The sequence below is a fragment of the Lottia gigantea genome, assembly GCF_000327385.1.
Source record: "Lottia gigantea unplaced genomic scaffold LOTGIsca_4, whole genome shotgun sequence".
In the NCBI taxonomy this organism is placed as follows: domain Eukaryota; kingdom Metazoa; phylum Mollusca; class Gastropoda; family Lottiidae; genus Lottia; species Lottia gigantea.
In genome coordinates this window covers 2,959,706-3,031,794 of record NW_008709379.1, presented here as the reverse complement: position 1 = coordinate 3,031,794, position 72,089 = coordinate 2,959,706, and the positions used below count along the sequence as shown (strand labels likewise).

General features: G+C 32.7%; 4 protein-coding genes across 4 annotated transcripts in view; 2 read left to right on the top strand and 2 right to left on the bottom strand.

Annotated features, from left to right (window-relative positions):
• Positions 1 to 30,807: 30,807 nt before the first annotated feature.
• Positions 30,808 to 39,058, bottom strand: LOTGIDRAFT_209637 (hypothetical protein; the record flags this gene model as incomplete). The annotated part of the gene is made up of 15 exons (XM_009059746.1): positions 30,808 to 31,012; positions 31,514 to 31,671; positions 31,904 to 31,990; positions 32,247 to 32,328; positions 32,724 to 32,909; positions 33,185 to 33,255; positions 33,615 to 33,758; positions 34,575 to 34,629; positions 34,922 to 35,046; positions 35,475 to 35,585; positions 36,503 to 36,647; positions 37,677 to 37,842; positions 38,255 to 38,378; positions 38,737 to 38,784; positions 38,963 to 39,058. 15 exons carry the CDS (start codon positions 39,056 to 39,058, stop codon positions 30,808 to 30,810), a joined length of 1,803 nt encoding a protein of 600 aa, XP_009057994.1.
• A 1,654-nt stretch (positions 39,059 to 40,712) lies between these two features.
• Positions 40,713 to 44,015, top strand: LOTGIDRAFT_228769 (hypothetical protein). The gene is made up of 6 exons (XM_009059745.1): positions 40,713 to 40,890; positions 41,367 to 41,429; positions 41,666 to 41,691; positions 42,062 to 42,187; positions 42,979 to 43,084; positions 43,429 to 44,015. The coding sequence occupies exons 1-6, from the start codon at positions 40,850 to 40,852 to the stop codon at positions 43,508 to 43,510; spliced, it is 444 nt and encodes a 147-aa protein (XP_009057993.1). The 5' UTR covers positions 40,713 to 40,849; the 3' UTR covers positions 43,511 to 44,015.
• An 8,950-nt stretch (positions 44,016 to 52,965) lies between these two features.
• Positions 52,966 to 60,894, top strand: LOTGIDRAFT_153726 (hypothetical protein; the record flags this gene model as incomplete). The annotated part of the gene is made up of 6 exons (XM_009059744.1): positions 52,966 to 53,041; positions 53,332 to 53,441; positions 53,795 to 53,953; positions 54,485 to 54,560; positions 54,973 to 56,673; positions 57,026 to 60,894. The coding sequence occupies 6 exons, from the start codon at positions 52,966 to 52,968 to the stop codon at positions 60,892 to 60,894; spliced, it is 5,991 nt and encodes a 1,996-aa protein (XP_009057992.1).
• A 6,892-nt stretch (positions 60,895 to 67,786) lies between these two features.
• Positions 67,787 to 72,089, bottom strand: part of LOTGIDRAFT_153725 (hypothetical protein) — a gene marked incomplete at both ends in the record, with an annotated part of 4,613 nt that continues 310 nt past the window's right edge. Inside the window, 4 exons of the mRNA XM_009059743.1 lie at positions 67,787 to 68,472; positions 68,765 to 68,903; positions 70,139 to 70,289; positions 71,009 to 72,089. The exon at positions 71,009 to 72,089 is cut by the window's right edge and continues 310 nt beyond it. Of these exons, the coding sequence (XP_009057991.1) occupies positions 67,787 to 68,472; positions 68,765 to 68,903; positions 70,139 to 70,289; positions 71,009 to 72,089 (2,057 nt within the window). The remainder of the gene's footprint in view (positions 68,473 to 68,764; positions 68,904 to 70,138; positions 70,290 to 71,008) is intronic.

Below are 72,089 nucleotides of genomic sequence, written 5' to 3'. Positions count from 1 at the left end.
AAAAAGTCATCTATTTTTCGGCAGTGCGAAAGCAGCTATCCGAGAGCAAACAGAACTGAATCAAACCAAACAGAATCAGATTTCTCTTTGAGCCGAGTTCAATTATCCAGTAGTGCAGTGTAAAAGGGGTATTTCAGGATAACAGACATCTCATTTTCATATTCATTTTATCTAATGATGTTTAATTTTTATAAAGGCCCTTTTCTGAAGTAATCAGTTTCTCAGTCAATCAAGAATGGAAATTTGATTCATTGCTTCATTATGTGATCAGATCAAAGAGACAGATTTGTTGTGTATTACCGGCAGTTATAGCTTCTGATACCTTATATGCTTATACATCATTCAGATGGCTGGAAAACCTTTATGAATCCCTTCAATGAAAAACAATTTCCATTGTCACTTTATAGATATATGCATGGACATGGACCCTTACTGAGTAAAGCTGCTTAAACCATAAAGAATAACTGTGTAACTATCTGGTCAGGAAATATGTAAATGTATATGAATATCATGAGGTTTAATTATAATAGATCATAAGATCACATTTAGAAATCAAATGACAAATATAATTATAGTTTGAACTACAGCCAAATGTTCTATTAACTGTAAGGTCACTTTCAATCTTTCATTGATGCAGTTTAAACATATTAGCAGTGTACCAATTTTGATCTGATGTAACACCCCTCCTAGAATTTGATCTGGTATGACATGCAGCGATACTTACAAATATAGATAGGTCTAACGAGACTGATATGGCTGTTCTACTCTCAGTGTTATGGCAAAATCGACCAAAACAAATCACAAAATCGTCGGAAACAATTTTTGCTCTGTGTAATGCTTGTAATACAAGCCTTGTATTCAAAATTCAGTATTTTCTTTTACAATTTTCAAAGAAAAGTATAAAGTGATTAAATATTAGTAATGCCAAGATCTGTATCTCACTAACTATACACACAATTTACTCCATGGAAATCTTACATCATATTTATTATTCAGAATAAAACTTTGTGATAATGCCTGAACTCTAAACCATCAGGGACCTGAATAATTTCAGAAATTGATTATTTTTGTATATTCATGATAAAAAAATTAGCATATACAGATCTTCTATAAGCCTGTAATAACTACTAAATCCCTATGTGGTAGTGACATTCTATTTTATTTACTATACTGCATCAGGAGGTTTATCTTTAAGACACATGTTGTTTGCTAGGCAAGGTAACATAGGTCTACAGCAGCAGTAAGGAGATCATGTTGTATTTTGGATTAGTAAACTATCAATAAACCAATCCCCATCATGCAACATATTAATCAGTGGTGTTTCTAGGAAACATTAGGTGAGGGGGCTGAGAAAGGGCCACAAAATTTTCCTAGGAGGGCAATTCTATATGTACATAAAATGATAAAAATTTGAAAGTAGGAGGGGGTCCTAAGCTAGCAAATCACTTTCCTGCAAACTTCCCCTCACTGACTTTCTATTTTTTATCATTTTAAATAGTGACGTATGTGATGTATAATAACTTAGTGATATTCAAATAGACAAACTTTCTTTCTCTAGCGTCTAAGATATTGATTCAAACTGACACTCATATCATATAAACCTATTACTTTATCTGACAATGTTAAAAAAATGTTATGATTAAAAATGAGCTTTTCTAGAAAAACATTGAGATAAATATCCTAATAATTTCTATGACTGCATTATACTTTAGAATCTTTCCTGGAAAGGACAAGTAATTACCTTAATTTACAATTTAGTAAACTTTCTCATTGTCATAGTGAATGTGAAACCAATTTAGAGCTCAATTTCTTATAGTATTCTTATGGTGTTTATAACAATCTAGACTAAGAGTTCCCATGAGGATCTGACAAACAAAATAATTCCATTAGGCCAATTCAAGACGTTCAACAATTCCTTTAGAAATAGTCTGGGATGTCCTTTGGTTCCAAATGTTCTTTTATTTCCATTTAAATGTTGAACAGATTGACTATCAAAGTGTTTTAGAAAGTAGAAATAGAAAAGAGCTTGTGATCTTGTCACAGTTAAAGTACTCTTATTGAGTACATCATGAATAAGTCTGTCTATAATCATAATTTTCATTATTAGATGCTACAACTATTATCAATGAATATATATTTATATTTTTTACCCATCACTTCATATAATGATTTGTGTTGTATTGTAGCTGTTGAAATGTGATGTTTTCTTTTAAGGTATGATTGAAATTACCCAGCACTAAACAGTAATAGACTTCTTTAGAAAGGCTACTTGAAACTAATAGAATACAATATTGTAGGAAAACACAGAAAAATATAAATTTTAAATTTGTAACTGAGAATGTAGCCAGGAGATTAAGGATTAAGCCTTTGTTATTTCTCAGAGTGACTATGTGGACTATTCTAAATTGGTCCTGTACACCAGTGAGTACTTTGTACTATGTTGACCTGTATTTTATTCTATATAAATACTAATATTTGACTACTATTATTCACTGTCAAACTCGGTCTTAATTCAGGTACTAATTCAATATCACTGGGTCAATATATACTTAAAAACTGCCTGAATACGTATAATTTTTTGGACTTTGAAATTTGAATGCGATTTGGTTTTTTTTTTTAGAAGTTCTTTCACATTATTCCTAAAATCTTGCAAATTAAAAGAAAGTGGTGTGTTAGATACCCATATAATATCAATCAATGCGTTTGGCAGTTTTGGAATTAGGACGTCTATGATATTGCTAAGTTATATTGTTATTTAATGAATAGAGCGATAATTGCTTGAGAGTAGAAGAATAAATGAACTTTAGTTCCTCAATGATTACATCAGATCTGGTTAGCAGCCAACATAAAGCTTCTTTGGCAAAATTCAGGAATAAACTTTTTCAGTTGCCTCAGAATGGCGTGTCCCACAACCATGTTGTTTAATGGTTATTAACAGACCAATAATCTGAGAGAATTAAGACAAAAACTGCTTGGTTTAATGTACTGTTCATTAGACAGTGTCTAAAACATATTGAGAAGTGTTATGTTGAACTATTATACAATAAAACTAAACAATCCCGTCACATGGATAAATGGCAAGAAGTAATCCAGTGAGAATGTACTGTATTATGCCCATGTAGGTGCGGCTCAAATTTGCTGTATTTAAATGTGTGGGAAAAATGAAATTACCATCTTCGGATGTTTTTAGCATACAAAAACTAGTCATTGCCTCTGTTATTTATTCTGTGCACATTATTGACAACCAAATTGAGACATTGAGTTTTCTATGGGACTGAATGCTGCTTGATTTTTTATCAATCTATGAATGATATTGTTCAAATGTAAAGGATTGTATTTTGACCTGTATCAATTATTGAAAGCTTAAGAAATATTTTGACATCCATGACAGGGACTTTTCAATATAACTAATGACAGATACATGTACAAGTTGAAAAGAGCAACTAAACAAACTTTTTGTAAAATACATTTCATTGCATTTCACTGTTACTTGTTATTGTGATCAATGAGATATTATCATTCCCTTACTCTCTTTACCGTCTGATAAAGTTTCAGTTTTCCTTATCATTTTCTAGATTGAAAATAAGACTTCATATATACTTAGGATCAATAAAAAAGCTGGATTATCAACATTTGATATCAGCATCTTACAGGCTGTCTGTCATATATACAAACAGGTGGTTGTTAGTGTTGAAAGTTGAAATCAAAGAAAGTGGAAAATTACCTTGACTTTATTGACATCTCGTTCTTCAATTAGAGCAGACGGTCTTCTAGCACGACTCAACATAGGCATAATACTAATATGGGTCTTCTCCATTGTAATGGGTGTACAGCTTCACTCACTGGCAATTCCTACTTGAATCGAATAATAGCATGCTTTTTACTCACAGCATTTATGATTAAGATTAACTCCAAAATAAATGAAGCTCTATCAATCATTGTCGAATATTTTCAAGAATTTCATCTCATAAATTGCATTACAGACTCAAATCATCTTTTGAAACATTTATGCAGTCTTCTTTGACATTTATTATCTTTGACCTTTAACCACATTTGGATACAAGAGAAAACCACAAACAAAAAATTTTCAACTTTCAATCAGAAACAATATGATTCACATCCTCAAATTGACTTAAATACATAAAACTAGTAAAAATACCAAATTCATTATCTATAACATAGGTCAAATCAACAAAATTATGCATTTCTATCTTATCAATTTTAAATATTTGCTTTCCAAGCTAATTTCATTTGTCTAATTGAATTCTAAAATGTACCACTAATACCTGAAATGAAGATCTATCAGCTAATATAGCAAATGTTTAGATGATCTTATCTCTAAACTAAAACTGCTTACAGATACAAGACAATATTAAACCAAACAGCATAAATATTGAAAGTCATGTATTCTACTGCCTCTATGTAAATTATACTCATGAAACTTCAAGTTTTTAGTCTACGTCAGACATGTGAATAAGTGCTAAACAATTGAGACACAAGACCTGTCTTCACATAATTGTCGCAAGTTACAGACTTGATATATTTGATGAATACAAACTACTGTTTAAAACAGCAACGTTTTCAATAACACACCAAATTTCATCATTTCCCTCTTAAAATATTTTTCTTTGTGACGAAATTGTAACCCCACCTTTATGAAAATCATGAGTATACCTGATGATAAAAAACTTTAACACAAAATACACTGAATACATTTTTCTGAATTCAATAAGTTAATGTTTTAAATGCTACTGAACTTCCATGTAAAGAAAATGTATGGGCTCTATGAGAGATTTGAACAATTTTATATACACAAAAATACTCTGTACAATCTTATATTTCTTAATTTACTAACTTAATGTTTCAGATGCATCAACAGACACCTTTACTTAAATCAAAAATAAACTAAAAAGAACTAGAACTAATACAATAAATGAGTTGACAAGCACAACTGCAGGGAGGCATCTTATATATGATAAGAATATATGATTAGCCAATACCAACAATACATTGAAATGTCCATAATTCTATCTTGATTACGTCCATTTGTCCATACATAATATTTGAATTTCATGAATTTATATACATGCACAACTAACTAACATGTCATTGACACCATAATATATATGCACTTTACATGAACTAAATGAGAATATTCGGTCGATCTGTACACTAGTGTTACTTCCTATAGCTGAATGGTGACAAAATATATCCACTAGAGACAACACATTCCAGACTTCCTTTAAAATATCACAATTCTTCAATCCATAATATAAACAGTCATATAACTAAACACCATATAATTTCCACTATTAGTAGAAATAAAACTACAATTAGATCTAGAAAAACTCACACAATGATTTAATGAACCTACCTCCTTCAATTTCAAATAACAAATAATGAGTAAGTTGATAAAAATGAGGAAAAAATTTGTTTCCTGAGCACAATAGGTTAATATTACTGTGAGTTATAAAACACTATTTAAACAGACTATATAGTATACAGTTGTCCTTTACACAGAGACCTCGGCATAATTAAATCCTCAATTCTACCAGTATGATATTTGACAGAGAAACATTTACAGTATTTATCTTTATAATAATAACTTCATTAACTTCACTGATGACTAGCAGTATGTACGAACTTACAGTGGTGAAATATAGTCTAGTTTATCAGTACAACTGTACACATTGAACTTTGATTACAATATGAACAGATAATATATTTACACCTGGGAATATCACAAGAAGATCAGCTCAAGATGTGAATGGCTTACAACAAAACATGTGAATGGTTTACAATCAATCTAATTATAAGGAAAAACAACAACACAACAATTAAGTAACAACATTCTGTAAGTTGTCATTTCTTTCAATTGCTTTTATAAAATCTTTCATATTAAGAATCTTTTACAAAAGGGCTGTATCATTATTTCTATAAATAGAACTGTGGACGGCTTACCACACAAGATGTGGTTGGGTTACAACATTGATAATCATGGTGGAAAAAACGGAAAGCCCAAAATTCTTTAAGTTATCATTTTTTATTGATGTATGAATTGAGAACAATATCTTGTGATCAAGAACCTTTTACAGCTACATCTACATATTATTATGTAAGTTTGCATGATTTATCTATAAGCTTACTATATTATTACTCAGCATTTTCTGGCCAATTGTCATGTCAACTTGTGGACAGTTAAAATTAGTACGTGTTCTTTACTCAGTTTTCTGTATCAATGCATGATAATGAGATTTCAAGCAAACATTCTAGTTGTTGCAGTTTCTCTTTTCTGGCACTAACTAGCTGGAATCAAACAATGACTAGGGCTCAAACCGATCTTGGAACAGGCAAAATTTGAGAGCAACTAAATCATGAAATACTGCTTGCATCTGGGGCCATTTTATCTTTACAACCTGAACCCATCTAGGTGGAAGTGCTTGAAATCAAAGAACTGGTCAAGATTCATTCTTCCTCAAGGATATTTCTTCAATCACAGGCATAATCTCAATTTTTGTTTTTTTTAATGTCCATGATAATATAAAAAAAATTTGGTGTCAGACTGCATTCTCAATATCTACATGTGACTTCATTCCTTATTAATTCAATTGACCCAACAATAATTTGATAGGGCATCCTGTCATTAAAGATTAATGCAGCAAGGCTGGTTATCTCTCACCAACATGTCTACTAGGAGAGAATTTTTCTTCCTTCTGAGGACAATTGAAAACGACATGTACATTTCAAGTGAAAAATGTTCATCTGCTCCATTAGTTAAACAAAAAAGGTTTATTAGAGATATAACTACAAGAAACATAAGTCACTGTTTAATTAGTGCTATTACATTGCTCATGCATTATATTTCATGTATTAGAAAGTTTCAAATTCTAGCTGTCCTGATGAGGATTTTGTATCCAAAACATATGTTGGCAGTATGAAATGAGCACTAGTCAATCAGAGGAGCTCTTTATCAGTTTTCATCAGAACACTTGAATTGAAAGTAAAAATCTTAACTTTGGTAAGACATTATGATGAAAGAAACTGATATATTAAAGACTTTCATATCACAAGAGATATTAATTTTTAAACACTATAGCTTTAAGTATAGATAGCTAAATTAGTTAACTAATAAACTGAAGTACATAGTTTTAAATCATAATATTTTTGGCTATACCATCACGACCAAAGATGTGAACTGATGGCAAAATAGTAGCAATTATATTGCTAGACCTTGTACATGAACATCTGCAAGACTGAAAATAATAAATGATAAGGCTCTGGTCTCTGATAAGAGCTCATGTTCTAGACATTAAAATCATCATCAGTACAGCTGGTTAGCAAATTTTCCATATATGGACATATGAGCTAAGTGCTATTGATTAAAGTGTATTTTCAGAAACTCTCTTTTTGTTGTGCATTAGCAACAGCAATGCTATAAAATGAATATACACTTGTCTATATCTTTGTCTATACAGATCATATCTTTACTTGACAACAGAAGAAAGATAATAGAATAAGATAGTGAAGAAGAAAATCATTATAGAATGATTAAATGAAGAATAGATAGTCATCATTAAATAATAACATATCTGTTGTCATCAGCCTACATTACTTTTATCTTAAAGGGATTTGAGAAAGGTTATCAAGCCTCTGTGTGTAGCAAACACTTCTAGTTTTTGTGTAGTAGAGACACTTGTAGCCTCTGTTTGTGACAGAGACAAATCTAGCCTCTGTGTGTATTGGAGACACTTGTAGCCTCTGTATGTAGTAGAGGCATGTGTAGCCTCTGTGTGTAGCAGACACTTGTAGCCTCTGTGTGCAGCAGAGACACTTGTAGCCTCTGTTTGTGACAGAGACAAATCTAGCCAAAGAATTGGGTCAAGTAAATTTCAGTCAAAGATTTTCTGATATATTATTATACTTGTTGAGATAGCTCTGACCAATAGAGTATTTAGGGAGAGGGCCATTGGGCCTATGATTGGTCTTATTTTTAAGTGAAAGCAAACCCTCAAAATTCATATCATGCCATCTCAAATCCGTTGGCAGACCCCTGACCCCAAGTGGCTTCGGCTTTCTAGATACACTCCTGGCTCTGACCTAGGTTTACATTAATCAAGAGAGAAACTAATGTTATTTATCTCTTAATGATATTAACTTATTGACAATATGGTAAAATATTAAACAGTATATGTCAAGCTAACATGTTGTTATCATTCTAATTGACATACTGTCCTTCACCTCTCAAATTACTTCTGTATCAGCTAATAACATCAAATTATCAACTTTGCAGTTAGTTATTTAGCTTCTAATAGTTCCGCTACTTATTGTGCGGTCTATTTAGCTTCAAATGGTTTCAAAACTTATATTTTAGTGGGTGGAAAATTGGAAACCATGGCAAAAATGATTCTTTTTCATGTCAACCTCTACAAACTTCATTACAAATGTATGTAATAATTACATTGAAAAATCTGCAGGTGCTATATCAGCATCTAAAGGGATAACACCTTTCTGTATCTTAATAGCACCGAAGTCTCTGAGCAACAAGATTATTGGTTACTGTTTTGTTCCTAAGGAAAATGGCCATATGTTGGCTTTAAATAAGTCAAGTTTGCAAAACATGATTCATGTATCTTTCTTTCTTACATTGAAATCAGTGTTCCAAATCTTTCGATCAAGAAAAGAAAGATTAACTTGTGCTATTAAAGATTTATAACATTGACCAGTGTGTTTATTAAGTTTAAAGACAAAAGTTTAGTTATCTATCTGACAAACAGTTCACACTACAAAGGTCAGTGATATTATCAGAATGTAACCAACTAAAATGTCCTATCTATTATTTAGATCAATTGATCAAAGTGTTTCAATAACATCTAATAACATTATACACAAACCATTTTTACCATTCTGAATTTGAAATGAAATAAATGGAGTTTTATGGTGAAAAACATCTCTACTTAATGAGATATGCTGACCATTTCAGAATATCTGATGGTCGGATATAAAATTTCAAACAATGGCAAATTCAAACTCCTTTAGAACACTGGTAAAGTGAAAATCACTGACATAGTCCCAAAGTCAAAATTACCGTCAAATATAACTGTGTTTCCACTGAGGGAAAAGCTGGCTTAAAGCTAGCTTTTAGCAAGCTTTCGTGTGTTTTCACTGGGTAAATTGCCCAACCAGAAACTGAAAAACTTCTATTTGTGCGTTCGGCGATCTGAAATCTAGTTTAAAGCCGGCTTTTACATAACCGGCTTAGAACTAGCTTTACTTTACAATTCTTAGTGGAAACACAGTTTATAATGAAATATCATATAGCATACTGATACAATGTTTCTCATCATTTCAAACACCGGAAATTTCAACAACACAACAATTTCTACCAAAATCACCTATTCTAAGCATTTTGAACTTAACACTATAAATTCACCAATCTGAAACATCTTTCAAAGTAGACAGTTGAACTAGATGTCATAAACACACAAAACCCTGTTCACAAATTTAACATCCTCTCTTGTATAACATACATTCCAAATTTTACTTGACAATAATATCAAACAATTACATGATAACGACTGGAAAACCATTCTCCAAAGGAAGGAAAGACGCGACTTGATATCTTCAATACCAATCCAAATGTGATATTAAAGGTCAAAGAAAATCTAATTTCAAAGATACAGCACAAAATGAAATGTGAGGCCTACCTTATAAATGAAAAAATCCAAAAACACAAAGATGGCCACAAGTTATTGCTATGTATAGAAAAATAGATCTCAATGTTACCTTGACGAAGTTGTAGAGGGTAAAGTAAAAGGAAAAGTTAAAATAAGAATTATTTATGTGTTAGGTACTCTTCACTTTTATAATAAATTAAAAAATTTGACAGTAAAAGTTGTTGTCATTAATCTGTCACAATGTACTTGACAAGCCCTCCTTCTTACCTACTTTTTAATTCAATTCTTACATTGTCACTTCGCCTCCAGGCTCGATACTTTACACTCAAACACAAGACTTGTTGTTTTATGTTGAAATTTCAGGTTGTCAATGAGTTCAAATGTGATGTCTTGGCGATGTGACATTAAAATGTGTAAACATACTTTAAAGCGACTAACATGTTGACTTACTAAGAAATGAATGTCAGAGTTTTTTTTAGCATACAGTATGTAGATATATGCTTTTGCATTCATAATGTATGATAATATTGCCAAACTTCCAAGTTGATTTACTAGTTATTGTTTGATTTTTTCAACTAAAGTTGGCTTACACAATAACAATAACCATATTATCTTATCTTAGTGTCATGGTGAGATAATAAACCAATGCATGTACAAGACTCTGTAAGAGCTGAAATAAAAATTGACAAAATATCCCTCAGAATGGTCTTCTTTCAACCAAAACTACAGTAATGTCTGTCTCTTAGAAAAATGAAGTAAACCTTCATTACCAACAGTAGTAGACTGTCCCTTTAACAAAGCTACAATTAATTTGAATGTACATTATGTATTTCACTACCTTACAGGATGTTCAAGATAGTTCTTTGGTTTCTGCATTTTAACAAGATGATAATTCTCCCCAAGAATATTTACATGCACAGTGTACAGTTCTTTTCTTTAGAAATTTACTTTTAGTTACATGCAGTGGGTCAGCAAGATAAGTACCAAGTTGTCGAGATGCAGTACATAGGGCTGTACATAGGAAACATCTCTAGTTCTTGTAATTCACCTAAGTTCATCTCATACTGTTTCAGAAAAAATCGTCATCAGGACAGCATTATTGTAATTAGGGGTTATATTTTCACAAAATTTGAATTTAGGTGTATGAGCAAAGTAAGCAAATTCACTCAAAAAACAGAAGACTAATATCATGTTTTCTGACCAAATATTCCTTCTTTATTCAGCACAATTAACATGAAAGCTAGGCAGTAAAATTTATATGTATTTGATCTTTATGTCTCATAACTCAGCACTATTCCCACTGAAGAATGTTATTTTGATGAAATAAGATTAAAATCTTTAGAATGAATGTTTTATACAACAATATAACTGAAATCAATTTAATTTCCCTGCTAAAGATGTATTTTAACTTTCAACAGACCTGAAAGACTTATGACTTCTTGAAAGATTTGGTTCTTAGATATTTCACTGAGCATTATAATAGTTTATTCAGAAAATATTGTGTTCAAGTTTTCTTTCACGTGTCACGTTGTAACGAATCAACTTGACAAAATGTTGTCTACATTACACAAAATTGTCCCATTCAGGTAATGTGTTATTATATTTCAGCTCATGACAGAACTTTTAATTAGTTTACATACTTAGTTGGTGGTCAGTTGGATGTATTTATTGGGTTTCCCAAATGTCTAATGTTACATCCTATAAGTGTTGGGTAGTATTCTGGGAAAGAAACTATGCTGTATTTATCATTTATTCACAGTTTTGGAATTGCTATATACAATGATGAAAAGGGAATTTGGAAACTTGTTGTCTAATATTTTAACATGACGAAGGCATTAGTCTTGTAGCTTGACACGTGATGTGCTGTATCAGCCTTACCCTACAAGATTTAGAATTATCTAGTTTTCTTTACCACCAAAACCTTCAGCCAAAATTCAAGTTCAATGACATTAGCTTATCATATTTAAGATCTTGACCCCTGGTGTCCAATTTCACAAAGCTACCTTAGATTTGAATATGATGTCTCTGAAAGGGGTAAATAAAAAATCACACATAGATTGTGAGTACAGGTACATGACCCACAAGTGACTGATATTAGTTTTACATGATCCACACAAAGCTTTGAGATTTTGGACAAAGTTTTCATGTGCCATTCATAAATACAAATTTATTTGAACTGTTAGCATATAGATGTAATTAATGAAGTTTCAGAATCTAAAGGAGCAGTCTGAAATGACAATAAATTAAAACAAAATAATGGAAAGATTGCTGAGTTTTCTGCCTCCTTTTATCGCATTGTGAAGAGTTAACTGTAACAATTTAGATTCATGGACTCTAAAACCATCAGTTGCATAGCCTATGATTAAGGATATGAATGATGTTTTACAGAGATGTAAGTGACCATTGAATTCATTTTTGGAACATTTGGGAAGCGTAGACAGCAAAACTTCGCTTCTTATCTACAAAAGAAATTAATCTCCAACCCATTTCCACTGATAGTTTCTTGTTTAAATGCTGTCAAATTCAAAGAAAAGAAAAATCAGAAAGGTGTTAACTGAAATAGAAGTGTCCCCAAAACACTTTCATAGGCACCAGAAAATCTATTTCCAATTTCTTAAAGGTTAAAACAAGGCACATATATAATGAATAGAATAAATCAAGTTAATCAACTTAGTCTAAATCCTACTAAAATATAAATAGTATCAATGGAAATGTAATACTATCTATTAAGGTCCAAGTTATTATAAGAACAAGTAGCCTGAGGACAGAAACAAACATAACTTCTTGTCAGTTTCTATCTTCCAGCACAAAACTGACAGTATTTGAGATAGTTTTCATTTGTCATTGTTGTAATTAATTGTACAGTAGATAGTTGTTTATCAGTAATCTGACGTCATTAGACTATAATATATTATATTGTGGTTGATTTGCCTCAAAGAAGATTTGGGGATTAGTATTGATGTTATTTATATAACCATCCATTAATAATAAGACTTTATATTCATCAATTATTTTTAGTGTTTACAATTAAATGTTGCTACAGGATTTTTGACCATAGGGAACAAGAAGCTAAGACGCTTCATAAGGGAAGCTCATATTGACCCTGTGACTGGCAAAATCTGAAAGAAACTAGATATTTAATCACTACTGGCAACTGGTTACATCAGAGAGAATCTTATCTCAAAATTGCTTGATTTTAATGACCAGAGATCACCACTGATGAAAAAATTGAACCTGAACAGTTTAAACCTGTGATAATCCAGTGTATTGTAGTTGCTAGGAATGGGTTAGAAGGAAGCACACTTTAGGTTTAAATCTACCCAGCTGGAAAATGAATATTGAATAATACATTTTATTGTGAAAATTCCACAATTAATTTTATTATGTATGTTCTGTAGACAAAACCACCCCATCTAAACATTCTCAAATGTCATAAAATATGGCTGTCTTTACAATTTAATTTCGTACAGTCTCAGGTAGTATGAAGCACAAAATGCTGCACATAAACCTCTGAGCACTCAGAGACATTGTTATCCAAAGTCGTAATAGTGTAGTCATATGAGATGAAAGTCGAATAGTCTTTTTAATATCCTGTGACATTCGTCACCAAAGGAAGTCCACATGTCCCTGTTGTTGAAAACCTACAAATTAAGGGTTATATTCAGACATCAGACTTAATAAAAAAGATCACACGTCATCCGCAACTAATATAGATATAAAATCTCTCTTGGCTGATAATCTAATAAAGATCTCAACGTAATGAACAAATCATATTAATATTTGAGAAATAGTCCACAGGGTACATTACTATTCTTTATCATCAATTTATAAAATATTCATTAATACTTTATTATCTAAATTAGTGTTTTGCTCCGGTTCAGCAAGTCTTTAGCTCATGTTGATACATTGACAACTGCTAACAACTGCTGATTCTGACCCTTAAGGTCAGCTACCAGATCTACTACAACTACAATTTTGAGTTGCCAGTGAACTGAGTTTGACTAAATTAATGATTAGTATTGTTGAAATTTTGTTTGTTCTCTGATTCTGCTAGTTGTAACGTTGTTCTACGCTTTCTTCTTATTTTCATGCCAAAGTTACAATCTTATCATCTAACCCTATATTAACAAGTTATTGTCCTGATCGGTATTCTATTCCTAAAACATTTGTCATCAGCAAACAAATAGTCATTGTCACATGAGATTCAACTGGAAGAGAAGATCAAAATGATCTTTTGCACCCATTTTGTCTTGATTTTGGGAAACATCCTGGTGTAACTTAAGTATTCAGATGAGGCAAAACTCAAAACTCAAGTTTACTAAATACTGATTTAGGATGTAAGTATATCCACATCATATTAGACACACCATCACCAATAGGCTTATTATGTTTTGGATACACAAATTCTCATTGGGGAGTGGGTTGGTAAGGGGAGTTAATTTCAAATATTGTACTTTATGCATAGAAGAAATAATCTTATCAAAATCTTGATATAAGAAACTATATTGCGCCCTTGAGGGGTTTGACTGATTTGAATTATTACTTTAAGTCATTAAATATAACTATCCTATATCATGATTTGGTATTTTTAGATCTAGAGGCTAGTGAAGAAAGTAAGAGAAACAGAAATAAACAATAAAAAGCTAAGATCAGATGTAATATAATCTGGATTTATGGTAAGTTTTGAAGCTATTTCCAGTTTTGTCACTACATTGAAGATATACAACATGTTTAGGTGTTTGAAAGTTTATTTAATGCTGTTAGCAAGATAATAGTTGATATCTCAGTGAATGCATTGGCATTTCTAAGAAACATTAGGATTGGGCCCTGTCTACTGATAAACTTTCATGGATTGGGTCCTGTCCACTGATAAACTTTCATGTATTGGGCCCTGTCCACTGATAAACTTTCATGGATTGGGCCCTGTCCACTGATAAACTTTCATGTATTGGGCCCTGTCCACTGATAAACTTTCATGGATTGGGCCCTGTCCACTGATAAACTTTCATGGATTGGGCCCTGTCTACTAATAAACTTTCAAGGATTGGGCCCTGCCCACTGATAAACTTTCATGTATTGGGCCCTGTCCACTGATAAACTTTCATGTATTGGGCCCTGTCCACTGATAACCTTTCATGTATTGGGCCCTGTCCACTGATAAACTTTCATGTATTGGGCCCTGTCTACTGATAAACTTTCATGGATTGGGCCCTGTCCACTGATAAACTTTCATGGATTGGGCTCTGTCTACTGATAAACTTTCATGTATAGGGCCCTGTCTGTCTACTGATAAACTTTCATGTATTGGGCCCTGTCTACTGATAAACTTTCATGGATTGGGCCCTGTCCACTGATAAACTTTCATGTATTGGGCCCTGTCCACTGATAAACTTTCATGTATTGGGCCCTGTCTACTGATAAACTTTCATGAATTTGTTTTTGATTTTTGAACTATCGCCCACATAGACTGTCTGTATTAAGAAAATAGATGTAGGTATAATAAAATATAAAATAAACTAGAAACATATTTTCTTAAAACTAAAGATCTGAAAGATAACTCATTTATATAACATAGAGGTAGTTATAATAACATGTCAAATATTGTTTAGTTTCAAACTTACAAGTTCCACCTTTAATTCTAGTAAGACTTCCTGTCACGTCCATGATATATTCTTTTCAATTCATTTATAACCTTAACACTTTCTTCACTAGCAATCATACAGACGACTGTGGCATACACAAGCAACTTTTACCAGGTGATGTTACATACTTTAAAATAAGACTTGGTGATCAGGGGTTAGGATTTCCATCTCTTACAGAATGATACTCTAGGTTGGGGTTACCTCTGTGTTTACAAGTCAAATTGTAGTAGTGTTAAGGTGAAATGAGAATAACTCATAGAAAGCATGAGTAAAAAAAATGATAAAATAACATAGTGAAAAGGATAAGAATAATTGAAAGATATAAAGAAGAACACTTTGGTATTAGATAATTTGTAAAATTGAAAGTGTAAAGATAGAAATTGTAAGATGTGGTTTTCATTAAGAATAAGTAGCTGATAATGGAAGTAGTTCAAATCACTTATATAATAGCTGATAAAAACTAGACTGTTATTTTCTTCTGTGCTACATTGTTTAATGAGCTCTTCAAAACTATCCTTAGCTGCCCACTGTTACATGTTATGGGTATAGCAGTTGACATCAATTTTACTGGGTCCACATAGTTAATATGACTTTTTCATAAAGTTATTAGTACTGTGGTCTCTGTGATATTTTCTAGTAAAGGGAGATAACAACTATTTTAACCGAATATAGAGAAACAGAAATGACATAATGATACTCTCTATGTCAGATTATGTAAAAACCAACCACACAAAATTTATACATAAAACAAATTTATGTAATCTAATTCTTTATAAGGCCAGAAGCACAAATTAAAAAGAATGATTTCACTGGAATTTCAATTTACTGTAAGTCTATGAATCTTCGTTGTAACTTGAGACATGTTTGTTTAGAGAAAGAACAACCAGTTTCTTACTTTACATGTATATTAGATGTGAATTATTAGAATGTTTTCGAAACTATGAAATTAATTTAAGTAAAAAAACCCTTCCCTCTATTTTACATGACACATAGAATGTTTTGAATGAAACCTGATGCCATTTCATTATCAAAGACCATAGTCAGCCTTAAATTAAAATATTGAAAACCACAGAATCAAAAAAGTGAATGTACATCATTTACGACCATAATCATTTTGATATGGCACATAGATATGCCAGATTATGACATCACCTCAGAGATTTAAACAAGGAATATTGGTAGTATGTAACATTGCTCATTTCAGAGACTAAAGTATGATTTGTCAAAAAAATGGTGCATCTGTCCCTTTAATCTATATCCATATAATGTATCACTAATGGTAAATAAATGGTATATAAAATTATATATAGAATTGGAGTTTTCATTAGTAATTCATGTAAATATAATTTGGGTAATAGTTAACATTGTATATTACACAAAATAACTGTAAAATAAATATAATTATACAGCTAGTGGTGACACTTGACAGATATGTTCTCTAAAAAAATATTATAAAAACATTTTGATTTTTACATAATGTCTTAGTCATTCTAAATATTTTAACAAAACAAAAATAATTCATAGTTCAGACAGAAGCTACAAGTTTCAATTCAAATTATCTTCAGTTTTTCTTGCTTCTTTAGCTTTCTCATTTTCTATCTTGGACATGCTTTTCATAGCCATGTCTAATTCTACTTAAGTAGTTCTCCAAATACAGGAACTACATGTTGGCTAAGAAAAGGAAATCAGAATGATGCAAGTTCTTGATAGCTTATAGATCAGTTTGGGAATAAGTTTCAGTGTCAATATTTTGATAATTGATATGAAGACTCTCTGAAAGAGGAGTTGTATCAATGAACTCCAGTTGGTGACTAATACCAGTTGTCTATTATGACATTTTCCACAGTACTTTTAACATAGCTTATATCAACAAAATGATTACCCCCATGAATATATTTTTGAGGATTTTCTATTTAAGGGGAGAATCATACACACTAAGTCCCTACAATCCCTTAATCTTTCCACATTAGTATGGACAATACATAAGGGAATTGATTCATGAATAATATCAACAGCTTATAAATCTTTATCAAGTTTAACAATTATTGTGGTAATCTATATGACCCTTCTATACAATCCTCAATAGATTTCACCATGATTGAATACAGTAAAGAAGGAGGTTACTATTTCTGATCTGTGTGTAAATAAAATAAATAGATAATCCTTAATAAATCTCGAGAGTTTAACTAATGGAAAACATTGTATTAATAATGACATAATGTATTATGTATTCTATTCTTGTTTATATCATAAATAGATTTAAAACAGGTTTTCTAGCTCTTTATTTTACTGAGGACACTTTAAACTTCTATTTGCAACTTCCATCTAGTGATGTTCTGATAGTCGCAATCAATCAATTAGCAGTCGTTGAAAGTCGAACGATGTTAGACCTACTAATCGAGTCCCCATCAAAAGTAGCTGAAATCAGTGAATCAATTAAAACACAATTGTTTTGTTTTTTCTTGTTGATTAAGAAAATTAAAATTGGAATTTTTTGTTGAGTGTTGACTTTTATTTAATTGATTAATATTTTCTTCCCATCACTACTTTTAAATATTTCCTGGATGTACAATTTCCCATAACCAATTTTATCAATAATTTGTAAAACGCTTTCCCAGGATAAGTTGATGACCTTGACCCTATTGACTAAAGTTAATGTTCTGTGTTTATCAATAAAGAGCAAATGTTTAAGATCATTGACTTCTCTTTACCTGCTATCACAGCATCTTATACCTTCCTTATTTGGTCTGTCTATTACAATGTAAACAATTTATATGCATGGTTTACAAATCAAACATATTGATAAATCAAGCATGTTGAGAAAAGTGTTCAACTAAAATAATTTTTGGTTCAACCACAGATTTTATGGTATCTTATTTAATACAGTGTTTTACTTCAGAATATTAACTAAAGCCTGACCACACAACAGACTTTGTATTATGATTTTGTAGAAAACATTGTTTTTTGTTTCAAGAATAATTTATTTGAAGATCAATCTTGTTTGAATTCTGAACAAAAGTTTCACCAACAAATGTTTCAAGTCTGTCGTACGTGTTGAATAAAAGCATTTTAACCAAACATTTTCTGTCCTCAACCAATCAACATACAATATCGCATCACGTGGAATAAAATTTTATTTGAACTTTGTGGTCACGTTACAAAGCCGCCTATAATAATTCTTTTGAAAAATGTCCACAGTGTGCCGCTAATGAGAACTTGAACACATCATGATGTTTTTTGTTTTCAACGGACAAAAATCCATCATCTGTGCCCAGCTTTTAAAATTTAAGCAATTTAAAAAAAATAAAATACATGCTGTTTTAGAGTCATCCCCACAACACAGATCAAATCAGTTCTTTCAATCACAATTCAAAATCTGTTCACTTTACACTTTCCTACCTTAAACATTGAGCTGTCATCTATTTTATTGAATATCTAATTGTCTATTTGTGTGTCTGTTATATTCTTTAAAAAAATAGTCTTTGTAACATTTATTGATTTAAATGTCTTTTTAACTAAAACTTCTAAAAATATCCTGGATCACAAATATTAGGCTTAAATATTTACTTCCACATATCTTTAAACCTTAAAGGACATTAGTCCTGAGGAGATCTCTAAAAGTTGATAATATAATTAACCACTTATTGGTGTGTATAAATTATTATCCAACTTAAATCAGCTACTGTTAAATGATATGATACTTATATTAAATTAAAATCATTTTTTAAAAATTGACCAATAGGATAACAGCACCACTAAAACTCAATAGTTGGCCTCAAAAATATACCTCAACAAACTAGGAAATAATGTTATATCTATAAATACAATAGTGGTCTCAGTCTTTCTGCCTTGTATATCAAATTTTAGGGTAAATTTAACTTACCGTAATTCATGTTTATATTCTTATCAATGCAAAGTAATTCTATCAATAAACTACTATTTTGAAGATGATATCTCAAATCACACAAAAAATAATCAGTGCAATTTAATTTACCATAACATAAGATAAGAATGGTAACGGTACTGACTGATAGATACCAATTTCTAAATTGAGAGATTATTAATTTTGGAATCTGGTATTTCATAATATCTAAAGGTTCATATGTGATTTATAAGTAAATTCAGTGGCAGAGCCAGGTTTACGTCTGTGGGTGGGTAAAATATTTGAGATTGCCTGAATTTCTAACGTAGTTCTGAGATTTTTGCCCGTATAACTTGCTTTCGGGGCTGCAATGGGATGCAGTTACCCCCTTTGGCTCCGTCACTACTGCTATTTCTACATGTCATTGGCTTCTAGTTCTGTTTTTGTTACTTAATCTCATATCAGTTTTGTTCTATTTGTAACTTACATTTAAAATCCATTTAAAGTTATTTTTATCCAGATGAAATTAAACTGTATAAATTGATTAGAATATTTAAGAGAAGATTAAAATAAACCCATTAATATTTTCGATATTGAAATGGCGTTAAAATATTGAGTGTGCTGATTTCATTAGAAGTGATAATATAACACAGTATCTATAGCAGCAAGCTATCATGGTAATTTCTAAACTTGTTCTAATAACTGAACAAGAATCTGATCCCTAGTCTTTGAAACTTGAGTTCATTAAAAGTGACAAAAGATTGACTTTTTATCAAATCTGTAGCAAAATATTGCAAATTTGATTGTCTACAGGATCATGTCAGTGCCCTCAGATTTACTAATTCCAACATTTGATCATATTCTTTCAGATGTTCAAAATCCAGTTGCCCTCAGATTCTATCAGGAGCATGTTTGATTGCAGTCCCCTTTTACATAGTTGCCAAATGTGTTTCTGTATCAAAAATACCCCGCAAATACAACCCTGTAAATACAACCCTGCAAATACAACCCTGTAAATACAACCCTGCAAATACAACCCTGTCAATACAACCCTGTAAATACAACCCTGTAAATACAACCCTGCAAATAAGACAATTGAGTATTTCATAACATTCTTTTAGAAAATTTGCAACTTCTAATATAAACTGCACTATTAAAGGGCTGGCCAAGTTGCATAGTAGCATCAGGTGTTTCACATGAGTGCCCATATTTGTGGTGAAAAATTAAATTTTCATATCACTCTCTCAACTTTGGTAAAGATATAAATACACCATGTTAATTAAGAAGTGATTATTACTTATTATGTTATAATGTAAACAAATTATTTTATATTTATCTTATAGTTTAAACTATTAAATAATATCACATATGGTTTATAGTAGTGCATTCTTCAAAGTTTTCTCATGTTATTGGTAGTATGAAGAGTGAGTAGGTTCATAGAAACTCTGATGTAAAGCATTGATTGAGGTCACAAAAAAAGAGATCTGCTAAAATATAGGGTGAAGTTAACATAGTACTTAATTTTGAACATTGAACAACTAAACAGATTGTAGTATTAGGTGGAAAAGGAGACTTGCTTGGTAGTAATTTATCTTTTTTATTTAATTGTGAAGGAACTGAATGTCAGATTCTAATTCTTAAAAGGGTGTCAGATTGCCAAATCAATTTTGTTCAAAATCTTGTGAAACCAAAAATATATTTGAAATGGCCTAATGGAAATTAAGAATGAATGGAATCTAACTTAGAAATTGAATGTCTACTAAACAATATTGATGCTATTTTTCAGATACTTGTACATGTTATTATTCTGGTCATGGAAAAGTTACCCAATCACAAGGAAAGAAACAACATCAAACTGCAATTCAATTATAAGGCAGTCTTAAAGCTGAAATAAAAAATGAGTTGAAAGGATATATCCCAGACAAAACAGCCATCTATGATCAATAACAAGGGGAAATCCTGCAGGGAAAGTAACTAGATCCCCATAGGTAAGAATTAAATCCCAACCATACTAATACTAAACACACACAATAAAAGGTTGAGAATATAGTTACTGCTAATATTACAAATAATAAGGTTGCAATCATAAAATTTGAAATTACAGAATTTCAACAAATAATGGAGGAAGTCAGCATCATTCAACAGATTAAAGGAATATTTTCATGTTCAGTTTTCATTTGAAATATTTTCTATTCCATACATATAAGCCTTTACAGTAGACAACTAAGAACAAATGTATGAAAAACCAAATAGAACTCGGAACTAAAAGTTGATATTTACAATAAAGTATGTATGGGTGATACCAATCAAAGAAATTGGATCATACTGATATAATGTAAGCTTATTATAACTATATATTAAGGTTCATTAGATTCAGCAGGATACTCTGTTGCACTGTAGTAAGATAAATCGGCTTAATGGAAATAATAATTACAACATACAGTATGGTACCTGTTTATGTTACACTTGGACTAGTAAAACCTAAAATCCATGGCAGTTGCCAGAATTAATACAATTTGACTTCCAGTTTTCACAATCAAAGAAAAAATTCACCATGAACGTATTATGCCAATTTAGACTCATGTCGCTTCCTGGATATTATTGACTATCTGGTGCAACGCAGTTATTTTCAATGACAGCATAAAATTACATATATTTCTTGCAAAGACAAATTACATTTACACAAAGCAATCAAAACCAATGAATATCAAATATCGTGGGTGACCACTTGAAACCTCGTATATGCCATATTTGGTCATTTTGACTTTTTTGTGCCGTTCGAAAGCTTGTTAAAGCGCGGATCTTGTGATCAAAACCTTGTATTCTTAGCTTGATTGTAAATAACTCAAAAAGCACTAATCAAATAACACGTATATAAACAATCAGATTTAAAACCTCGTAAAATATATAATATACAAGGTTCAATGTTCCTTTTCTGCAGATGAAAATGGAAAACCTTGTATACTGTATTATTATACGAGTTTTTGGTTCAATAGGCTGGAGAATTCAAATTGTTATCCGAGGTTTATATTTTCCAAGAAAGAAAACCACATATAGCGGTAAAAAAGATAATAAAAAGGTTTTAACAAAATACGCGTACAAAGAGTTTTTTGCGTTTTTCTCGAAAAGTAATCCCACGTCATATATTGTTATACGAGGTTTCAAGCGGTCACGCACGATATGCTTAAGTTGGCTGAACTCTTGAAAACATTTAAGATAATTCTTGTTGTTTTTCATTAGCCATTAGCCTATTTTTCCTACATTCTTCCTCTTCATAGGATCATCAGAAGTTCAAGGTGAATTTTGGATGCCATTTTATTGCTCATCTAGAGAAATTAATAGCTGTAAACCAATCAATAAATGACATTAATACTGAGAGTTCCCTTTTAAACCTCATCAAATACAATATCATAATGGCCACAAAGAGAGCCAAGAATACTCAATATCATTAATGGAATTAGACTAGAAGTTTTCATTGACTTACCATGATTCTGGTACAACAGATTTGTCATGTAATCATACGCAGCACAAATATATTCTGTTGACATTTTGGAAGGCAACTAGCAGAATGATATGTAACATTTAGCATCGTACTGTGATATATGAGGAAGACCCACAAATTTAATTACGAATCCTTATTGAAATATTGTACACACGTATGTACAAACAAATTCAAGGGCATCACATGTTAAACATTGAAGGCATAATAAGCCACTATTATTACTGCTGTCATGTTTATGTTTACAAATGGAACTTCAACTTTGATTTCTTTTTCATTTGAATAATGAAACAAAACAAAATTACTGAAAAAATTTTGTATGAAATTGTTTACATGCTTCTTGACCTCATTTAGCACTTCAAAACTGCAGTTGTGAAATATTAAACATGTTTAACAGGATATCTGTATACTAGTATATCAAAATGACATCTACCATGTATCAAAAATGACTTAACCCATCTTTTCATTCCCAGCTTAAATGTTTTATTTTCACGTTAGAGAAACCAAGACATTCCATGCCAGAGAACCCTTCTAAGAATAGAATAACTAATAAAATCGACATAATATGTCTCCTTCTCCTCTCTTTGACAGTGTGTAAGGTGTGATTTACTTCTTCTCATTTTAACATTTCAACATTTCAACTCAGTTTTGAATAGGTAACAACTTGCATAATTATAGCAAAAACTTTGTATAGTTTCTAAACAGGATGGAAAATGTATAAATGTTAGACTACTATATATAAATGTTGGGGAATGTATTTATTTACTTGGTAAATACAAATTTTATTTACATGAAGCTCCATGAGTCAATGTAGAATCTATACTTTATTTTAAACTTGTACATTAAATTTAAATAAGCTTAGTTACATTGTACAATTAGAAATTATAATTCAAAAATATAGTATTAGTAGGCCAATTTGTAAGAAAAACAAACACAAGGCTTAGGTCAACAACCTGAAACACCCACTTCCTGCCAGCTTTGAGTATTGTCACCAGTCTTTTTTAACAGTACAAACAGTACCAAACTATTTGATTACGATAAGTTCACTGATTGACAACAATGAATAATATAGATAGATAGGCTAGAATTTAAAGTATGGCCTACAAAACCAGTTGTGATGTCCATTAACAAGTGTAGTTTTCTATTAAAAGATCCCACAGATTATTGTATGTGAATCGCTAAACTAATTGTCCATGAGACACTTACAATGGTGTCAATACAAAAAATTTCCATCAATGAACTAAAACATGTTTCACACACGTGAAAGTCGGTCGATCGAATTCGCTCAATCCTGTCTGAAGTTATGGTATTTTTCTCACTTTATCCGCACCAAATCTGAAATAAAATGAGAGAAGAGAGATTGTACTTACTCTGGTGTTTCTGTCGATGTCATTGAATTTCTGATCAATTCGAATATTTCTGTCTCTTTGAGAAATTAATACGGTGGTATCGCCATTCTCCACGTCTCCGTCCGACATTTTGTCTTGTTGGTATCACGTGATCTGTTAAACTCCATGTGGGTGTATGTAATGTGCCGACTGTTACACCCGCAGTCTGTTGAGCCTTACGGGACTAGATGTTATGCTTGAAGGAAGATAACATATACAATACCCATACATTAATGTTGAATTAAACAGCGACTAGCCAATTGACCTTTCTTTTCCAAGTTGGGAAAATCTCAGATTTTATAAGTCTTTTACGCTGAACCGTTTGGACACGTTTAGTTCAAAACATCGAACGGTTGATAGTTGTGGTTTCTAATCTTGGTCTGTGTGTGAATGCCTGGTGACCTTCAATAAGTCACCTTTTCTCATCATTCCAGGCAAACAAGCTGTAAATGGTTACAGATAATCCGCGATAGATCAATTCGAAGAGTTTTTGGTTGCACAGATGATGGACAGGATTCTCGTAAATCAAATTTGTTATGCTTGTTAAAAGATGAGTGTTTCTTTCATTTTCAATATATTTTCATCTATATATATTATACTTTTCAGGACAGGAAGAAAGAAGAAAGCGACGATAAGCCAATTGAAAATTGAGAATGAGCTCTGAAAAAATAATAAATCAATTTAAAGCCAGGTAACTGTCAGCATGTTTCCCATCTGTCCGAGTTTTCTTACAGAACCATTGTATGCCCCACTCACTCCTACAGTCGTCAAAGATCCCCCCCCCCCCCCGCCCCTCTACAGTCGTCAAAGAACATTTTACATTTTTATATAGAACAAGTGGTAACGAATACAACGTGGATAGACATACGAAAAGTTATAAACAGTACCCAGGTCTTGTTTATGACTTTATCAAGTGGATCATTTTTTTTTCACTGGAAAATAGTACCCAATACTGATGTGCATACATATTGTTGACTAACTATAGAAACACCCGTTTTTCCTTGGGTGATAACAAACACTAATGCCAAATTTTGTCAAAATCCGTCAAGAATTATGCCTTCTAGAGTGTTTACGAGCTAAAAATTGAACGCGTTTTCAAGAATAAGGGCAATAACTCATATTAGATATTTTTCGATTCTTCAGATTTTCTATAGGGTTCATCCTTGGGTGATTACGAACACTCACACCCAATTTTGTCAAAATCCTTTAAAAATTGTGCCTTCTAGAGTGTTTACGAGCTAAAAATTGAACACGTTTTCAAGAACAAGGGCAATAACTCATACTAAATATTTTTCGATTCTTCAGATTTTCTATAGGGTTCATCCTTGGGTGATTACGAACACTCACACCCAATTTCGTCAAAATCCTTTAAAAATTGTGTATCCTAGAGTGTTTACGAGCTTAAAATTGAACGCGTTTTCAAGGACAAGGGCAATAACTCATATTAAATATTTTTTCCGATTCTTCAGATTTTCTATAGAGTTCATTCTTGGGTGACTTCATTTCATGTGGACGTATAAAAATCAAATGAAATGAATGCAGTTTTACGTCCTACCTCTCTGTGGGCTAATGAATACGGGCAACGACATGCAGGGTACGATGAGGGAAGTTTTTCTGGGACATTAGCTTGCTCTTTTTCGATTTCCAACTGCCTAGGGATTATGGAGGTCAGTTTGCGCCATTAATCCATTCTCTACCGATTTGTCTAATTCACTGATTCAAAGACAAATGTAAAATATCTTATTACCGATTACTTATAATTCAAACAACATAATGATTGAAATGCTAAAATCTAATGTTTATATTCACATGTAACTTCACTAAAGTCCTTTCAAATAGTTTATTTAGAATCTTCCAAAAATCTTTAATGATAAACCGCCGTCCTTTTTGATAAATATCAGAAGTATATTTTAGACTGTAAAGTGTCATTTGTAAATTGGAAAATGTTTGTAGTAAAATGATAAGTGCAACTTCTTTAGTGTATTATGTCTTCTGTTATATCTCAAATGAATTATCTTTTATGCAAATTACCAAGGTCGCGACCCTATTGAATATTCAGCATTGCTACGCCATTCTTTTAAACAATGACTGCTCCCCTCAAGGGAAAGATGATTCTCATGAGGGCCTAGCTACTTCACAGTTAAAAAGATGTCTGCTGTTGATATTTAGTCTGAAATCAGTCAGAGGATATGTAGAGTTGCAGACAGTTTGGAGTCCGGACAATCTTTACAAGATTCTAAACATCAACTTGAATGTGTTTGTAATATTTTAATGACAATTGATCTTGAACTAAGTGTGGAACTTAATTTAAATTTAACCAATTGTTGTACAAAACTTGGGCAATGTATGGAATACATTGACCGTTCAATTGCAGTAGAGTGTACAGTGTCAAGTGAATCATTCCAAATGGAAAGGTCTGCTGGAAATGTTGGCGCACCTAAGATATTTATTCTTCCAGAAGAACTATTTCTTGTAATTTTTCACCCAGAAAATGGCAAACTTTTATAATGTAAGCATGAGAACTATTCAGAGAAGTCTGAATATAACATAAAAATTAGAAATAAGTATAGTCTGATATCCGATGAAGAGTTGGATCAGAAAGTGACAGATATTTTGATAAATCACCCCAACATAGGTTATCGCAGTGTGCTTGGACATTTAAAAAGTAAAGGTGACCGAAAAATTTAAAACAGAATGCTTATCAATGGAATATTTAATGTATATTTCAGATAGAATTGGTTAATATATATTATGGTAATGTTTTCTACAAGTAAACAACGCTTTATAAATTTGTAAAAATGATAATTAGTTCTTCAATTGTGGATATCAAGAACAGATTAAAGGCCAATAGACATTTTACCAACTATTGTGATGATAAACCTCACCTTCTCTATGTATCCCTTTTCAAGTACACTTAATTTCAAATAAAAAAAAAAACCACCACGTGGGTCAATATACAGACAGATTTATTTACCCTATTAACTTAGTTACCCTATTTATATTTATGGAAAATAATTTCCCGTTCAATCATCAAAGGATGTCCATAAATATATTTGAATAACCACAGTAGCCTAATAATACCACCCACCCCACTCTCTATTTGACGTCAACGAACAGTTTACATATTTTCAAGTAGAATAAGTGGTAACGAACACAACGTAGATCGACAAACTAATAGTTTCAGTTACCACTTCTTCTATCCTGGAAAATGGTACCCAGTTGTTATTTATGATTTACATACATTGATGTGCATACATATTGTTGACTGGCAATAGTAGGGAGTGCTGTTAACCCCTACTCTTCTGTGCGCGCCTTTTATCCCACTTTCCTACTATAGTCGTCAACGAACAGTTTACATATTTTCAAGTAGAAAAAACGGTAAAGAACACCACGTAGATCGACAAACGAAGAAATTCAATTACCACATTTTTTACCTTTCAAAATAGTACCCAGTTCTTGTTTATGTCTTACCATCTCTGTGCATAAATATTGTTGACTAACTAGAAATGGTAAACTCCCCCCCCCCCCCCACACACCCTTCTTACGCGCCCCTTGACCATACTCCCACTGACTACTATAGTCGCCAAAGCCAGATTACATTGTTTAAGGAGATAAAGAAGTAGTTACGAAAGCAAGGTGGATCGATATATGCGAATAGTTGCAATTACCACTTTTCTACCCTGGAAAATAGTACAAACTTCTTGTTTATGTACCCAGTTCTTGTTTATGATGCATCAAATATTGTGTACTAAGTATAGTGCTGTTAGTCGTTTTTTTTCCCACCCCGCGTACCTCTTGGCCCATGTACCTACATAGTACTCAGTTCATGACATACCAAGTTACCACCCCCTCATGAACATAAATATTGTTCACTGACTAATAAAGTTAATCGAGCAATTTCGCAAGTGATTCTCAGAAACAGAAATGGTGCCGAAAATTAATGTTCAAGGTAGTATACATTTCCTTCCAAACGCACCAAATTAGGTACAAAAAGTCTGAGGCCATGATTTACAGTGCAAAAAAGCGCTGAGAATAAAAACAGCAGCTATAATTTAATTATAGCGCGGACGTAATAGTAAAACGTGACTCGACGTGACAGTGTTCAAACATTTTACACCCGAATGTTTGTCAATGGGCTTTTAAATTTAGATTTTCAGATAGAATTATCATTATATGTTTCTACAAGTAAAATTCGATGGGAGATGGCATGCTGAGCGCTGGTGAATGATGGGGCGCTGCAGTGTAGTTGATGGGCTGAACGATGAGCAAGGTGCCTGAGCTATTGTGTTCCTTGTGCTTTGGAGGCTTGCTGATAGCATTGTGATGCTTCGTTGACCGCTGGTACTTGACGTGTTTTTGTCTATTGTTTGTATTTGTTTGTTGCTGGTCTTGACGAGTGTGGATGTCGGCTTTTGCTTTATGTATGCTTGTAGTTCTGTTTTCTATCGTTGTTGTTTTGTGCTTAATGCTTTGTGGATTGACGGGGGTATCAGTGATGGTGTTCTTTTTGTTTGATGTTCATCGTTCATTTATAGTTTTGTGTATATTTGATTTGTGATAGCATATTCATCTTTTTTGGTCATGTATACTTGGTCACAGCAACATAACCTGTTCATCTAATTAATACACATGTACTTGTGTATTTTTTAACAAAACTTGTACATCGAAATAGTGTGTAGATTGTCTTTTCACACCTTCACCAACATGTTCCGTTGGCCTATTGATGATGATCCTGATAAGATAAGAAAAGATAAGTTCATCAGTTGGAAAAATTGGAAGCGCTGTTATGGAGGAAACTGGCTTGCTTTTATCCAAAAACATAATTTGAACAAATGTGCATCCTGAATCTCAATTTCACATTGTAAACAGGTTATCTTCCCTTTTTATGCGTATGAGGGCCATTTATGTCTTCTATTTGGTCATTGGATCACTTCAATAATTTCGTTTAATATTTGTGGTTCCTTTAATGCTCATATATGACGTCATTATCACAAAAGCTTCTTAAAAATATTTAAGAGCCTTTGCAAAGAGAGTAGAAAAAACTATAAAAACGCTTTACTATCACTTTTAGAGATGTTCCCGTCCCTAACTTTTTGATTCGTTGCAAAAATTAATTCTTAATCTGTTTCTCATGTGTTTATTTATTGGTAAAGGAATCACCTCGCGGTATAAAAAAAACTATTATTATATAGTTCCAGAAGTTCATTTGACTTAAAAGATAGCTGATGTCCAAAATTCAACAAAATTATACCATGTTCCAACTATATATCGGATGAATAGTGTACCCAGCTGATTTTAACACACTGTTAATGGGCAAAGGACAATAACTTCTTCAAACTCATTTAAATCGTTTCATTCTATGGACAATAGCAAATTTGATAAAAATAAGGAATGCTGTAGTTTCAGAAATGTTACCATACGATGTTGTGTTGGTAAATAACAATTATTCCAGTAGCGGAGCCAGGTTGACATCCGAGAGGGGAGGGGGGAAGGTGCAAAATATCTGAGGGTCGCCTGAATATCTAACTGAGTCATGAGATTTTTGCCCCAAAAACGTGTCCACTTTGGCTTTGCCACTGAATTATTATCAATATATTTTAATATATTTTAATATATTTTTAGTAATTTATATAAATATTGATACAATTTACAATTCTACAAAATAATTTACAATCTGATTACTGATAACAATCTTTCATTACCTATGAATGCATTCATTGATTCTTTCAGCAATTACAACCCATGATTACTTTCAATCTTTCAATATAAAACCTTTCAATCTAAATAACAGAAGAATGTATAACCAAGTTAATGTGCACATCCTAGTTGAAAAGAACACAATATAATTCTGACTTAATCTTTCAACTACTATTATTCTTCTTAATTATTAAATGAAATGCTCCTGTTTAGTTTTGAATCAAACCCGGTTCACAAGTATCAGTGCTTGTCTGTCTGTGAGAATATTTCAACTACAATTATAAAGTAAATTCATTTAGAAAAATAGGTTTATTTATAATAAAATATATTCCCTATTCCCTATATATTTCAAAACTGGAATGTACACATAACAGAGATCTTTTTATCACATTTATTTTCGGAAACCTTTATTGTTTTTATTAAATCTGATTGTAAAGACAGCATACATTCAGGGACAGCAAACCCAATTAAAAATTTTAATTAAACAATTATAATTAGACTTTCATCAATGTCCTCAAGTAATATAAGTAAGTTTCCCTATCCAATTTCTGAGCCAGCAGACCATTATTCTCATCTCTTAACACCTACTGTTCTATTCATATTGACAAATTAACAAACATGTTACAAATAGGGGAGAATTAAAAATTTTTGATCTTTAAACAAATCAGTTTAGAGCAATATTTTGTTTAGATGAATCTTATAGCTCTATTGTACTGCTACAGAATTACTTAATGCAACTGACATCCTTGTAAGCTCAAGATTCGTGATTTCAAATTGATTCTATTCTGCTCTAGAGTCGCTTTAAGCAGAATAAAACAGAATACATCTTACTTAAAAATTGCGTCACTGTCTGTAAAAATTAGAGACTAAAATGGTGATGGGATCAGCACAAACCACAAACACAACCATTGTGGGAAATATCTAAAATCTGACTTAGAAACTAGTAAAATCAGGTAAAAATCAACCTTAATATACCAGGCAATTCAGAATCGTTTTTATCACATGATTTCAGGCAGATTGTAAAAAGACTGGAGGTTATCTGGTGTCACGTTGACCCAGTCCCGAACTCTGTATTCAGTCTAAATAAATCATTCTTATCACAAACATCATATAGATCTGGTCTACCCAATAAGGATAAAGTCATACGTAAAGTACTCCAGATGTTGTTAGACATGACAGCTTGAGCCCCTGTCGGTCCTCGACTCTGTTGTTGCATATTTAACGCTGAGAGAAAATGTTCGACTGCTTCCCTACAAAATAATAAATAACAACATTTAACTGAAAATAATGGTGATCTTAATAGTGATAAACATACCGTGAAATTTGTTAACATTTCTGGGGGCTCAATTTTTGTGAATTATGTTGGTTGGCCAACCCACAAATTAACCTTTTCTACAACACTGAAGAACTATTAATGATGTTCAATGTATTGATTGAAGTTGGATTAATAAAAATAGTTTGAATAATAATGGGAATTATAACAATTACTACAGTAAACTACTAAAGATATAGTAGGATTTAGTCAAGAATGTTTTCAAATTAAATAAACTGTAGAGTCATAAAGGTGTCTGAATCACTTACAGGAACCACATTCTGTGTTTCAAAATTGTTATCAGCGCATCTCTGATACTTCCTACTGTCTGAATGATCTATATTGTGGTTGAGAACCAAAAATCAGTTATCAAAATTTAACATGTAGAATATGCATGCATGAACATAGCCTGTTTATATGTAAATCGTTAAAATCTTACCTATGAGCACCCAGATTAATACAAGCTATGCCTAGATTATATCTAGATCTAATAAAACCAGGTGATAACTGTAAGGCATTATGATAAGCATCTACAGCATCTTCACTTCTATTACCATTAGCTAATGTAGCTCCTAATTTATTCCATAATAAAGCATCCTACAAATTATAAAAATCTTAAAAAGTTTATCGTAGTATTAAATGCAAAGGCTATACATGATGTTGTGATTCTCAAACATTTGAGCTTCCCTGCTGGTCCTGAGGCAAAAATAGATCCAAATGAACAGTCCTGTCTGATACTATTTGAAGCATTAAGAAGGAAATGATATCATATAATATATACATTATATACAGAAAGAAGACTGGGTGACAGAAGAATGAAGCCACAAACCTTTGGACGAACTTGAAGAGCAGCTGAAAAACAATCTACTGCTTTATCATATTCACCACTTAGATTAAATAATACACCTAAACCACTCTGAAATTAATTTATTCAAATCTTTTTCAATAAATCAGATTAAAAGTCGAGTCTGTTTTGTTTCATGCTTTCCTCCAGGTTTTTCCTTTAAATCAAGGGTTAAAACTCCATCAATATTTGTTGAGTCACACCTAAATATGAACTTCTCCAAGTTCTTTTGGATATTAACCTTTCCACCAATAATATTTGAAAGGGTACAATCTGAATGTTTGGGCATTTTCTGCACAGCTCTGTTATTCAATAAACAATAACCTACCTGAACATCAGCATCTATTTCACCTTGTGATGATAATCTTGCTGCCTGTAGATATAATTCTTTAACATCATCATATTCTTTACTGTAATATACAACAGACATGTATATATAGACAAATAGAGGACAGACTATAACTTACCCTGTTGAATTTTAATGTTTTATCTCCATCAAGTTCAAGTTTTTTCTTCATTATTCAGATAACCCAGCTATAGTGGGTACAAATTATCTAGAGTAGATCAAGGATCTGGTCAAGAACTACCTCTTTTTATTTTTGGTTTGACGTATGATTTCTCATCAATTGTCTGTGATTCCTGTAAATCCAGGAAAACTTGACTAGATTAGAAGATAATGGAATCACTATTCCAGATACATGTATATGATTGCATGAGCAATATTTTTCATATTTATGTCATACACTGGTAAAGTTTTTCTGGAATCCCATGAACTACAATTTTTGTTTTTCTACAAAATTCTTACCTATTCATAAATGATGAAGTAATTGGTGTATCTGTTAAATTTTCTTTGACTAAATGAGTATACTTAGGATTTTTCTGTAACCATGTTTTAAGAAAATGACTAGCATAACTTCCTAATGATTCATTGGTATAACTTACAGCCAGGGCCATGAGTGCAGTTAAATTACTAGGTTCTAATGCCACACATCTAAAATACAATAATAGTCTAATATAGAACACTGACAATTCAAAATAACTTCAATATTATTGACCTTAGTCCATCAGATCTGGTTGAGTTTCCAATTTAAAGTATATGAGCAAATTATGAAAACTGTGAACTGATCAGAACACACAGAATATTCTGCAGTATGAAGATCCTTGAGTACCTTTTAATTGCCAAGAGCTAATCTCAAGCTGCCAATGTGAAAATGACTGAAGGGCATCTTTTGTTGTAAACACACTACCCATGTGCAAACTACTTACTTTTTAAGAGCAGCAATGGCTGCTGGTTCCTGTTCATTTTCAGCCTGAGTCGTGCCTAAATATTGCCATGCCTGAAATAAGAAAAGAAGAAATATATAATTGATAATGTGAAATACAGAATGATTGTTCTATGCTAGAAACTTGCAAAGAATAGTAAATACTACACACAGGACAGTAATATCTTAATGAACAACTACAAATTACAAATTATTTTTCAATTCAACAGGTATGCCCCACACAGAATTTTCTTAAGCAACTGCTTGTGTAGGAAAGAGAAATTTCTGAAAATCTCAACACCAATGCTTAGCACAGAAATTTGCAACTATGAAATTCACAGAAATATTTTCATCTTTACAATTATGTACAGCACAGATTGTTTTAATCAACAGCTATGTATATAATGATAGCTTTGAAACAATGTACTATTTACCATGGCATGATTTTCATCTTTCTGTACAGCAGCTTCAAATAACAATACAGCATTAGGTATATCACCTTCTTGTAGCTTTTCCATACCAGCTTCAAATGGATTAGGGTGTTCTAGTAAAGGGTTTTCTGTTTCAAATGTATAATTCTAGGAGAAAACATAAAGAGAATATGCTATATGTTGTTCTACAGACATTGTAATAATATGGTGTCACATTCCAAAACTATCACCAGTCAACAAAAGTATAAACTAATTTATTTCTATTGGTTTGTCTGAGAGAAATTGTGCCACACGATATAAAACAATAAACTTAACCTAAATACTTATCAATAAGAAAGAATGAAAATAATTCCCAAATTAAACTTCAAAACATAATTTTACAAGATTATATTTTCTTAAATAAGGGTTGTAAAGGAGGCTTGGGTATAGAGGGGAATAGATGGGTATCTTATGATTTTTTAAGATAGGTATTGTGTATGCTTTGAGATAATAATTTCTTAAATGTATATATTAATAGTAAATAGACTAAAAAGAAATATCTTAATTCAAATGTAGTTTTGATCTCAATGAAATAGATGTGCACAATTATTTCTCTGCTCTACTATATATTCCGTCATGGATAGAAGTCAGAAAGGATCAAATGAAAGGCTAATATTGTAGGAAAAACATATAGTATATGTCCAGGGCAATCCATGAAAAAGATCATTTTAAAGGGAAAATAATGTTTTCAGTCAGTACCTTTTGACCCTTCTTCGACTTAAAAATATAACATAAAATATAATATACTGTATATTTGAGGTGATTCAATAATATAATGGTAAAATGATCAACTCTCCGTTTTTTTACCAAATAATTTTCATGCTTGCTTGCTTGACTTTAGTGTTTTGTTACTTTTAACCAAATTTGATAACATATAAATGGATATAGTCAGCATTTATTGGAAATACAAATATTTCAACTTACTTGATAGGGTTCTGTCTGTTCATAATCTGACAGCCATGGATGACCTAAATTATCTCTAGAAAGCAATAAATAATTCATCACATTCAGCATGTTTCAATATATAAAATTAAAACTACAAGCTTATAGCTTTAAAACCTTTATCTCAGTTAAACAAATGTCCTTCAAATGGATTTGATTTGCATCACTTTTGGAGAGACCAAAAAATATAATATACATAGTCAGACATAACCTAATGTTTGATGTTACTCAGAGTTTCAGATTCATCTATTTCTCTGTGTGTTCCTATTAAAGTAGTACTTGTTCTATTACCTGCACCTGGAGACAAGTTACAATATAACTGAACTTACTGGTCTGCCTGTAGCCAATGTTGTTGTAACTGATCCCAGAAATCTTTATCTGTTGTTTCAGCACCCTGATTAGACGAGAAATCTGAAAACTCTTCTTCCCATTTATCAACTAGAGATTTACCATCCTGTTAAAATAGACATGTCATGGCTATTACTTTCAACAGGACATCAAATTGTAGTGTATCTCTATATACATGGCATTTTCACAAATATTTTAACTATACTCTAACATCATAGGTAAAATTAAACATTATTGATAAAATTAATTTTCAAAAAAAGTTACAAACAAATGAAGTTCATAAAACAAAGATCACTCCCTCCAGTATTTTGGAATGTTCACATAAATTAATAAATTTCCAAAGTCATTTCAATTCAATCATGGGTAGGGTTCGCAACGACTGATCATTTGTTTAGGTCAGACTTCAGGTATGTTTTGGTAAATCTTTGATAAAAGTCTTAAGGCTTAAGTATCTATCAATTGTATATAGACTAAACACAGTTTATCACAGATTATCCCAAGTATTGAAAGATACGGTATACAGAGGTAAAATACCTGCTGCCTAGTAAATTGGTCAACCCATTGTTGAGATTCATCTACTTCTATAACTTTATTATCTTCTATTATTATATCACCATTCTCTATTTTCTTTACAAACTTTGCAAACTGCAAAATATATCAAGAAAATACATGGTGATGTAATAATATCATGATAATGTTAATCAAACAATTTTGAAAAATATTGAAACCTGATTTATGAAAAATATTTTAGTTTTAAAGCTGAAGTTTAAGAAATCTTTTGAGTTCACAGTCAAACTTGGATATATCTACATAATTGTGAATGCAATAAATAGATTCAGATAAGTTGCCAAAGTTGGTAACATTTACTGCAGTATCCATCATTCACATGTCTATGTTAACAAATATAAAAGATATATTTTGCAAAAGTCAACTACATAATTTTGTAACAACTTGATGAAATATAGTGGACCACAGCCATACACACCCAACACGGCATGCGGACGGTAAATATTCAAGATTTTGGGGCAAGGGTAATAACTCTTGCTTCTAACAGTCGAAAAATAGCTCAAATTCGAACTTGATCTTCGTTTTATAAATAAGTATACACATACCTAATTTCATTTAATTCCATCAAAAAATCTAGTTCTTAGAGCGTTAGACCGACGAACGGACAAGGGTGCTTATGTCCACATAGAGAGATGTGGGCGTATAAAAATCATCCAAGAGGGTGTATACACCAGCTTCGAAATAACAAGAACTGTGTTCAAATTCTACAGTATTCAGGGGGTTATCTTTATTTATGAACTTCATTTGCTTGTAACTTGTTTGAAAACTATTCCTTTTTCAATTTTGTTCACTATAATTTTCAATTAACTTAAATAAATATTTCAATATATGCACTGTAAAGTTGGTGCTCACTGTTACTTTAAATTAAACTGGGATCTGTTTAAAATACATAAGCATACAAGGTAAATGAAAATTAATCAAAACTAATGGTATATTTGATCATAAATTTCAGAAGATGCTCAGAAGAATCAGTAGGTGTATTAAGCAAAGGTTACCTGGGAATTAGCAAATTTTGGATCATCTAAATTACTAAGAAGATCAGATGCAGTTTTGTCAAGATCACCATCTCTGGTAGCTTGTGTATGATATTCATCAATCCATTTGGTATCGTCTAATATATTCTGATTATGTTCCTCTATCCTTAAATAAAAAAGGTTACAAAAGATTGTTTGATGGAACAAAGCTCTTAAAGAAGCACTTGTTATGTTTCTTTGTTTAAGTCTATATTGATAATCAATGATAAAATATCACTTCTCACTTCTCTTCTCTATGACTTTTTCATGTTTTGATCTTCAAATAATTTTAGAATGCCTAAAAGGTATAAAAGAAAGAGGTGAAAAAATGTATCCAATTTGAATTACAAGTGTTTTTTTTAAAATATGTTCTCAATTTACCAAGGTCTATTTTCTGTATTTTCTCAACTTAACAGGGTCTATTTTCAGTATGTTCTCAAATTACAAGTGTTTTTTATGTTCACAACTTAACATGGTCTATTTTCTGTATTTTCTCAACTTAACAGGGTCTATTTTCAGTATGTTCTCAAATTACAAGTGTTTTTACGTTCACAACTTAACAGGGTCTATTTTCTGTATTTTCTCAACTTAACAGGGTCTATTTTCAGTATGTTCTCAAATTACAAGTGTTTTTTATGTTCACAACTTAACATGGTCTATTTTCTGTATTTTCTCAACTTAACAGGGTCTATTTTCAGTATGTTCTCAAATTACAAGTGTTTTTACGTTCACAACTTAACAGGGTCTATTTTCTGTATTTTCTCAACTTAACAGGGTCTATTTTCAGTATGTTCTCAAATTACAAGTGTTTTTTATGTTCACAACTTAACATGGTCTATTTTCTGTATTTTCTCAACTTAACAGGGTCTATTTTCAGTATGTTCTCAAATTACAAGTGTTTTTTATGTTCACAACTTAACATGGTCTATTTTCTGTATTTTCTCAACTTAACAGGGTCTATTTTCAGTATGTTCTCAAATTACAAGTGTTTTTACGTTCACAACTTAACAGGGTCTATTTTCTGTATTTTCTCAACTTAACAGGGTCTATTTTCAGTATGTTCTCAAATTACAAGTGTTTTTTATGTTCACAACTTAACATGGTCTATTTTCTGTATGTTCTCAAATTACAAGTGTTTTTTATGTTCTCAACTTACCATGGTCTATTTTCTGTATGTTCTAAATATTCCTCTGCCCATTTCACTGGTGTTGGTAAATATGGCTGTCTATCTAACATCACCTCAGGGTTACTATCTATAGGTTTATCAAGAGCAAGGTATTCTTCAGCCCAGTCACCAGCTGCCATTTCTGCTATTGCTGGAGCTACAGTCAAAAGAAACCATTTAATAATAAAAATTATATGTGACTTATGAGTAAAAGCTGTTAATGATAAACTTGAGAATTGCAGTAAGAGTAAAATCTGATTCATTGATGCATTTGATGAATAATTCTATAAATAAGACTGACTGTCTTCTTTAATCATTATCAAATCATTTTTATTTATTTTATATATGTGTGGTTGTGGTCTCTTATTTCATTATTCCATGTAGATGTACTACCAACTGGATGAATCAAAATCCAACCAATCTGAGAGAACTTATGATAGTTTGTTATTTTGAGATTCACTAACTAAAGAATCTCAGGTCTGCACTTGAAATCTGATACCACAAGTTAAAATGTGGAAAATGACAATCTTTTCCACCAGTAGATTGATGTGTAAAAACATTATCATTACCTCTTTGGGGAGTATAAGATAATTCTGTTTCTTCAATTTCTCTCATTTCTTGTAATAAACTTCCCATATGAAATGTTTGTGGTTCCATGGTGGTTTGGTGATTTGAAAGAAACTCACTGACCAGCTACACCAAACAAAACAGAATAATAAATATTATTGAATAAGCCACACATAAAACAAAGTTTTATTAATGATTAATCATAATGATTACATTGAAATGAAATGAGGTTTTATGTCTCACATTTCTGCATCTGTTTTATCTAGGGCAACACCAAGCAGTGTGCGATGACCAAAATTTTTTCCAGCACAGCAGTATGTATAAGCCTACTCTTTTTCGATTTCCAACTGATGAGGGATCTTCAATGTGCCCAGCATTTGTTATTATTACTTTGGGTTTAGTGAATATAGTATAAAGCATAATTCTACAAATATATCATTTATTGTGATAGTTCTTGTACAAAAAAAGAAAATGATATACTTACATCAGATGAAGTTGGTAGAGTTTTAGGTTGAACAGGGCGAAAGCCATCCTATACAGGGAAAGAAATTAGTTAAATATTATATGACCCAGAACATGAGATGTTTAACAATTTAGTCAGATAATGGATAGCAGGTATAATTTCTTTAAACGAAACATCATGATTTACATTTTTATCAGATTGATAATAAAATAATATGTCAGATAATTTCAAGAAGGAAAAAAAATACCTGTTTAAATGCTCTGTCTTGTGTAAAATGAGAACCAAATTTCATAAGAGAATTGGAACCACCACAGTCTCCTTCTACAAGATGTCTGCCAGCCATTTTCTTGCTTTCAATCTTGTTTTTAATATAAAAAAAATTAAAGTTGAATAAAGTCAATCGCCTGAAAAATAAAAAAATTAACTACAGTGTTCCGACATTTTTGCAAATCCTCAGACTATTTTCACAGCTGACCAGGTAAGAATATGGCATAATTCTTTGAAAATGAAATGATTTATTACTTACTACTTTTCAGCACCTAATATTGTGCCAATGAATATGAGCAACTGCATCCAGTGGGAGGGAAATTTGTTGCCAGGACAGACGTATTTTACTTATTTCCTATTCTTTCGACCAAAGTTCTTTAATAAGCGTGCACCGCTTGTAGAACACGAGGCCTTGAAACTTTTTTCAAGTTAGCCCCTCCATAGGTTGGATCGTTGACAGAGGGAAACTACATTAAAAATGTGGTACAGTACATCTCGACCAGAGTTTAATCTTCAGGTAATATGCAAACAACACACTCACTGAGCCACCCCAGCTCTCCATGATTTGAGGATACCCCAATTTGAAGTTTTGTCATGTATGACAGCTATTGTGCTAGCAACTGGCATTGATCTTCTGGGCTATGGCTCTGAAGACTATTGACAATGTCTATGCCAGTTGATTTGTTTGTTGTTGAAGCACTCACTACACACACACTATCTACACAGTAAACTCAGTCTTACAAGCATTGCAGAAAAGACAATTCGGCCTATATCAGAACTCGAAAATCAAAATGACAATACAGTCATGATCTGAAACTTATTATGCCTACGTATAAGATACCAAAAGAAGCTGTACTTTGGAATACACAAGTAAATGTTTACTTAAACGAAAATAATTACCTTCAATCTCTCTCTTTGCTTACATTCTTAGGTCAAAGGTCAAATTGCGTTCGAGATGAAATGGGATTTAAGAGTTACTATGGACCGCGAGTAATTTTTAAATGAGATGTACTTGGCTCTATATCAGCTGGAAAAGTATATAACATTTACAGAATGTCTTGCTCTATCAATTGACGAATAAAATATCTAGAATCTTATTTGGGAATGGGATATCAAAACCCTGAATAGGGACAAATATCCATTGTATAGTTGTATCATAATATTGTTGCCCCCTCTTGATCTGTTGGAATTTCCGTTTGAAAATAGAAGCGGATACTTGCTTCTATCAACTGGTGTAATAAAAATAATAATAATGATAATAAAGTCTAACATTCATCCCATGGGGACAACATAATGAATGAATAAAAAAGGGTTTGCTATCATGATCAAAATGATAATATCAACTTTAACCGTTCACATAACCACAAACTTTGGTCCAACTAATAAAATAAGGAAATACCATATCTGGCATTAAGGTACTCATAAATGAGGTTTTGCATGACAACTTTACTGGCTTTAAAGTAACTATTTTCGGATGATATCGTGTGAAATTGTGTACATTTGAGTAAGATGACAAACCCTGGCGGAAACCTCATCACTCCTCTTGGACTATGTTATGAATAAATCGAAATTTTTCAACTGAACTTTTCCAATTTATTTTATTTTTTTAGCTGAATTTGGTATAGAATAGAGAATACTATTATTATAAAGTGTGATTAATCCTAAAGTAAATGCGAATTGTATATATGCGTAGGAATATGTCATGTTATTTAATCGGAAGTAGTTACGACGCCATCTTGGTTTGTTGACATACAGCACCAACGTCTACTGAAGATTAAAAATTGGAATAAGCTTGTATTTAATAGCAACAAGTCACATACTGTAAGCTATTTCATTTCAGGTGACCCCGAATTTTCTTGAAGAGAAGATGCCATCGAAAGCCGAAGACATAATGAGTGGTTTTAGCTTGTATCCTTTTTATTTACATTTCTAAATATTCAAGAATCAATGACGTGAATGTGACTTCTCATTGGTTTCAATATTCCATTTACACTATTCAACAATTACTGCATAACTAATGTCACATCGTCATTCAATCATTCAGTTTCATTCAGTCCTCATCATGCACAGAATAGTATTAATTCGACAACCTATTTACTTCATGACTATATGTAACATTGTAACAGGCTTCTCTTCAACTCTTGTCATTTGACTTGTTGCTAGTGTTAGGGCTCATTCAAACCACAGGCAGAGCAGGGTGGCACAGAGATGCGTGGTCAGGTATTCACATACAAAGCGAGCAAGGCAACCTAAAATCATTTATATTCTGGAACACTGATTTGCAGCATTAAAATTTTCAGTCAAACATCTATTGTTCTTGCAATTCCTCTAAACTAAGCATTTCCATAGCTTGTTGGGTATATTCCTTAACATATGATCACAAGAAATTGGATGAATCTTAGAGATGCTGATAGTGGTAAAATATTGTGGCAATCATCAGATGATTTGTAAGTTATTTTCTATACCATACTGTATACTGTAGAAAGATTTTTTGTCATACAATGCCATTGATTAATCTCCTTGGTGTTTATTTTGCTTTAAACGGTCTGCACAAAGTTTGATTTTTTGTTACTATCTGATCATCAAAATATGTTGAATTGCTATCGTTTCTATCAAAAGTAAATTTGTAAACTAATCAAAATTTAATGACAAAAACCATAGGCTTATATGTTGTATTTTCCAGGGCTGTGCCTGATGCTGAACATGAAGGTAAGTCTTGTTGACAAAAGTTCAGCATATTTCTTGTCATTCCTCTAGGGCAATATATCAAGGCCCTATGTTCTTCACAGGTTCCAGATTCCTCCAAAGGCCAATTCCCTTGGTTAAATTTTCCTCACACTATCTGGAGTAGCCTATTTTGAGAGCTTTGTCCAATTTCCCTGTTTATCATTTCACCTCTTTGAAAACTCCAAATTGTGACAATGCCTATGGCTCTTTAGTTTTCAAAAGATTTTTAAGTAAATTGGGTGTATAGGGATATGACAAAAAATTGAAGGTCAAGTGAGAAAGTTTCTGATATCACCTGCCCCAAGTTGAACAGGGTTGATACACTTTCTTATGTTATGTTATTTTATTACAGCTCGTGTACCAAAAAAGATCTTGAAGTGTAGAGCAGTTTCTAGAGAATTAAATTTTTCATCAAAAGAAGCTATGGAAAAGTTTAGACTGGAACAGAGAGTGCTATTTAAAGGAAAATGTTTAGAAGGTTGGTTTGTATAGATCTTATTCACATGTCAGCAATATTTGATACAGGACAAGGCTCATAATGCAAACAAACAAAGGTACCAGCGTGTCACTGCAGTAAAATCACCACATCTTTAAAATCTCTTTCTCCAATCCCACTAATTCAAAATTGTCTATTGTGTTAGGTTTTTTCTTTTATGCTTTAAACTATAAGTTTGTATTATGTACATTTAAACTGAATCTCCCAAAAAGCTGTACAAGATTCATTTGCTTGTAAATTTGTTAAGTACAGCCAGCTTAAAGATTTAGTTGCATGCTAGTAATTATTCTTGAGATAGTGGGGCCCTGTGTACTACATTCTGTACATACCGTACATGCTCCAACATGGTGTTCTGTTAAAATTTCTCTCACTGCATACTACATGGTATGTTAAGTAGTAATCCCTAAGATTATGATGTACATGGGTATCTATTAAAAAATTTAGATTGATAATCGATGGCAGACTATTGATCGTTTAATAATTCAAATAATTTAATTGAGAAATCCTGTAAATACTAAATTAAAAAAATGCCAAATGTCTTAATTTCGTGGGTTATTCTTGCCGATTGTGGGTGAATTATGTGCTGAAGGGAACCTATGTGGAAGAGATTACTACTTGTTAATGAGTACAGTGGAGAAAATGTTACTTTGACATATAATCGATTATGAAATTTGATAATCGATAATTGAAATAATAAATTTTTTGCGACGATAATCGATTATTTTGATCATTTAACCCAGTCCTACATACTAATGTACAAATGTGTATTTCAGATTGGTTCTTTGAGTTTGGTTTTGTAATACCTGGTTCTACCAATACCTGGCAGTCTGTGATAGAAGCTGCTCCTGAAAGTCAAATGATGCCTGCTAGTATACTTAAGTAAATATATCAAGATGTTTTTTTGCTAATAATAATTGGCACTCGACTTTATAGATATAATTGATATAAGTCAGAGAAGAGCTAGAGGAAATTGGACTGCATTTATGGGGATTTTTTTTTATTAATTAGAGGATAATTTGTGTAATTATTTTCTTCAAACAACTAATAGAGTTCAATCAATTTCAGCTCTCTTTAATACTTATCAGAAGTAAAATTTTACATCCAGTTCTCTTGCAATTCAATAAAAACAAGCTTCTTCAATCTAAATAATTTATATATCCATCAAAATCTGAATATTTCAGCATTAAGATATGATATATGTTTGAAAATGTTTTCTTTTACAGTGGAAATGTTTTAATAGAAACACGTTTTTTCGATGGTGACCTATTAGTGAGTACATCTAAAGTTCGAATATTTTACGTCTAGTTTAATTGAATTATATTATTACCATGGAAACCATTCTTCATTACAAGATATCACCGTTTAAAATGAGAAGACATTATATATGATGTGATTTAGAAGTGATGTGATGAACTATACATTGCACTGTTATTTTTCGTGAAAACTTTTTTATTGTGTATTGTTTCAATTTGTGTTTCTTGTGATAGTCCCAAATGGAATTTTTAAAAAAAGAATTTATCCATTTGTGCATTAGTCATAGTATGTAAGGAAGGCCACATAAAAAAACAAATTGGATAGATCAAAAGCACAGCATTAAGGGATTTGTTATAAATATTATAAATAAAATGTGTCTGAAAACTTGTATGGATTGTAAGATATGACAACTAGTCTCAAGTTTGTATATATTTTTGGAATTTTCTGTCAGAATGATGTCACATCACATTTGACTGCTCCATTGGCATTTTGCTTTGTAAAAACTTAAACTAAATTATAACAATAATTGTTTTAAAATCTTTATTTCAAATTTATTTAAAGTTTTAAATCAGAATGATGTTTGTCATATATGAGGAATTGTTAATTTGAACTGCAGCTCTAGTTGCAATTCAGCTATGAGTTAATGGCTACATTCCAGCTAAAAATGTAATTTCTAAACTTTCTCTTGTATGTTGAAAAGGGAATTAAAGTTAAGAAAATTGTGCTTAGGAATTAAGTCAATTTGGTATACTGAAATAAGATTTTATTTACTTCATGTATTACTTTTCACAATTCACCAAACTTTTTAAATTTTCAAGACTTTTTCAGCAAAATATTTTGAAGAATGACAGTCATTGTCTGAACAATGTAGAATGCCTTGCTTATTTCAGCTTGAATTGTTAGCTGAAATTTCTGTCATTTGGTACACCAAATAGTAATTCCCTGTGTAATATTAAATGTCTTGAAATGTTTCATGTAAGCTTATCCATTGTATATATTTGTTGCTTGAAGTCTTGTGCTTGTTTATTTATACATCATATGCTATAGTTTTGCTTTAAAGGGAATTTTGGATATTTATTTACTGTACTCTAATGTAAATAAGATAAATTTCAAGGTATGGAACAGTAGGCATAAATACCTTAGCCTATATATAACAATGGATACCAATTACTTTCAAGTTGTATATTGTGAGTAATTGTAATCGTCATCATATACACTGAAGTGTTTAGATTGTTTGCACCAATTTTGCATTTAGTTCACCTGTTTCTGAGCAAGGTATAATATTTCTAAAATTCAGAATTCTAAGATCAAAGGAGTTCTAGTAGTTTACAGTAGGTAGTGGGCATTCTGGCGCCAATTTTCCCTTTGCCTTGTGATCTTTCCTTTTTTTAATTTTCATTGCAAAAAAGTCACAATCTTTTGAAACTTTTTCTAAAGTAATTGCCACATAAATATTTAGCCCTTCATATTATGCAATATTATATTTTTAACAGTCAGTAATCCGTCCGAGGAATGTTCTATTTATTTATATTTGTATGAAGGTTTGAAATCTGTTGGTTAGTACAACAGGGACTGAATATCAATTGACTCTTAAGTTGCCTGGATGCTAAATTGTAAATGGATTTTTTATATTACTTTCTATTAAAAGAGCTCAAATTCAAGTTATTTCATTTTTATTTCATAGGAAAGATTGGCAATGAAGTTATTGAATGAAGTAATTGATGTGTGTCGTGTGATTCACAATCTTACTGTTGTTAGAATGCTCAAGTTTTTAGAATCTTATTTAAATCTAAGCCGATCCCTTTAATCAAACTTTTTAATTACTGGTTAACCAGACATCTGCAAAGAACAGTCAATAATAACCAGGTAGCACCAGGCAGTTACTGTTTGAGTACTACTTGCATTGCTTGTCATTTGGAGTGATAAAGATAATATAGAGCACATTCCGATATTCTTTTGTTTTGATTTTACTTTACAGTTGAGAGAGGCTTTCATTATTCATTTATGTTATTTGGAATTGATGTTTGATATTACATATTAGGTTTTATATCAATTTATTTATGAACTATTATTGGTTCCAGATCTAATAGGGACATAGTATCACTTGTGGAACTACAGTTCATACGAGGTTTGCCCTTGTCTTACTGACTGGGCTGCTTGATTCTAAAGAATTCCAATGAAGTAAACTGCCACGAAATACAGAAGCGGAATTGGCTTTGTCTTTTTTATGTAGAGCTGCAACCATTTGGTTTTGTCTAATTTATTTTAACACACAAAATGAATTTTTTCTTATCAATAGAAGGTTTGATATGTAAATAGTCTACATGAGCTGGCTCATTTTGATATACAAATGCCCCAAAATACAAAATTCCAGTTGACACTTTCAGATCTTCAGTAGTCCATGATTATGGATTTAGCCAAATCAACGATAGCTTAATGATGTTCTATATCAGTTCAATAAGGTTTAAATAAAAAACATAATGGACATATCTGGTATGTTCTAATCTAAAATTGTATAAATGTGACATTGTTATTTAAATAAGTGTTTATTATTAGAAATTTATTATTTGTTATTGTGTATTATTTTAAGTTTTTGCCTCATGAAATAAATTTATTGATCAGTTTATTTACTAAGATTGTCTTTATTTAAACTGTAAAATGGACAGCAAATGTATTCAGTGGTCTGTTTAATATCTTAAAATTTGACTTTTCCAGTCGGATTGCCCAATTGTTTCCACCTCCGTGCTCCTTGGTAGCAATTTACTCTGTGAAATGGAAGCATGACGTCAAAAAAGCAATCACATTCAGGACGGGATGTGTGGAATGGACCAAATTGAAGTTATAAGTATACCCGATGTACATACTAAGGCTATGTATATATTCAACTTAGGTATAGCGCATATCCGGCTGAATGACCACTTGATCAGAACTCTATTTTGCTGTTTCTGTCGAATTCAGAGAAATTTTTACGTATTTTAAATGGTCGATACAATAAAACATGGGATAGCCATAGCGATGTCAGTTGATGTCCATCTCTCAAATCTTCCGTTGAGATAATGAAATAAACGCCAAAACAAATGACATAATTTGTCCATAACTTTATGTTTGTGGTAATGGAACTTCAGGATAATGTCAGCAGACCAAATTCCGTCAATTTCCTGGTTCCTGCCATTCCAGAAGAACGCAAGATCGTTGTTATCGCAAATACCATTTGAACTTAAAAGTTATGATATGGGATGATGATGCTCTCATTTAGTTAAGTTTTTCGGGAATTACAGGAACCACAGACTTGACCGATTTCCATGACATTTGTCGTCTTCCTAAGCTAGACAATGTGTTGAAATATAGAACGCAAATTTCATTTCATGCATGTTGGAATTAACTGCGGCTAAACTGTTACAATTAAATCCATGACTTTCTGCACGTATTCCATCTCATTCACATATTATGTTAATAATAGTCAATAAGAAAGGTAACTGTTGGTGCTTATTAAAGGAATACTACCGTTTACAATTGATATAAAATTTAATGGCTCAAACTTGGTCAACAAGTGTATATATTCATCAGTTGGACTTACCAGGTGCCATGACTAAATATTAGAAACTCTATATTATAAGATGATATATCATCATTCAGCTATCAATAAATAATTATTGAAGCAGGCTTCCGAATTACTCAGTTTGATGAATTATACTCAGTTTTATGGATTTATTGGATCATGTTGGGATTATTTCGTATAGTAATGGCACCACTGACGGAAAAAGGCTCATTTTGACCAGGTTTAAATATTTCAATTTTTTTCGGTCATCCTGAAAGGTAGTACATGTATAATTTTAATGAAGCATAGTCGTCTTGATTTTATTTTCCCAGCTGACTCAGAAATAACTCATCTTCAGTTATCACCGCAAGAGTAAATCATACACCCGTCCACAAATAATAATAATGAAATGCTACGCCGGGGATGATGGTGGTTTGCGTACCAGGTCGGATTTAAATATTGAGCAATACTAATCACATACAATAAAAACCAAAATATACAATATAGGACTGAATAATATTTGTTTATTTCAGTTATCATTTGATTTATCCTTACAACGATAATTTCAGAACTTTTGAATAACGTTTTATTCTTTTGAATAAGCAACCTTTCATCGATAAGAACAGTTTTACATCTTTTCTTGCTCAAGATATGCTTCGTGTGATTTTTGCATTTTTTAATAAAGATCTGGTAACTAGAACATATGAAATAAGCCAAATGGACAAGTTTTGATTCTTACTTAATCGTACGTATACTATGAGGTAACTATTTTTTGATCACAATTTTAAAAAATTATGTGCCAAAAAAGTCCATTCCGTTAAAGTGGTACTATACGTCTTAGAATGAAAATAAAATTTGAGTTCTCGAAAAGGTCAATATTAGTCTATATTCATCAGTTAGCTTACCTGGTGTCATAAAGCTACAACAGAATCCCCGTAAAATCTGAAAAATTTGAAAATTCACAAAAATAAGTAATTATTGAAAAACGCTTAATCTTAATATTAAGCTTTTTTCAATAGTTAATTGCATATTTATGGATACTTACTAAATTTTTGGGATTTATTGGATTATATAAGGATCCTGTTATGTTATTTATGACACCAGGTAAATCTACTGGCTCTTATTCGCTAAGCTATGTCATTCTGAGACGTAATATCACTTTAAGGGCGTGTTTTAGGTCATATTATTGCAGGATGCTCCACTGTTAAAGGGAGAGGTAATTATTATTACTGATTGGCTAAGAAAAAAAAGAATTCCCGTTTCTGAGACTAAAGTATGATTGGTCAATAAAAAAAATGGAGCATCTCTGTTCCTTTAAGACGAAAATAATAATCTTGTGGATACGAAATATAATCAGCAATCGCAATTAAACGGAAGACATGTAATATCATGAAATTATTGTGTATATTTTATTTTGAAATGCATCCTTGATTAAAAATTTACAGATACCGCATTCAATTTCTTTAGAGCCTCCATTTGCCTATATCATGTAGCTATAACACGTGAATTGCAAACGTGAAATATTATGCATAATCAGTAATAATTCACCCTGGGTATATGCAATTCAAACGAAAAATGTACATGCCTAAGCTCGCTTGTCGCCAGATATAATATACAGCCATGTGAACAGATGGTATTAGAACTGCTCACTGCTCAAGTTCACTATAGTACGGGTGGTTCATTAGTCTAGGTCTGCAGTCAATTGTGTTTGTTGTTTTGATATTTTAGATATCAACTGATTTGGTCGAAGACAAGATATCGAAGATTGGAAATGTAGGTATTAAATTTGTTAACGCGTTTCCCTTTTCTAGAAGCATATAGTCTCTTAGTGAGCTACTTTTTTTTTTATATATCATAAGCCAATAGTATAGGAGATGACTGGTATAAACGTACATTAAGAGACGATACTCAACAGACACGTAGCTCGAGATTTAGAAAGAATTTCCGGTAGAAAATAGTCTCAAAAGTTGGCCATGCTTATGGAGGTGATATTTATGTAAAAATATAGTGGAAGAGTAGGTATAATTATTAAGATATAATCAAATAAGTTTTATATTTTGTGCTGAGAATTCGCCATATTTGATTGAAGTAGAGTTCAATGGTTAGGTCGTTACTATAAATAGATCCTTTCCTTCAATATCCCTATTATAACCAAGTTGTATGAAACAAAGAAGATAAGGGTTAGATTTCAATAATTTACATTGCGTGGAAATATGTGTTAATTTCCATCCTACGAATAGTCAGGCGTATATTTTTAAAAGATGTCAACAGACTACATATATTTTTTATAATTATGAGCAAATAAGTAAAAATATATTTTGCACTATCTTTTTCATATAGAAGCATTTTCACGTTCAGTTTCAATCACAATAATTTTAAGACACAAAATAATTAATTTTTTTAAACGTTTTTTTTTTTTGCCCTGTTGATTTTTTCAGGAAATATTGACTTATTTCCGGTTTCACGACTCCCATAATAGCTTTTATGGGAATTATTGTGCAATGCATTGATTTTTTATTATGCATAGCTTACTTATCTACCCGTAGGTCTACTGAGCATATATAAGTTTGTTGATTCATGTGGCACATCAAACAAAAAAAATGTACTTGCATTTAGTCTAAAATTGAATACGAATCTTAATATGCTTGGTGTAGGCCTATAGGCATATATCGACTAAAGAAAACTGTCGTGCTAAGCACAGTCACTGCATAGGCCTAATGGCAAGTCGTTGGGTTACGGTCTACCTTTGCCGTCTATCTGGTCACAGTAATCATTCTAAAAATTAAAAGTGCTTCATTTTGACCAATCATACTTTAGTCTCAGAAACGGGAATTATTTAGCTAAGCCAAACAGTAATAGTGTCCACAGCTCACCGTCGAAATTTGAGCCATCAATTCCATGTCTATCTAGAAATATCCGCGTTTCAGTGTTAAAATGACGACTCGTCATCATGAGATACTCTGTGATATATAAAAAAGACATATATTGAAATAGTGAGTAAAATTCCTAATTTGAAGTATTTTTAAAGGAATTATGCATGTACATGTCTAGTAGCCTACTTCTAAACACTATTTACATATATTGAAGACTAAAACAAACCCCTCAAAATGCTATATCTGTTCCTTTAATACGTAATCCAAATCGTTCTGGTTTCTGACAGTTTTTAAGCTCCATTTTCCTGTATCCCAATCCCGTACCCTCTTGCGACGTTCTGACGCGGCAAGTAGTCAATAATTCAACGATTAATATCCATAAATTGAATTGCTCAGCAATACAAAACAAAATTTCGATAAGCCATCTCAGTACCCCTTGAAGTGCTCACCGTAACCCCCCATGATGTACATAGGATTCCTGTTTCGGAACCAGGCCTCTACTTCGACGATAACCTTATAACCATATCTTTTAATCATCTAAAAATATCATTTTTAAAGGGAATCAAAAGGCGAACATGTGAAGTAATGAAAATGGCCATGCAAATGAACTTTTTAAAAGTTTTTATTTCACAAGGCGAAAGGTCGAACAATTCGAAGCGACCGCAGTCAGCCAAAAAATCCCTAGATGGAGCGAAAAACCGGTCCGCAAGATATAAAACTTTCTCGGAATGCAATATATAACTTTCAAGGAGTGCAAGATATAACTTTCTCAGACAGAAGATATAACTTTCTCGGACTGCAAGATTATAAGATCTATGGAAAAGTTTCGTCATTCGCATGGAACAATAAACCTGGTGTTCTTATGCCATAGTCAAACTTTTCCTCGTTGCATTCATGTGAAGGAACAGTTACATGTACAGTGGGTCGATCTGGGAGAAAATTCTCCGAGATCCATCAAACAACTTTTCAGTTCAGCGTTGCTCAATACAGAGAATACCTTATGTAGGTTCTATTAGAATTATATATAGATATCTATTGACATATAGAGGAACGTGACTGTAATCATGTTTAAACAAAATACCTTCACTATGCTTATGACCAATAAGCTAATTATGCAAATAGTCATGTTTTTTTTGTTTTTTTAGCTTGTTTGGGTTAATTTTGTCATTTGAGACCAATAAAATATAGAAAAGTAGGACTCTATTGTATTTATTTATACAAAGTTTATTATGACCGTTTCCAGTTCCATTAATCAAATTATCTGTCAAGGGCTATTTTTGTGAAATTTTTTAAAGTAAATATTTGGACGCGCGCGGAGCTTTAAAATAAAATCGAAAATAGATCTATAGAGGAAATAGAATCGTCGAAATGGGTTTTTTTGGATGGAAGTAGATCTTGGATTTTTTTTTTTTTCCTGGGGAAGCATTTACAAGGATTAATGAATTATAACTGAAAGTAATAAAAAGGTCGTGTTTGACTTTCTTTCTTCTCGGTTCTCTGTTATCCAGTCTCTACTTTGAGTTTATTAATGCCTATTGACACGAAGCGACTGGATAACGTCTATATGATTGTTTCCATATCAAGTATTGCCAAAATGGCGGATGGGAATGGTTGAGAGATTAAGTGTGCTCTGCACGGTATCTTTAAGAGCAAGCTTGCAATCAGTTTAGACTGGAGTGTAAATTTGACCGAATTTGTCTTCAGATGTGTTTGTTTAGAAACTATCTCTAATTGCATAGACAAATAATGTAGGCTATAGTATGTGGGTGTATTTTTAAAGTTATTTATGTTTTGTTAACTGGTACATTAAGGTTAATACTTTTACTAGGCAAATAGTTACTTTGTGACAAATTAATTTTTTATATGAAGAATAGGTTGGATAATTAATAATATAAAGCTGTTTTGCTGAATTAAAAAAAATAAAATGTAGGCTAACAAGTGAGTGTATTGTTTTACAAAAAAACCACAAAAACGTGGAAAAAGGTTTTTGAAAAATTTAAATTATTATCCAATACCTGTATTTAACTCATTGCCATTGGATATATGGCCCGAATTTTTGTTATGTTTTTTCATTCTCTATTAAGTAATTCTTTTCTCTATGAAGTAATAAATATTGATTATTTGATTACATATGATATAATAACTTACACACCTTTGTTAATTAATCTATCAAAGAAAATTATAAAAATATCCTAAATTTAAATAAATTTTTATGATTCCATCACAGATTTGGTAAAAACTTATGGTGAAAAGTGAGGGATTTCAAAGTAATTTTGAAAGTCTATTCTAAAGCTACCAAAAACAAAAACTTATTATATTGAATTGATGTATGAAAAAGCCCATATTAGCCTATATATATTAGGCTATTGCAGAGCCCAAAATGATAATACACCCAAATGAATGTGAAGCATATTTTGGCATCACCAATGTCAGTCTGTCAATCCAAAAATGTGTGTAAACACTTGAGGAAAAAATTTATGTCATATGATCACACAAGATGACATTGACAAGACAGGATGTACCTTATTGAAATCAAAAACATAAAAAATATTCAGAATGAGTTATTACCCTAGTTCTAGGAAGCACATTCAATTTTAAGTTCATAAAAACTGTTGAGGGCAAAATATTTAATGTGAGTTATGTCCTAGTTCTTTGAAATTAATTTATGAAGAAATAGTTAAACAGTTTAAAATGATAAATGTTAAATCTTTTAATCACTCAATTCTTGATGAATTTGACAAAACTTAGTGATATTGTTCATTATCTCACCTTATTGAAAACCATTAAAATAAGAAAAATAATTGAGTTATTGATCTTGTTCTTTGGAGCAAACATCATCAGTTATGTCTTCTTGCTTGGTAGTACTTGATGGACTTCAAGTTTTTTTATTATGAAGCATATTTCTGTTTTTACAGAGCATACTAATTACTGAGTGATTTTCAGTAAAATCTGTACATGGACACCATTTTATCGGGATGATTGTTAAAAGACTTTATAATTTCAATTAATAGTTTGTTCACCCCATTTTATCTTATTACAATTTTTCAGTAAAATGTTCATGACAGAGTGGAAGTTTTTCTAATTGTCATCTCAATATGGAAGAAGTGCAAAATTTAGAAAAACCAAATGAGGTAGAATTTCGACCATCTGAAGTTGAGATAGGAAAACAAGGTAAATTATAACTCTTGTACCAAAATTGCAACAGTGTTTGTTAATGAACTTATCAACCAAACTGCTCAGTAAAAGCTGCACAGTCAATAGATAATAGTTAAGGGTCAAATGTCTAGTTTGTGTTGAAATTAACGGCTGGAATTTTTTTACTTGAATCTTTCAGATGTATTAAAGGACACATTTCTCCAGATTTTGGTGTATATTTTGAGGGAATTTGAGCACAAAAATTTTTGACCTTGTAAAAAAAGCAGAATGTCCCTTTAAATGTATGTCATACTTTATTGTTTTAGGAATTTGGTGTATAAAGAAAATAAAAGAAGGAACATTGTTTGGACCATATTGTGGTGAAATTGTTCTTCATGACAAGCAGGGACTACTTGATTATAGATATGCTTGGGAGGTATGTCACATAACATTCAATTAAACCAATTTGTCTCTATTTGATGGAGTTTTAAGATAACCAATTAGATTTCTTGCTTTGTATATTTCATATCTGCCCGTGCTCATTAATTACCAAGTTATTTGACTGTGGTGAAAGAGTTTGAAAGCCGACACCAGACTGACCATCATAAACACTGGCTGTAGCATCAGAATTTTTCTTACCTATAAGATTCTAACCCACCATACGTAATGGCCTAGCAGAAGACTATCAGACTCACTACCAACTATTTTACTATCACATAATTTGGGACTTTCTGTTTCACCTGATTGAGCTAGCCTATTATCACCTGACATGTGGTTTATATATTGTAGGTATGGGATTTAGAGAGTGATAAATTATTATATATTATAAATGCTGATAAGAAGAATATTGGTAACTGGATGAAATATGTTAATTGTGCCAGATATTTTGAAGAACAGAATATAGTTTCAGTACAAATTGATAATGAAATTTATTACAAAGCAATAAAGGTAAGTTAAAGCATAATTGAATGAGGTTAAAATGAAAATTTTTTGCAAGTTACTTGAGCTCACCTTATACATAAACATGCTATTTAAGGCAAGGCCAGCAGTTTAGATAAAAATCAGATAACCCTGGATCAGGGTTGTTTATTATTTTTTCGTCAGTCGGTCATGTCTGGCATATAGAGCCAAATCAACATCCCTGCCCTGGAAAGATAAGTGAAAGTTAATATAGTAAAGGTCATTACCAAGAGCTTTGGCCAAAGACTAGCTGGCAAACAGGATCTTTTAGAATTTGTAAAATTGACCCAACACTTTCACACTAGACTATACATTCTGTATTTTACAATGAATTGTTTCTTGGGGATGGCCATGTCAAAGTTAACTGCTGTGTGGGTATATATAATGGAGACCAAATGTGGATGATAAAGACATTACATGTACTGTCCTCACATTTTTATGGTTAATAGATTTTTCATTCTAAGGCTATCATATCTACTCTGGTGATGATATTTCTCATAAAAAAACTGCTTATTGTAGGATATAGAAATAGGTGAAGAATTATTAACCTGGTTTAATTTAATTGATAAAAATGATGATTCTTTGATTCTTCCAAGTAAGTAACTTTATATATAGAGTAGTTAAAGATACCATACCAAAAATAGATTGTCATCACTTGTTCATGGGCTTGTATGATATTACTACCCATTCTCCCTTTATCAGTGTTGCAGTTTGCAGAGATTTACATGAAAATAGAACCCATTCTCTACAGGCTGTGTATGTTTACGATTCTTTATACAATTGAAAATTGATCAAGAGAAGGCTGGTGCTGCTGTCCTTGAAATATATTGCTGCATCAATTGAATACCAAAAGGCTGGACATAAAGCTACATTTCTTTTTATTTTGATTTCTCCAACTAAATTTGTAGTGGGATAATGTATATAATGTGTTCAGTAATTTATCATGCCTCTATAACAGTTTACTCTATAGGGATATCATAATAAGAACTATTTGAATATTTTTTCAGTGGAAGAGGAAAAGAAGAAACATACTAAAAAAATGCCATCACCAAAAAAATCTCCCAAGAAATCACCCATGAAAGCTATCAGTACCCAGACCTCTCCATCCAAAACCAAAATTGCCTCTACATCACCAGCCAAAAGAAAATCTCCTTCCAATATGGATGCAAGTACATCAAATAGTAAAAAGCAAAAGTTTGTTCAAACAAGAATGAATTTCAAAATCAGCAAAAAGCCTCGCGACAAAACTAAGAAAAATGTGGAAAATGAAACAGTCTTGAACAATGTGAATAGTAACAGTATGAATGGAGAAACAACAGAAGAAGTTGCTAAGCAACTCTTATCAAAAGATGATAAAAGAATATTCAGGTTTCATACTCAGAAAAAACACCATTTTGTCCAAGATGGAAAAAAGATGTATAAATGTGAGTTGTGTAGTGTGGTTTATAAAAGACCTTTTAGTTTGAAGCGCCATTTTTTACGCAGCCATATCAACTGTATGTATTTATGTGAAACAGATGTAACAAATTGTTGCATTGATCTCGATAATCAACTAATGCAAATTGAAAATGCTCAAAATCTCCAAGCCTCAGGTAGTTGTTTATTTAATGGTTTGATCCGATCTCACACCTCTAGTCCAATGCAAGATGAAAAGCTCATTGAGAGTGACTCTAAACTCAATAAAAAAGATTCAAAAACCCAGGAAATCGATTCCAGTTTTCCTGGTCTATATAAATGCAATGACTGTTTCTTTGTGTTTGATGATAGTAAGGATTTAGTAGCTCATTTCAAATGCCACGATTCCAAGATTGGTACCAAGACTCCTCGATGCCAATCTACTGACAAGAAATATAATTCCAAACAGAAGAAATCACTGACATTACCATACTCATTAAAAGAATCATTTGATTCCTTGTACATATCAGAAATTCCAGAAGGTACCAAGCATCTCAAGTCTCCTAAAAAGACATTTGAAAAGTCATCAATGAAGACCTCGCCATCAAAAAGATTTTCAGCTCTCGAATCTAAAAATTTACCACAAGAAAATGAGACAAGCCCAGTAAGTCCATCTAGATTGTCCAAAGTGAAATCTCCAAACACAGATAGTAAGGAGGTTGTGAATGGGAAAGGAAAATTAACAGTTGCTGCAACTCCTACCAAAAAGTCCTATCCCAATTCTATTAAGCAAGTTAAAAGGTCACCATCAAAGAGCAAGTCAGGATCTATTAATAACAAAGAATCACAGTCAACCAATTCTCCTATGAAGAGACTACATTCCTTAAAATCACCAGGGCGAAGGGAAACTCTTGCCAAGTCAACATCTCAAAAGAATACTCCATCAAAAACCAAATTCAAATCACCAGCAATAGAACCGTCAATAAAATCAAGCTTACGTAGCAGAAGTGGAAGTAACTCAAGGTCTCCTCAGAAGAGGGAAGATATTGGTGAAAAGAAACAAAATTTTGGAACACCAAAGAAGAGTCCACTTAAATCACCTGGCAGAAGGCCCAACTTTTCATCACCATTTTCCCCTAAAAGACGTTTTGGCAATAAATCACCTCGAAGATCATCTTCAAGAAGCCCCATCAAAAGAAAGGCACGAGGTAGCAAGTATGTGAAAACTGAATTCAAGAAATTTTCCTGTACCAGATGTAAGGTGAAGTTTTCCCGTAAAGCAAATTTAGATAAGCATCTCAAAGAACACACAGGTAAGTTCATTTCCATTTTTCTTTTTATGCCAAGGTGTCTGTTATGTGCAAAAGCTTTTGCACGCAGGGCCTTGATTATTGTCCTATCTGACTTTCAGAAACGTCTTGGTAAATTTGAAAGCAACTTTCTCAAATCCACCTCTGGTTCAGTGCTTAAGCACTTTCTGTTAAACAAGCAAGTGAGTAATAGTTGATGGAATCCTGGCACTAAGTGTGTATATGATTAACAACCATGATGATTATGCAAGGACAATGAGTGAAAGTTTATCCATTTACCAAATACACATACTGAAGAAGTGTATATGATGACCAAATGTCAAAGAATTACGTTCACACTTATTTCTTTTTTCAGAAAATAAGACGTGCCCATGTTATATCTGTGGTAAACAGTTCATGAGTGAAACCAAAATGAAGCTACATATCAGATACCATTTTAGTCAAAATGTCAGGTGTAGACATTGTGACCTCAAGTTTCCAAATGTGGGTGCCATGAGACAACATTTAACAGAAACACACAAAGACGTCTGGTTAATCAATAGTAAAACAACAGAAAACACTGACGAGTCTGGAAAATCAAAAAAGAAAAGTGGGCAGAGACATAAAGACAAAATAAAAGTTGTATCTGACTTAGATTTTCGAAGTAAAGAAGCTCTGTCTGAACTACCTAAACCTGTATCAATAATACCAAAAAGTGCCACTAAGATCTTGTCACCCCCAGCTTCTCATAATAATTTCAAAGTATTGAGTTCTCCAGTTGCAGTATCTAAAAAGAAAAATGCTGGTGCAACATTGGATAACAGCCCTGCACCTAATGGGTACAAATCTAAATTGCGTTATTGCTGCTATACTTGTAAAAAGCGTTTCATCAGTTATTATGCCTTAGTTCAACACCGACGCACCAATCACAGATATAACATCTTCTCAGCTCCATCAATGTTACTCCACATGAAGCAGAAAGTATCTGAAGAGAAGAATCCTTTAGGAAATATGCCAATTTTGTCACCACCAGTTACACCTGACCCATACTATGAGACAGTTCCAGAAAATGTGTCCAACAATTGGTCAACTCATATTGATGGCAAATCTGAGGCCTTGAAAAACTATCGCAAACACATCCAAATCAAGGGCTACAGATCTATTCATACAGTGGCTCAGTATAAACCAGAAGTTTTCAATTGGTCATGTTATAACTTTCCATTTCATTATGAACCATATGAGAGTGTGATTGGTTACAATAACTACAAACCACAACCAATAATAGCTGAGGATCTCAGCTTAAATAACAGTATTATGGATTCTCTGCATAATAAGGTGAACTTTACACCATTAAAATTAGACATATCATCAGCTGAAGCCGCTCCTATCTTACCTTGTATGACAAGTCCATTGGGACAAAATCAGCAAAGAAGATTTTCAAATGATAGTGACTCCAAAAGCATGCCATCTCTTTCTCCAACCTGCCAGAACACCAAGTTCTTCAGTGATGTGACTGAATCTAATGGTATTCGAAGGGACAGATATTCGGATACCTGCACAGATGATTCAAAATCTTGTCCATCATCATCAGGGATGGTGACAGATGAACATTCTGCAGTTAAGTCCAACGGAGATCAAAGTGCCTTCAATAAAACTAGTGTAAAAGACATTGAGAATGAATCATTTGTGCCTACTCTTCAGTATCTAAACCTAGTGAAAATGTCAGATAAAGAGACAATAGAAAGTGCTATACAAGCTGCCAGTAGGACCACTCCCGCCCAAAGTTATCAGAGAGACTTCAGTGACAGATTGAAAACACAGAGTTGGGAAGGGTATTACAGTGATATTGAATTTGGCAAACTGGGCGACATAGTTAATGTATGTTCTGTATGCTATAAATATTTTGATTCTGAAGAGACCTTAGTGCGGCATCAGTGGACAAGACATTCATCCATGAACTGTCGCCATCTTCAAATGGAAAAGGGACACGATATTGATAATCTGTTTTATCCATGGCCACGAAATGAAGGAATGGTAGCATCATCTACACCTGTTCCTGAAGACTGCCACACACTGGACTCCTATAAATGTAGCTACTGTAAGAGCGGTTTCAAGAATATTAACCGTTTGCATGTCCATATTATATCTTGTGATCCTAAGAAACTTTATTATGTTGAAAAAATGTCTGTGAAAGAGAGAAGGAAACAGGAAGCAAAAGAAAGGAAAGCAACTACTCAAAATATTGATACTACAAAAAAGAAATCCGCAGCATCAGAAATGAAGATGAAATTGGATAAGAGACGCAAGAAGGAAAAACTGAAAAAGCTTATTCGTGAAAAGCAGACTGCGGTGTTTCCAGCTAACAATAAACTCCCAATTAATGTTAATAAAACTCAACAGGGTCTGTCCCCTCGATCATTGAGGGAGGTTAGACGAAATGAGATGGACCTGTTATCAAATAGTGACAGCAGGGTAACCAGGCAGAGGAAACGCAAGAATTATGAACTTCTTTATGTTCCAAAGAATCATGTCAGAAGGAGAACAGCAACTAAAGTGGTAGAAACACATCAATGCAGTGGTTGCTCTTCAAAATTCCGTACATTATTTCTCTTAGAAAGACATGCCAGAAAATGTAGTGAAAAGGACAAACTCTTATTTGATGCTTCAATTGAAGATCATGATACAAATGTGAATTCAAAAACACAGGCCTGTGAATTTTGCAAAAAGAAATTCACTTATGTTAAAAGTTTAGCAAATCACTATAATAACTTTTGTCCTGTGAAAAAGCAAAAATTGGCCAGTGAAGAAATTGAGGAGGCCACAGTGATTGAAAGTGAATTTAAATCTGAAACGACACAAGATGATGTTGATGATGAAGGAGATGCTGACGATCTTTCTGAAGAACCGACTAAAAGACGCTGTGGATGGCCGAAAGGATTGAAAAGAAAGAATAGGCGTAAGAATCATTCATGGACAATAACAAAAAGGAAGAAAACTAGTTCGGATGAATCGGATATGGACAAAAACAACCACAAAGAGGCTCACAAAGGAGAAGACAAGATTGAAAAAGATTCCATTCAGGACGATGTTGAACAGGATTCAAACGATTCAACTAACATCCTGCCCGGTGACACTAGTGCAGATGATGAACCCTCACCCAAAGAGAAGCGGAAAGAGGTTACTGAGGACTCATCAACTAATGTACAGAATGGCCTGACAATAAAAGAGTCTGCCGCGACAATGGACATTATTAAAGATAAAGAAATGTCTGCTAACAGCTGTGTACAAATCGATACTAAACCTGACAACGAAAGTTATATTGCATGTTCTGAAGTAGTACCTGTGTCTGATGATCAAACAGAAATATCCATTTCACCAAAGCTAGCGGATAACTCGATGAGTCCAGTGTCAGACAACCATTGTACCGAGAAGAATCAAGGTCTCCATACTAAACCAGATCAAAACAGCACCCAACATGTTCAAATATTACTTCAATCATCCAATACGAAACTCGACGGAAAAGTGGAAGACAGTAAATCTGAAACTGGAAGTTACGTAGATCAAAATCCAGCAGACATTGCTGACAATGGATATCATAGTGATAATTCAAATTCTAATTCTAACTCCAAAAGTACCAAACTAGAAGCATCATTGAAAAATGGACACATCCTGCTTGAAACGAAAATAAACTCTGAATTAGGCATGTCTTGCCTCAATGAGAATACAGAATTTTCTACTGGATTTAAATCCTCTTGTGAAAATGGACATTCCTGCACTAGTGATTTAAACGGTTCATCTTCCATAGACAATACACTCCCTGTTGTGCTGGAGAATCAAGTGCCTTATTGCATTAAGCAATCGGTAGAATCAGTTTGTCTTATTTCAAAGCGCAATCAAAAAGTTGGATTATTTGAAAACAACAAACCAAGTTTGAACTCAACTGATTCTTCTGTGTTTTATGAAAATGGGATCAACTCTCATGAATCCATAGAAAATCCTCGTAAAGAATTGAATAACACACTTGTCCCTTATCAAAACGGTGATGAGAATTCAGAAATGTCTAATGAAAGTGATCTTATGAATGAATCAGATCAAAATGGATTCTACAGTGCGGACACAGAAACTGATACAGACATAGTTTGTTATAATGGTGATACTGATTCTGAAGAAAGTGTTTTATCAAAAATCATCAATACAGAACCAGAATGTAAGCTTGACGGTAGCAATATCAGTCCAATAAGCTAATTATAAAACAAGAATCAATTGAAAGTGTCGCAAATGGTGGCCAATTATAAAATATATTTTATTATCGTAATTCATGTTCATCAGAAACTGCGAGTATCATTGTCAATGATGACGAACGTTCAATCCTTCGGAGAGTTAGGTTCATCATCATCATCTATGTTATGAACTATTGTTATACTTTAATAGACGTGTATATCGTTTGTGATTTGGGTTTAACATCAGAAAATATGGGTATCATTAGTCATTTGTTTTAATCCATCGGTGATTTAGGTTTGTCATAATCTGAAACTTATGTTGGGAGCTGTTGTTCTTTAAGGGACATGTGTAATCATTTGATAAGTTACGTTCATCATCACCAGAAAGTATTAGTAACGTTAGAAATCATTATCAATCATGTTATTATTTTAATCCATAGATGATTTAGTTTTATCATCTAAAACTAATTGTGTTAGCTGTTCTTCTTTAAGGGGCTTGTATAATCATCATCACCAGACACTGTTAGTCACGATGTGTCCTCCATTCACCTTTTGTTCATGTTCTATGCCATTGTAATTCACAAGTCATGTTTAAGCACTTTATGATTTAGTTTTATCATCAGAACTGTTTGTTACCTAAGGAGTTTCTGTAATCCAACCACTTTTTGTGACTAAGGTTCCTCATCATCTTCATCTCCAGAAATTATAATTCAAGAGGCATGTTTTATAATTTAGGTTTATCATCATCACCAGAAGTGTTAGTAACCTAAGGAGATCCTGTAACCTATGAGACGGGTACTCCGATCACAAGGGTTCATCATTGCGATTTTCCGAAACTTTTAATATTTCAGCGATATCTACTCAAACTACTTAGGTTTAATAACTAAAAGCATTCATAAGGCATTAATATCGCTCAATGATTTTTTGGTGTATTATTGTAAACTATTATAATGATAGTTTATAGGGTTACGGACTCACTGTAATCATATTAAGAATTGTTAAGATTTTGAGTGTACACCACAAATGTTGCTTAGCATTTTGAATTCAAGAAATGCTATCGACAACCAAAAAAAGGTCTTTTGTGTTTTTTTTTTCCAAATGTTTTTTCTACGTATGGATATATTTGTTGAAAGGATTTTGTCGGATGTGTTTTATTTTCTCTCGTTTATATATTCTGTCACACAATATTATTTATTTGTTTGTTTCGTCAAATGTTGTTTATTTATATTGAGTATATTAATATCCAGTTCACACCAACATTGGTTTTCTGACAAGCTCATTATGTGACCAATATTTGTATTTTTAAATCTAAAACTAGACAGTCTCCTTTCAATGATAGAGTAAGGTCTGTAGGCTAATGATCTTGCAAAAGACCTACAGTAGTAACCTACGAAAAGGTATTAAGATATGCCGTTAAATGAACAAAGGCTTGCTGCACCATAACTAAATTGTTGGAAGCCTAACCTTGTGGAAAAAGATGACCACTTTTGTCAGAATCGTGGCCTATGCCACGTGACAAATCATCTTCAACGCCTTCAATGTCCGAGGGTTCTGCAAGGTCTGATTACTCTGATTGACTCTTTCGATAAGGAGTTAGTTGATGCACCTTATAAAACCCCAACTGTAGTTTTACTCGACGCAGAGTTGATTGCTTGTCATTTGATCAATGATGGTATGATCGGGCTTTAAGTCTGTTTGTATGTGTAGTCTAAATAGATATATTTATTGGTATGAAAGCCTCGTTCTAATTACATCATTTTGGTTTGTTTTCGAATTAAGAATAAATGATTCTATATTAATAAAAAGAACTTGTTTTGTAACTATTTAGCCCAATATACATTTCGCACAGACATGGCTTTAAAAGCGCTTCTCTGATCTAGTATTTGTTATTATTGCACAAGATGCTTTGATTAATTCACAATTGGTGGTTACTATTTCTCATGATCCAATGTCTGCTATTATCAGTAACAGTACGAAATGGAGCCAGCGGGATAAGCAAATAGACTAATCTTTTTTTTTTAAACTCTTTGAGACTTGAAAAGTCATGTACATGTATATATTTGTGATATGATCACAGTACAACTACTCAATAAGCTCAATGACAAAGACAGCATTGATGTAACGGAGATTTAAGTTTCTAGGATTCTTGCAATGAATATTTAGTATGAAATTTAGTGTACATTCATTTGCTCTTTAGGCAATAGATCTTAATTACAAATTAGTCAAAATTTACTTATAACCTTTTTAATGAATTTTAAAGCAGGCATATTACAAGTATATCTATTTAAAATCAATTCAGGACTAATCTTACCCAAATGATCGTAAGGGTAATTTGTTTGAGAATAATTTTTGAAAATAAATTCCTGCATTTTATGCATTTTGTCTTCTAATATTACTACCCTTTTTCAAGTAACTATGGCATATTTAGAGGGTAGTGCCCTCTAAAAGCCAAAAAGGGGGCAAAGGTGCCCCTCACCCCCGTCAATGAAATCTTGGCTACACCACTGAGTAAGTAATGTATATTTCCACAAAAATTGTAATGTTGGATCCTATCAGTGTTATGGTGATTTGAGAATAAAAGTGCAGGCCAAGGTAATGAAGTTAGAATTTTATATTTATTTCAGTGCTGTTAAACGCGTTCACTCCTGTACATTTTCGGTCGCCCCGAGTTCATTCACCCTGTGTCCGTTCGATCCACAATATTTTGTGAAACAATAATCCATAATCCACAAGGTTTGAACAAAATATTTAAATATGTGTTAAATTGTCGAAGTTGGTCACTTATGAATTAAAACAGCTATCATGTGACTTGCTAGTCTTTCATTCAAACCATTTCCAATTTGTCGTCTAGAAACTCATGTTTCTCCAAACGATTCTTTATTCCAAAAATTCAACCCGGTTTCCCCCTGTCAGTGATGCAGGTGATAGGGGCTGACATGGAAAAAGCGTCTAGTCGTTCGGATGGGACAATAAACCAAGGCCCCGTGTGCTACAGGCTGTGCACGTTAAAGATCCCTCGACAGTTGGAAATCGAAAAAGAGCAGGCTAATGCCGCTGTCCTGGCAAAATTTCCCTCATCGCACCCTGCATGACGTTGCCCGTCTTTATTAGCCCACATGGTGCAGAAAAGTAGGACGTAAAACTCCATTCATTTCATTTCATTTTTTTATTCCTTAAAGTGTCCAGAATTAACATGAACTTCGAAACAAAGAAATAAATTATGTAAAAACCGCAATTCCTTAAAATTCTCAAGAAAGTGGTAACATGGCCCACTTTTCAACTCGATTCAAGCAGCATTGAACAATATTATTGCACCCAGGACAAATATTTTTTTTTAAAGGGACAGTTACGCCAATGTTTTAACCAATCATACTTTAGTCTCAGAAACGGGATTTTTTTGGCTAAGCAAATCAGTACTAGTGTTAACAGCTCATCGTCAAAATTTGAGTCTTCAAACTCACGTGTGTCCAGAATTATCCGTGTTTGAAACTATTATATAGAAGAGATCAGTTATTGACAATGTTTGACTGTAGTTTGCAGTAGAGGACAGTAATGATACAGATATTGATAGTGTTTGACTGTAGTATGTAGTAGAGGTCAGTAATGATACAGATATTGATACTTTTTGATTGTAGTATGTAGTAGAGGTCAGTAATGATACAGATATTGATAGTGTTTGATTAGTATATAGTCGAAGTCAGGAAAAATACAGATATTGATAGTATTGGACTGTAGTATGTTGTCTAGTTCAATAATGATACAGATCTTGATAGTGTTTGACTGTAATATGTAGTACAGGTTAATAATGATACAGATATTGATAGTGTTAGACTAGTATGTAGTAGAGGTAAGTAATACAGATATAGATTAATACTACAGTCAAACACTATCAATATGATATGTATTGTTACTAATGTCGTTCCGTAAATTTAATTTTTCGTTTCCGTCAAAGTCTGGCAATTTGTACAATCATTGCTTTTATTCATGTTAATGGCTGGATTTTGACACGATTGAAAAATACTTTATTTTATATTTTTTGTATAATATAACCTGTGCTCAATAATATCAGAACAAATGAACTTTCGTGTTTTGTTGACCATAAGAATTGTTTCTTGAACGTGTACTCATCGTTTGCATTCCGTAACATCTGCCACGAACTGAAGAGTGTGTTCAAGCTTGAAATAGAACGCTTTTCTATAAACAAGGAAAAGAACTAATTACATATTTTTCAACACTTTTAATGAGGTTTCTATATGGTTTTTATCAAGTTTTATGTAAATTTATCTAAATTTATAATAATTGTGCCTTTTACATTTACTAGCTAAAGAACAAGTTATATTGTGGATAGGGTTCATCGTTCAGTGATTTCACCAAGATTCGTCCAAATCGGTAAAAATTGTGCCTTCTCGAGTATTTACAAGCTACAGACTGAACCCATTTCCATAACAATCAAAACATTGTAAATCTTATAATCTCATAAAGACTTTGTTGATTTCCTTGCAACAGTAGTCCAAATATAGGAACAGTGTCGACAAATCCTACGATAATCATCGGCCGCATTGAGTCTATTTCTGGCTTTAGTTTTTATGACTATAGTGTGGAGGTTCGCTTAGGTTCGTAGTGTTGAAGGGCACCAGAAATGCTGAAACTTTTTAATTCTTCTCCTACAATAGTTAGTCGCACCTTACACCTCAGGGGAGGAAAAGAAACCCACGCTGGGAACCAGGAATATACAGTATTATAGCTTGGAACTTAAAAATTCAATAAAAGTCTGTCAAAAGTTATTCACCTCATATAGCGATTGTAGAAATGTTTTGGACTGTGAAATTTAGCGTCCAAAATGCCGGAAAACCACAGTCTTCGATATCAAATATGGCGGATATTAAAATGCTTATTTTAGTGAGCTAACAATGTGAAATGAACACAATATTGATTTTTTTGAAACTTAAAAAGTGTGATTTTTTGAAATATTAAAAAAAATTGGATGAAATCCAACAAACAAATAAAAAAAAATAAAATACCAATAAAGTAAAATTTAAATACCACGTTTTTTCTCCATAGACTAACATGGTGACATTGGCCTATTTTAACAAGTTACCACGCCGTGGTATATAGCTGTAAGGGTAGTTATGACTATTTACCACGCTTACCACGCCAGTGGTAAATAGCCACTGCGGTACTTTTATGGAATTTTTCATTCGTGTGCAGTAACATACCTCGGACACCAGCTTATGGCGTGCACGCCTCACAACTACTCCGCGATACCAGGGCCTGTTCGATTTATGAAGACTTTCTGGCAAGGTCGAGTTTTGACTTTGAAATTGCTTAAGCAAGGTTACTTGGCACATCTAAAACATTCTATGGTCGTTAACTTCTTTTCAACTGTTATATATAATCTGTTTCTTGCATCTTTGGAATGTTTGGTCAGGCATCTGATGTTGACCAATATAGTAGTGGCGGGTTTTGCGCGCGAAGCAGACTATGGTTACTCTTTTCGAAACACTTTACGGTATTTCTCTTTGGAGGAGTCCACTACTTTTCATGGAATTGTCATGCTTGTAGGGATTTTTATTAGGCACAGGCCGTTTAAGGTTTTTTGAAACATATTCATTCAGGGACACTCTTTGTAGGCGACCAATTTTTAGCAAATGTAACAATTGATAACAGGAAGGTTACCTTATAAAAATACACATCTTATAATGTGAGTTTAATCAACTATTATTCAAAGTAAACATTATTGTAAGACAATACAAACATCTTGCTAAATCTAATTAATTAAAAAAGGGTAAAAATATAAATATATTAAAATAAAAGTCATTTAAATTATATATTTGTAAAGTGATCATTACTCAAAGAGCTCAATGACAAAGGCAGCATTGATTTAGTAGGTCATATAGTTTTGAGGATTCTTGCAATCAAAAAGAATTTTAAATAACTATTAGTGATGTACAAAACAAGAAAGAGGGTTAGGAAGGCATTTGTAGAGGACCCGCCCTTATGCAAAAAATGTTAAGTATGAGATCTGAACATGGATTGTCCTTGAGAGACAATACCTTGATTCTATGATTAACCCAGAAGAGTCAACGGTTGCTCCAAAAGGAAAAGTTTGCTAAAAACAATAAAAATCTAACATGGCATACGCCATTGTGTACCTCAACACCTTACCGGCTGTTGATACGTCCCCCGAATGTGTATAGAGATCTTTGATCTGAACTATTTCTATCAATTGGTTATTATGAAATATAAAGAGTACCCGACTTATGATGGTTCCTAGATTTTACAAAAAATAACAATAATGTTAAACATATTCTATTTTAAATGAAGAAAAAAAAAAGAAAAATTTAAAAACAAAAGGATAAGGTTATAAGAGATTCTGTACTATTACCATAAAGTTTATAAACAGGTCAGCGTCCAATAACGTTTACTTGGTAGGTCTTGTATTGTAAACAAAATTTCAAAACTATAATACATATCATATAGCATAATTTTCGTTCACGACAAAATTTGACCTCTAAGTCAAGGACATTAACTCAAAAGCAAAACGTTGGACTTTCCCATCAAAACTGGAGTAACAATAGGATTAGCCATACTGCCTACCCTAAAAACTTGTGTCGACCGCCTACATCGTAATAGACGTTTAGAATAGGAATTCTAATTCAGTATTTGATTTTTTTTTGTTGCCACATTCAGTATTTTGAAATGTTGTTCGAAAGAGGATAAACAGTGCATTACGATTATGAAAAACCTTATTGATGTCTGATAAATACATTATAAGATAGAACTTTAGACGCCAACTTTCAATATTTTAAGGAATGTGTTTATATATTATTGTCATATATCGCCGAGGATATATTGCATTATAACTTGCCATATCCCTAGTTCTTTAGCAGTTATGGAGTGTTCCCGTAGCTTTGTTACTATCCACCACAACCGCCACCACAACCCCCGCCGCACCCCCCTCCACACCCCCCTCCACAACCACCTCCACAACCACCACCACAACCACCACATCCTCCACAACCACCACAGCCTCCACATCCACCAGCATCCCCGCTACCACCAGCACCCCCATCTCCATCGCCACCAGTAATACCACATGTATTGACATCAGAAGTGGTACCAGTCCCCTCACCGCAGTCTACACCACTAATATCACCAATAGGACCAACACCACAACCAGCACAAGCATTTAATCCATACGTCGTACTGATGTAGTGGTTTGATGGCGTGCTCATCAAGAAACCAGCTGCCATAATGAAGGCCATGTCTTCTGAAGGACACGCTGCCACTGATTTGGTACCTCTAGAGGATGAAGCTTTGGTAGACTGTCCTGGTTTCCAACTAGATGGTCTGGGCTGACAGAGAACATATAATAAGGCGATACTAAATGTAAGAGCAATGTGCTCGGCAATATCATCATGTTGTCCTGGTTGGTACAGTATACCTCCCATCTGCATATCCACCTTCAGACCACCAAGTGTAAAATTGAACACACTTGTTGCGTTTATCTCGTGCCAATTCTTGTCGTTCATTTTCCTGAATTTAACTGCTAAAGAACCTGGACTTCCAGGAACACCGCGTGTTCCCTTTCTTTGTCTTGTACCTATAATAATAATTGAAAATCCAAATACAAATAATTCTTTTAAGGCATTGTTTTGAAAACTGGCACTGAATCGCGTTACCTTCAGCAAACTGATTCTGTGCCTATAATATTGATTAAAAAACGACAAAAATATAAACCTTTTAACTTCTATTGTAAGTTGCACTGTATTGCCATCGAAACGAAATATCAACGGAGGATTTCCTTCTTATTTACCACAATTAAGCTAAGAAATATCACTAACACCCCAAGACTGACATCAAGTAATCAGATTCTGAAAATTTTTTAGACATACCTTTAACACCAGGGATACCTTTTTTAAAACCGACCCAACTTCCAACCACCACACCCCAATCACCTTCGTTATTCTTAATCAACACAGCTCGTTCACCACGTCGTGGATTCAATGTTATGTTTGATTTTGATGATGTAACCTAAAAGTACATCAAATCGAAGGAGTGAGTTTTATATTCTTCTGCAAAAGTAAATGATAGCTTGCCAGGCAAGGTAACATACGCCCACTGGCAGCTGTCAGAAATGATTAAACAGTCTTTAGTGACTACAGGGTTGCACAATATAGCTAATAGAGTGAAACGTCAAGTCAGACACGATATTTCGGTGAAATATTATCCGATCATCGCGAAAATCGATAGGGATCATCTTCATAATGACATTGACATACAAAATAAAAATCAAAAGAATCTGTAAACAATTGTAGCCTGTAGAGTGAGCACGAGTTGCACAATAAAGCTAATAGAGTAAAACGTCAGGTCAGACACGATATTTCGGTGAAAAATTATCCGATCATCATGAAAATCGATAGGGATCATCTTCATAATGACATAGACATACAAAATAAAAATCAAAAGAATCTGTAAAAAATTGTAGCCTGTAGAGTGAGCACGAGTTGCACAATATAGCTAATAGAGAAAAACGTCAAGTCAGACACGATATTTCGGTGAAAAATTATCCGATCATCACGAAAATCAATAGGGATCATCTTCATAATGACATTGACACACAAAATAAAAATTAAAAGAATCTGTAAAAAATTGTAGCCTGTGGAGTGAGCACGAGTTGTACAATATAGCTAACAGAGAAAAACGTCAAATCAGACACGATATTTCGGTGAAAAATTATCCGATCATCACGAAAATCAATAGGGATCATCTTCATAATGACATTGACACACAAAATAAAAATCAAAAGAATCTGTAAAAAATTGTAGCCTGTGGAGTGAGCACGAGTTGTACAATATAGCTAATAGAGAAAAACGTCAAGTCAGACACGATATTTCGGTGAAAAATTATCCGATCATCACGAAAATCAATAGGGATCATCTTCATAACAACATTGACATACAAAATAAATATCAAAAGAATCCATACAGAACTGTAGCCTGTAGAGTGAGCACGAGCCAAATGTGATTGACAATAACTTTTACAACAACCAAGAACCTCTGACAGTAATAAATACCTCTTTCATAAATATGCCGTTATTACCGTTATCATGACGTCATTGCACAAATAAGAACAAAAATAATTACAGTCTAAATGCGTGGTATGTTTTTTTGAATGTAAGAGAATCGGACGTGAAATTCTGAAATGGTAGACAAAAAGTATATCACAACTTTATTCACAAGGCACATATACTATATTGGTATACTTACCAATGATGGCAATGGTAGTTGATCTGATCCTACCAAATGAGCTACCACGGACAATTTATCTTTGAAGAAGACATGAACCACTGACGTCATCAATGGTATGCTATGGATAATACGAGCCGTAAATACTGGTTTACCTAAATGGTTCCTCAACCTGAAATGGATTTCTTTTCCTATTAGATATCAACAACGTGATTGAATTAAAGATACAGATGCTTCCTTTCGTGGTGTTGCTGTTATAGGTGACGACACTTGTTATCATTGATCCGATAAAATTAAGTTCGGTCTCTAAAACATTATACCAATTGAATGCAGCCAAGACCTCAGATATATTCATTTTGAAGAAAGTTCTTTTCTGACCACTTCTATCATTTTCTTTTTAGTATTTCTCAGCAATAACAGGTGTGGTTCTAGACAGAGTACGCTTATACTTCTGACCACTTGACGCCACTTTTCATCATCAAATGCGTCTTCATGGATGCAGGTGTTTTTTCTTATCATAATACTTATTGTAATCAGTTCCCTCCCTTGACCCAGTGTTTGTTGTGTCTTCCAGACACCTGATACAATTATTCATCATGAAATACTATTAGCTGCTACCAAAGTTTCGCCAAAATGTTGTTTTGAATTTCGGGTTTTGATTCGCGGTTTGGATCGTTAGTAAGTTACTTGGTTTATTTATTGGAAAACATAAAATAGGCTATAGGTCACAATTCAACGGAACTATTTTAGCACATTGCAGGGTAAGTTTCGGCTTTTTTTTTGCTTATCAAAAGGTACAATTTCCATGGACGTAAATATCTTTACACCTATCAATTTATTTCATGTTTGTCGCTTGATAATATTAGTCGAATTTATAGAGAGAAAACTTACGTGTGAGATGCCACATCACAAACATTATCTGTACCGGGTGGTAATTTAGGTAATGGAACTGGTCCCCACATAGATTCAACATCTACAGGCATCATACATTGTTCATAAGAACCTGGTACCAACTGCAGTGTACACCATCCACGCCTCGGGATCTGAACAGTCCCCACTATATTCAGGTTAACAGATGTGCCCAATGTGACCGCTATATTCAACCTAGAGCTGATTGGTGGTGTGGCCTCTATATGCGGCAACATGTCGTAGACACTTTCACCGAAAGACAAATCACTTCCTAAACATAAAAATCCTGTTTTTTCATACAAGCGAAATTTCAGATTGTTCGACTGCTTGGTATCGAAGTTGAATTTTGCCAAACCGTTCCATGAAGTTTTCGGTCCTTTCAGTGAAGCTACTGTTTGAAGCTCTTTTTTATTTACTGCAATTGATATTTTCAGTCTGAATTTCTTCGCATTTGGGGGAAGATTGGACAGCTGTATAGATTCTATAACTATTTCACTCATCTTGGTACATGCGTAAAATGAATCTTCTTGTGTCATGCCGTATAATTTGCCACGAGGAGGATCACCCCGATACATAGCCCCATACATTGAGAAACTTTCATTAAAAGTGTTCTTCCATACAGTTCGTGTTTCTAAATCAGCATTGTATAGTTTGGATCCCTCTGTCCGATCGTTCACTGTATCATCGTGGTTGAAAACACGACCCAGTAGATTAGTCGTATCATTCTGGTATTTTAGAGGATGAAGTTGATGTGTGTGCCAGATTAGATCTATGTCATAACAAGGCACAAGAAACATTCCTGGGTTCTTCAGTTTAAGGAAAAGGTATTTTTTGTATCTGAGAAGGGCATTCTTTAAGAAGGACTCATCTTTGTAATGTGGCAAGGACACTTGATAATAAAATACCTTTTGTCTGCCTGCAGCTTCTGCAATGTTATACGAAGTTTGTGGCAGAGTTGTGTACCGTGGATCAACAACATCGCCACCTACTTCTAATGGATGATTAGGGTAGGCTTCAGACCAATATTTCTGTGTGACTGGGTATATTTTCTTTAACTCTTGAG

Bases quoted from the DNA above. Each gene is read 5' to 3' on its own strand.
- LOTGIDRAFT_228769 (XM_009059745.1), top strand. From the start codon at position 40,850: ATGCCATCGAAAGCCGAAGACATAATGAGTGGTTTTAGCTT. The intron at 42,188-42,978 runs GTTGGTTTGTAT...TGTGTATTTCAG, and splicing joins TAAAGGAAAATGTTTAGAAG to ATTGGTTCTTTGAGTTTGGT. The intron at 43,085-43,428 runs GTAAATATATCA...TTTCTTTTACAG, and splicing joins ATGCCTGCTAGTATACTTAA to TGGAAATGTTTTAATAGAAA.